This window comes from Monodelphis domestica, chromosome 3 (genome assembly GCF_027887165.1).
Source record: "Monodelphis domestica isolate mMonDom1 chromosome 3, mMonDom1.pri, whole genome shotgun sequence".
NCBI classification, from domain to species: Eukaryota; Metazoa; Chordata; class Mammalia; order Didelphimorphia; family Didelphidae; genus Monodelphis; species Monodelphis domestica.
In genome coordinates, this window is record NC_077229.1 from 235,176,125 (window position 1) to 235,248,213 (window position 72,089).

At 34.7% G+C, this 72,089-nt stretch overlaps 1 long non-coding RNA gene across 3 annotated transcripts; it reads left to right on the plus strand.

Annotated features, from left to right (window-relative positions):
* The first annotated feature begins 1,272 nt into the window (after positions 1 to 1,272).
* Positions 1,273 to 53,925, plus strand: LOC103097627 (uncharacterized). Of its 3 annotated transcripts, XR_001628911.2 has the most exons (5): positions 1,273 to 1,672; positions 20,896 to 21,309; positions 29,310 to 29,475; positions 49,370 to 49,467; positions 50,399 to 53,925. It is a non-coding gene; the product is annotated as an uncharacterized LOC103097627 (long non-coding RNA). The 3 variants fall into 3 exon arrangements; XR_008917655.1 differs by lacking the exon at positions 50,399 to 53,925 and having other exon boundaries at positions 1,278 to 1,672; positions 49,370 to 49,500; XR_464904.3 differs by lacking the exons at positions 1,273 to 1,672; positions 50,399 to 53,925 and adding an exon at positions 19,853 to 19,952 and having other exon boundaries at positions 49,370 to 49,500.
* The last annotated feature ends 18,164 nt before the right edge of the window (positions 53,926 to 72,089 follow it).

Consider the following 72,089-nt stretch of genomic DNA (forward strand, 5'->3'; position numbering starts at 1 on the left):
GCAAACTGTGCATAGGAACATGATGAAGACTGTTAGATCATCTCATGTTTCTTCCCAGAACCTTTTTGCCCTTCATCTACTTAATAGAGAATGCAGAATCACACATCCTCTCCTTTGAAACTGGAAGTCAGAAGTGCCCACAGAAACTAGAAATTCTGAAGAGATTGAAGAGAATAAATCTCTTTTCTCTCTTACTCTTGACAAGTTTCTATCCCCATCACTCAGGTGCTTTATTAATCTCTGCAAATAAAGAGAGAGTCTCACATACAGATGGATATTGCAGCTCAGGTTTTAAAAGTGCTTAATAAATACTTGTTATATTCAAGTAAATTGAAAAAGTCTAATTCACCTTTAAAAAGATAGCATTGACATTTACAACACCATAAATGACTTACAAAAATAGGTATGTAGGAAAAAAAAAACAGCTTAGATTTTGAGGACAGTGAAATGGTCAGGCTGATATATTAGAAGCAACTAGAACCATTTAAGAAAGATTGACAAGTGGCTGGGATACAGAGAACCCAATTAATAAAGAGTTATTGGAAGGCAAGTTGAAGATCACTAATCTCTGACATGAGATATTAAAGAGATTGTTTAATTTTGTCTATAGGGGAAAAATCTTACCACTTACTTTTCATTGTAAAAAATTCTACATAATTACATATAATTTTACTTTAAAATATCAATTTCACTCAATATAAAGTGAGCTGTTGCTAAGCAAAGCCAATTAACCTATAATTAATTGGCCTTTACCCTTCCCCCACCTTTAGACAGAAGCAGACCCTTGCTTAATAGTAAGTAGGCCAAGCTAATAAATTCACCCCTATATGTAATAAAGATAATCAGTATCCAAAAGGGAATCATAAACTCAAAGTGCTGATGACTGATTAGGGCATTTGCCCATGAGATAATGTCAGCAAAAGCTAAGCCTACTGAACTAAAGGACAAAAGTCTGCAGCTAAATCATGAATAAATTAAGATTCCTACTTCTCTGATATTTGTTTTCTATCTCCTTTGCTGGCTCCCTTTCCCTTTCAGACTAATTAATATGAGTGTTTCATAAAGATTTCTCTTTCCTCTCTCTCTCTCTTACTCCACTTTCATTCTCAACTTTTATTTCATTAATTACTTCTATATAGATGATGTTCAAATCTAAATTTCCAATTTTGATTTCTTCTCTGGTCTATGTATCTACTCCTCTAATTACTTATAATTAATCTTCACCCCTATTTTCTACTGATATGTCAAAGTTCACATTTCTATGACAAAGTTCATCATCTTTCCCAAGAAAGCTTCTATCCTTTCTGACATCACAATTTTTCTCTATGATGCCATCATTCATCCAGTCAGTCATGTTTGTAATCTGGAGTTATCTTTGACTTTTTCCTTCTATTTCCCCTTTCTATCTAATTTTTACAATGTCTGATCAAGTCTAACTGTATAACATTTTGAAAATTTATTTGTACTTCTCTATCCCTGTGGCTAGTCCCTTAGTATGGGTACTCATTATTGTCTCCCTGGAACAGTGATGATGAACCTTATAGAGACCAAGTGCCCAAACTGCACTCTTAGACCACATGTGATCCACCTCTTTACCCCAGACAGGGGAACAAGTAAGCACTCCCATTGAGCTTCTGGGCAGAGGGGCAGGTGATGTGAAAAATTTCCTCAGGTAAGGTGATAAGGGGGAAGTGAGCAGCCCTCCCCTCTGTCATATGTGTCATAGGTTCATTGACACAGCTCTAAACTATTGCAATAGCCTTCTCATAGATATTTCTGCCTCTAATTTCTCTTTTTCAGTCCACCCTACATGTTACTTTAAGGATAATCTTTCTTATAAATAGATTTATCATTATTTTCCTTGGCTTAAAGAATCTTCACTTGATCTATTCCTATTGTTTACCAAGTAAATTTCAAATTTCTCTCTACTTTATGTTCATAATCCTTAACATTATGGTAGTTTTTTTATCTTTTTAGTCTTGTTTCTTAGTCCTTTCTTCAAGTGACTCCCTACTCAGGTCACAGTGGATTACCAGTTCCCTGAACATATTTTATTCTCTTAAACTTTTATGTATTTCTTCACTCTATTTACTATAAATATAATATCCTTCCTCCTGCTTTATTCTTGTTTAAATATTTTTTCAATGACATTTCTTTAGGGAAACTCATGTAGTGGAAAGAATGCTGAATATGGACACAGAGGTCTGAATTTGTATATGACTTAAGTACTTTATTTCCTTGTGACTCTTACCAGCTATAAAAGCCTGGAAAATTATTTTATTTCCTTGAACCCAAGTTCTTCTTCTGTAAAGTGATCAGATTGTACTATATTCCTTTAAGGTCTCAATAATTCTTAATATATGCTAGGAGCCTATGGGTCACCCCATCCCACATCCGCAGGGGTCACCATCTACTCCATCTATCATACAGCACTTTTGGTTTTTGGTAATATAGTGCCCTTTACATAGTAGGCACTTAATATTTGCTTGAGTTGACTTATTCTTATGATGTACACAATATTCTCTAATTGACTACTCTAGTGTATTATAGCGATCTGTGTTAGTTCCTTACACTTTATACTATGGCTTATCCAAGTCTTATATCTCTCTTAGCACCTAGCATAATGTGCTATGTGTAGTAGATGCTCAAGAAATATTTCTTGTACTTGTATTGTCTTATATTTGGAAGTGCTCTCCTCTTCATTTCATGCCCCTGATCTGAATTGTATATGTAAAAAATATGTCATACTGAAAAAGGCTCTTAGTAATTGGGTAGGTTCATAGATGAATGGCTGGCTGTATATCCTAACTTGGCATTTCGAGATCCAGTGTGCAGAATCAAGCATATCTCACTGGATGTTAAAACTTCTCATCACATACCTTGCTTAGAATTTAAGAAATCAGGTTGTTGTTCCTAAAGACAAACTCTGCAAAGCTTTGATAATTTGGTTATTGGTGCTTTGCAGAGGCCTAAGAAGGTGTGCTTTAAATCCATTAAGGTCACTAGGATTTAGTCTGTTAAAATACTGCTTCAGTATTGTAAATCATTTGTCCTCTAGAAGTTTTTGGTTTATAGAATAGCAGAGTAAAAGTCAGTTTTATTTCCTCTGGTTCCTGTTACCACCATCACAAAAGAAAACCAAAAATAGTTGGAGAATTAGTGCTGGTAGTGATTTTAGAAGTCGTCTAATCTATGTTTCTCATTTTATAATCAAGAGACCCAGACAGGTTAAGATCTCCCAGCTAGTAAGAAAGAGAGCTAGGATTGAAAGACATTTTTCTCCAATTATAAATGCAGGATTTTTCCAAGGTACCATATTTCTTCTAGATAGTGGGGAAAAGTATCTCCCCTTCCTATCCTCTGCCTATAATGAGGTAATGTTAAAAAAATACCATGAATAAACAAAGTCAGTAACAAGACATCAGAGACTTTGGCAAATCAAAAACATATTCCAAAAGATAGTCCCTCGTCCACAGAACTTAGATTACATTTTGTGAATGACTATTAGAAACTAATAATAACTGGTGCAGGGTATCATAGTGGACCGAGGGCCAGCCCTGGTTTCAGTAAGACCTGTTTGTCTTGCCTAGGACAAATAATTGTCAACTTGTTATAACTAAATTGGCACTCTATAATGATGAAGGGAGGCTCTAAATAGGGAATTCTTCATAGAAATAGGCAGTGTGATATAATGGAAATAATAATGATAACTGACATTAACACATAAGTCCTTTTGAGACAGACCTTGGAACTGGCTGTCTTCCCTGTCCTCCAAACATATATAGTCAGGCAAAACTTTACCTAAATTATTTCTGACAGATGTACATTAATCACCATTTTGCAAATATCTCTAGAGTCATGCTTTTTGCACATCAATTTTCTTTAAAAGAAAAGATGAACCCATTTTAAATTAAATAAAACAACCATAAAACCCCCTAACATTTCAGATGGCCTACATTTGAAAGGTGTTGGTTTCCTAAGCATCTTTCTAAAGGGAATACAGAGGGAAGTGGGGGGAGGGCCACAACCAGGGGAGTAAAATAGCAGTGTGCCAAAGACCTTGGGAACTTTTTAAAAATTTGGAAATGTCCTTTGTTCAGTAACTCACAATCTCTCACTTTCACTGTTTTGTTCACCTTAAAGATATTTCTATCTGAAATGACAGGAGACTTCTAGTCACCCAACTTGGGAAGAAATGAATTAGACTGTAGCCAACTTTCACGGTAGCATTTCTCTTTCTGTGGCAAAAGTGGTCCTTTCTATCTCACTGTGCTCTCCACATACCAATTTGGCTTTCAGAGAACCTGAAACTTATTTTGGGTAACACATCTGCCTGGGATGTCAGTCCTTGCCCAATTCTCAGCTTCTCTCCTGAAGGGGAAGGAAGAAGAAATGTGATTACACTACCCGTAGCTAAATGTTAATAGGAAATTAGTCTTGGAGTCTAACTGCACCCTTTGTATAGCTGTCAGTCTGAATGATAAGTGAAGTAAGAAAGGGGTCATAACATTAGAAGTTAGAATCTGTCCAGATAGATAGAGAGGAAAGCGAAGTCTAAAAATTCAACATTTATTCTCATTAGTTGCATGTCATAAACTCTAGAACAAATAATGTCAACTGATCTTATTCACCCAGACAAATCTTACTTTCAAATTCTGGTTGACAATTAAAAAACATGGGGGCTAAAAGTCCCTTGTTGATACCACTTATTCTTTCTTGTTTATTTTAATTTTCTCATGGTTCCAATGGGAAGCTTTTTGAAACAATTAGATGTCACCTAACTCTTAAAAACCTCCAAGTCAAAAGCTTATATGTGCTTGAACTCATTCTTTGCTTCAGTCAATTCAAATATGTGATCCAAATTCTTTTTTTTTTTAAACCCTTACCTTCTGTCTTGGAGCCAATACTGGGTATTGGCTCCAAGGCAGAAGAGTGGTAAGGGCTAGGCAATGGGGGTCAAGTGGCTTTCCCAGGATCACACATATGGGAAGTGTCTGAGGCTAGATTTGAACCTAAGACCTCCCATCTCTAGGGCTGGCTCTCAATCCACTGAGCTACCCAGCTGTCCCCTGTGATCCAAATTCTTGCCCTCCCTCTCTGCTGTCTCTCCAACCTGAGGCTGAGGTGGCAAACAATATAATATGTTATACATGTGCTATCATACAATACATATTCCCATAGTCATCATGTTGTGAAAGAAGACTTATCAAAAATATAGGAAAATATTCATGTTGGAAATAAAATGAGAAAAAGTATGCATTAATTTGTTTTTGTCCAAAATGTTTGTTTTGAAAAACTAAAGGTTCTCAGTGATTTTCTCTCCTCCCCATCAACTGATCATAGTAAAAAAATGTCTTAGAAAAATATGAATAACCAAAATGTCCAGAAAAAAAATAGATAGGTTAATTGGGGCCTTTAAAAAAGATTAGAACCCCCCCCTTTTTTTTTGCTGTTAAAATGATGATTTGTTGAGTGGCTACTCCTTTCTACAAGGCACAATATGGTAGATATTGGGTTATATTGCATGTTATCATGGACCCTAAAATCTCCCCTACTCTCAGGCTTGACATTGTGGATCCACTTGAACTGTGCTAATTCAGCTTCTAATTCCTTTTTATAGCAGCAGATGTAATTTTTCATTGTGAGTCCCTTGGAGTTGTCTTGGATCTTTATATTGCAAAGAGTAGTTAAGTCATTCACAGTAAATCATTATACCATATTGATGCTATTGTGTACAATATTCTGGTTGTACTCATTTCACTCTGCATCAGTTCATACAAGCAGGATATAAAATAAACCCACATATATTATCAGCATTTCTATATACTACCAATAAAATCCAATAGTAAGAAAATATAAAACATAAATTATTTTAAAAATTATATTTAGTTTAAAATTTTTATTTAATTTTAAATATTTTATAAAAGCTAAAATAACCAGAGACAATATAAAATTCCTGGCGGCCTACCTGCCAAGTCAATTCAATTCGACAAGCTTTTATTAAGAGCCTTTGATAAGTAAGACTGAGATTAAAAAAAAAAAGTAGAAAAAAAATCTGCCCTTCAAGAGAGATATTTTGCTAGGGAGATTAAGAAATGTAAGATAATTGAGGAGAGAATGAATATTCAAAATTGGGTATCAGGAAAGGCTTCTTTTAGGAAGCCCATCTTCCATTTATCATTTGCAGCTCTGCTTGGTTTGAACTCCCTGGAACAAGATATTCTTCTCAGGATACGCTGATCACTTGAAATCTCATTCTCCAAGCCATTTAACTCAGCCTCAGATACTCAAAACCTTCCCAGCTCCTTCAGCCTCTTCTCTGGGATTAGAGGTCGGAAGGGTGAAACACTCAATTTCTCCTAAAGCTTTTCTTTATAAAGGGTTGGACTTGGGCTTTCCTGCTTAAGTTCCACTTCCTAAATCTCTGCTTGGTTTGCATTACTCCAAACCTGATGCTTCTGGGCCAGATGTCCCCAGGTCTTCCCCTCCTCCTTTCCAGTTTCCTTTTGTGTGTTGTCTTATATTATTAGATTGGAATCTCCCTGAAGCAGTAACTTTATTTTCTCATTTGTATCCCAAGTGATTAGCACATTGTTTGACCCACCATGAATCTAGGGGCCAATCTTTCCCTAACCTACAATCCTCTGTGAAATGATGTCAGGTTCACACATTTTTTTTTTCTTAACAGTTTTTGAAAAAAGGGATTGAAGATTTTCTAGGATAGCTATGTAAAGATTTGCCTTATCTTGCCTTCTCAATTCTGGAATTAACTCTTCTCCCTTCTGAAAAATTAAAAATAAAAAAGGAAGAGCCACCTGAGATGAAACGTGAAGGAAGTTGTTAATTTTAAGAGGAAGAGGTTGAGGCAGTTAGGTGGCTCAGTGGATTAGGAGCCAGGCCTAGAAAAGGGAGGTCCTGGGTTTGAATTTGGCTTCAGACACTTCCTAGCCCTGTCACTTCTGCCTTGTAACCAATAAAGTAGTCAGAAGGTAAAGGATTAAAAAAAAGAGGGGAGGGGGGAGAAATAAAGAGGGACTCCATCAGGTGTGAGGAACATCCTGTATAAAGGTGCAAAAGTAGGAAATGGAACATCAGATAAAAAAAGGTGAAAATTCTAACATCGAATCTGAGGACAGAAGTTGAGGCAAATCCCCTTACTCATAAATCAGTCTACTATAAAATGTTTTGATATTTTGTTGTAAATATTGAGAATTTCCACAATATGAAATGTCTACACTTTAATATTCTTCTGCCGTTCTCTTCATCAAGTCTATACATAATTGACTTGGGCCCTCATCTAGAATTTTTGGAACTTCATCTTTACTTGTTCACCTGTAGAAAGTTATTGGTCTCTCCTTGGAGAGCAACATGACCCATTAAACAAAAGAGAATCAAGTAGAACATACTTTTGACCTATGTAGGTATAAATGAAGATTCTGTGGGCTGTGGGAAAACTGAAGGCCTCTGGATAGAAAGAATTTCCATAGATTCAAAATGTCCATATATTCCACATATCAGGAAATAAGTGATTCTTGTAAGTGACTAGTTGTAGTACTCTTATACTTCACCGTATCCTAGAGGCATTGGCTACCACTGTGAATCAGCTTCTCTCTAGAGACTTTCTCCTCCAGGTACATTTTCTATAGCCAAAGTACACAGAATATTATCATGAGCCTCACTTAAGATGTCTCCTCTGTTTTACAACTGCCAGTGCCCTCAATATTCTTATTTTGTCCCTTGGACTTATTTTCCAATTATATGTTTATAAAATCAGGGATTTGGAATTGGAATATTTTAGAATTCATCTAATCCCATCCTTCACTTTGCAGAGTAGGAAACAGGGCAAGAAAGGATGAGGGGTATGCCAAAGTCACACAGGTAATATTCTTGATTATCTTCAAATGTCTTTGAAATTTTCAAATAAAGGCTAGATCACAATTTGTTGGCTGTGTTTTACTAGGGATTCTTTTGGAGACTGGTCTAGATGGCTTCTAGGCACCTTCCAACTCTGAAATTCTGTGATCAGAGTCAAATTTCCAACCCAGATCCTCTGACAACCAATCTAGTGCTATTTCTTTCCTGCTACTTCTCCTATCTTAAGGCTTTCTTTCCTACCATCTGTGAAGGCACATCAGGAGGTGGCAACCAAAAAGTTCTTGCAGCAGCTAGTGAATTTCTGTAGCTCATTCAGAGATGAACTCCTTTAGGAATTTTCAGTTCTTAAGTTGCCTTCAGAAATAAGTCTGTGTCATAGATAACACATGGTTTCACACTCTTAGCTTCCCCTTGGCTTCTTTCAGATGTGAACAGGTCCACTGGCATTCTCTTGGCTTAGTGAATTTTCACATATTGAAACTCTGCTAGGGTGTTACAGTCAATGTGGGGTCCTGAATTCTTTCTCTGGCAGTATCCAAACTCAGGTATCTAAGGAAACAACTTCCTTAATTTCAGCTTTACTAGTTCCCCCATATGTCACAAGGACACTTACATAAATCATTCCATGGGCTCTTGGTTATCCCATAGCCCTAAAATGTGAATACTCAGATGCCCATATATATTATTAATATGTGTGCTCCTTCCAGTTCTACATAACTCAACCCCTCTACAGTTTCTTGTCCTGTGCAAATTTTCTCCACATATTTCTGTCAATCCTCCATAGAGGATCCTCTCAATGCACTGATAGTCTTTCCGGGCTCCTTCTAATAACTCAGGGGTTCAATATAGCATTCAGATTGTCCATTGTCCTCTCTCATAACTATTCATCCTCCTTTTCTGGTCCTACAAGACTTTGATCAAATGGCATATTTGTGTAGTGTTTATTGTAGTGTCTGGCTTTGAATAGGTGTTTAATCAGTGCTATTTCTCAATCCCTAAAAGAAACTTTATTTTTCTTCTCTATCACAGATGTTAATTGGCAACACTCTAATCTCTCTCTCTCTCTCCCTCTCTCTCTGTCTCTGTCTCTGTCTCTGTCTCCCCTCTCTTTATCTCTCTCTCTATGTGTATATATGTATTTATTTATTTATCTGTTTTATAAAATTTCCTTTTGGACTATTTCATATCATAGAGCTCCAAGGCACCTTAAGCATAATTGAACCCAACCTTTCACCCCACCCTGCAACAAACAAACAAAATAAAAAATAGTAAATGTCTTTGTAGAGTTATGGACAAATAATGTTCATGTATTCTAAGTGACTTTTCTAAGGGCACAAAGATAATAAATAATCGAGATGAGATTTGACCACAGACTCTCTTTTACTCCAAACCAAATGATTTTTCTTCTGTATTTTTATGTATTTTTAAAATTAATTTAATGTCTATTTCCTCTATAATTTTGATTCTTCCCAAGATGTAGCATTCTGTTTTACAACCACATAAGATCTCAAGTTTATAGGATAGTGCCTTCTTTATCATGAGAAACATTATTGCAATTTCCCAATTCTATATTCAGTTCTATGCCTACTTTGTTGTCCATCTGCAGAACCTTTCCAATATATGCATATGGACAAACTGACTCAGTAGATGCCTCATATGTTAGCAACTTGTTTTTGTATTCACTTTCATTTTCCATTGCGAGTCACTGGTATGAGACTTGGTCTTTCTGGTGCTAATTATTTCAATGGTGGGAAAAGTCTTTGTAGCACTCCAAGCAGGTTATAAATATATGAACTTAATTTGAGTAATCATCCTTTTGTATAATAAAAAAATGAACTCCTTTTCAAAATATTCATTTATAAACATATCTCAAACTTGTGTAATATGTTTTAATTTTATTTTCAGTTTTTGGTCTTTTCAGATAAGAATGACTATATGTATTTAACTTATGGAATTACTATCACAGTTTGGAACCAATCTAGCACTAAAATCTTACATATACTCCTTACTATTTAATTTCTACATTCTAAATTCAAAGCTTTTCTTTGGTATCTAATGCTTGACACCAGATGTGTATATAATAATTTTGTAATAATGTGGATGTAGGTATAATTGTTGAGTATATAAAATGTCACAGGCAGAGACCAGTCTAATTTTCTACTTCTCCCAATGTCACCACTTTATGATTGAGCTATCACTCAGTTTCAGGACAGTTAATAATGGTTTTAGTTCGTTATTATACCCTGATGGGTGGCCTGATGCTGACTGAGAGTTGGACTGGTCAATTATAAAAAAAAAGAAAATATTCTAGAGGATGCTAGATGAATTAATTCTCTCTCTCCCTTTGCTCCCTACTGAATCAACATAATAATAATGTTTCAGGCAACGATATGGGAATGCAGAAGTATCCCTGTTGCTCCAGAAATACCAGAGTAATAATGGACCTTATTGAATGTTTAGAACATTACTTAAATTCTCCCTCCCTACTCTGAGTCACTGGCATGTGCGGGAGAAGGTTACTATTCCAGAATGATTCCAAGTCCCCTAGAGCCACAAAATAGTTAATAACCCCATTTCACCTCAAAATAAGAACTGACAAAGAAAAGTCTGAATTGCTAATATCTGCTCAATACTTACTTTTTATGGGATTACTAGAAAATCAGATTTTAATATACCAAGTGGACACTTTGTATTTCCCATCCATCATGAGATTTTGGATATGTGATAGTAAAGTTCTAATCTAGATTCATTTGACAATATATAAATTTTTTCTTTTATTTATATCATTCTCTATGAATGCTATTTCTTAGGAACTTATCTTTCAAAATCCATGCCACATCCATCTTGCACACCATATTTCTGATGACATTTTTTCCATCTTAAATCACACTATAGCCAATGCTATCATCTGCCTACTAATACATGGAAAATCAACATACCTCTAGAAGGGGAAAAGGCCATCTGGATTGACATCTCCAATCTTATGAGGTATTTTAAAGGGAAACTTTCAGAGAGGGATCAACAGTGGCTCATAAATTTCCTTGGACTCTTCCCATCATTTTTTGCTTTGAGTACTAAGTACCAGGTTTAACATAGACTAGAGATAAACATATAGAATCCATCTGTTTCTTCTGTTTCAAAGTCATAACGTTTTCATTTACATTTATGTTAATATGGTAATCTCTTTGGCAATAACATGATGAAAACAGATTGATCCTTGACTTAAAAATTTAAATGGTGAAATTTTTGCTTGTTAGAGAGAACATTATATTTCTATTTCATATAATGATTAACACTGAAAAAAGTGCAGGCAATTCAAATTGTACATGGGTGCTGCCCCATGCCTCCTGTACCTACACACACTCCTCCCCTCCATCTTTTAACCACTACCACTACTCTTTTTTATATGTATAGGATAAATGAGTATCAGAATTCTGAAGAGGTAAATATAGAGACAACCTAAGATTATTAGTAGTTTACAAGAAAATACAGTGTTAAGAGAATTAACATTGAGGGGCAAGTGAAAATAAAAGAAGTTTCTATTTCATCAATCAGAAGTCAGTCAATAAACATTTATTATCTGCTCTGTGACAGACACTGTATTAAGAGCTGGGGATTCATGAAGAGACAAAAGCCAAAGAGCTCACAATCTAATGAGGGACAACAAGCCAATAAACTTATGCAAATAAGCTAGGGGATAAATAGAGTATTATTAAAAGAAAGAAGATGGTATAATTGAAAAGGATTAGTAAAGGCTTCCTGTAAAAGATGAGATTTTATTTGGTACTTGAAAGAAGCCATGAGACAGAGATGAAGAGGAAAGGCATTCTAAGTATGGGGAAGAGCCAAAGAAAATGCCTGGAGCACAGAATGGAATGTCTTGTTTGTGGAAAGCCAGGAGGCTAATGTTACTGGACCAAAATATATATTGCAGGAAATAAGATAGAAGGAGATGGGAAAGGAGAAGGGATAGATTATGATGGGCTTTGAATGCTAACTAGATCATTATTTATTTGATTTTAGAGTTGATAAGGAACCACTGGAATTTGTTGAGGATAAGAGTGCTGTGTTTTAGGAAAATCACATTTTGTAGCTGAATAGAGGACAGATTAGAGTGCAGAGAGACTTGAGCCAGGTGCCCACCTCACCCACCAACAGGCAATTAACACACTGTGAGGTAATGAAGGCATGCACCAGAATGGAGTGTTAGAGTAGAGAAGGCAGCAAAATCTAAAGATGTTCAAAGATAAAGTTTATGGGTTTTGACTATAGATTGGGTATTGACTGTGAGAGAAAGTGAAGAATTGAAGATAACACTTAGATTGTGGTCCTGGGGGACAGGGAGGATGTTTATGTCCTCAACACTAATGGCAGAAATTAGAGCAGGATAAGGGTTTAAAGGGGAAGATAATGAATCCACTTTGGGTCATATTGAGTTGAAAATTCCTACTAGATATCCAGTTAAAGATGGAGAATTGAGACAAGATCAGTAGAGAAGCTAGGGCAGAATAGAATAATCAGCACAGAGCTGATAATTAAATCCATGGGTGATGAGATCACCAAGTGAAATTGTAGAGAGGGTGAAGAGGACCCAGGACAAACCTTGTGCAACCCTCTAGTTAGAGGGATACCTACATTTGACTCGAATGAGGATCCAGCAAAGGATACTGAGGAGAGCTTGAGAGGTCAGAGAGGAAACAAAAGGGAGTGGTGATGTGAAAACCTAGAGAAAAGAGAATATCAATGAAAACAGGATGATTAACAATATCAAAGGCTCTGAATGGTTGAGGAGAATAGGGATTGAGAAAAGGCCACTGGTTTTGGAAATTAAAAGATCATTGGAAGCTTTAGAGAGCAGTTTTGATCACAACTTGGATTGTAAGGGGTTAAGAATATGGGGAGAGGAGAGAAAATGGAGGCCCTTATGGAGAAAACCTTCTCAAGGAGTTTAGCTACAAAGGGTAGAAGAGAGTGATAGTTATCAGGGATAGAAAGAATGGTGTGTATTTTTTTTTTTGAGTATGGGGGAGATGTGCACATGTTTGTAACTGGGAAGGATAGATAGGAATAAAGATTGAAGTGAAAGTTGTAATGACAGAGGAGGCAACTTGTTGGAATAGATGGGATATTATAGGAATACTTATTCAGGTGAGGGATTATCCTTAATAAGGAATTAGGTGACTTTTTTGTGTGTGACAGGGATGAAGGATGAAATAGTGGCAGAAGGCTTTTGGGTGATGTGAAATATAAAGAAGAGAATAGAGGAAGGAACTCACTGGGCCTCAATTTTTTTTTTCTTTCTGCTAAATATGAGGCAAAGAGTCTCAACTGAGAGAGTGGGGTCAGGGGAGCCAAGAGAGGTTTGAGAAGGATGAAAAAGTCCAGAATTGTCACTGAGGAGTTGGATAGTAAATTAGTAAGGGAGGTATAAGATGATTGTCTAGTGACAGTGAGGATGCAGTTGAATTTGTGTAGCATAAATCTGGAATGGTCCCAGTCAGAACAGTTGTATGATTTTCTTCACCATCATTCAGCAGCACGTATATAGGAAAAAGGCAGCAAATGGTGCAAGTGAACCTTGGTAGGACACAATCTGGAATATGAAAAAGAGGACAATGACTCAAGAGAAGAGTTGAAGTGATTCAACTAACCAAGGGCTTAAGAATCACTAGTGCAGGAGACATGGCCTAGGAAAGAACTGAGAACTTGCTCAATATAAGGAATCCCTCCCCCCCATTTAAAACACATAAAGTGATATAGTAAGTAGGCAAATTAACAGTTATTTAAAGAGAATTTCATAAATATAATAAAAACTAAAATTTGTAATACATTAAGATTTGTATAGTACTTGATAAATATTTCATTTTATTCTCACAACAACTCTGGGAAACAGGTATTGCTATAACTTCCATTTTATAGGTGAGGAAATTGAAGTAGACAGATGTTAAGTGACTTGTGCAGGGTCATATAGGTAAGTGTTTGAGACTGGATTATGATCTCAGATATTCTTGACTCCAAGGTTTCTGTTCTATCCAATATGGAACCTTAGATGTCTTTATTTTACACTTGGTTTTGCTAAAAATATTATTATAAAATCACTATTTTAAAGCAGCATTATTTGGTGCAAAGTTAGTCACAATGTAGCTATTCTTTTTCTGATAACTATGCATCTACAGGGGCAACTAAGGGAGACAGCAGACAGAGTGCCAACTTTGGTGTGAGGAAGACTCATGTTTCTGAGTTCAAAAATAGCCTCAGACAACCATTAGCTATGTGACTGTGAACAAGTCACTTGTCCTTGTTTGTCAGTTTCCTCATTTGTTAAATGAATTAGAGAAGGAAATGTCAAAATCCTCCATTATCTTGGCCAATAAAACAATTTCCAAATGGTATCACGAAGAGTTGGACAGAACTGAAAACAACTGAACAACATGCATTTACAACAATGGTTTACTGTTTGAAAAACAAACATTAATTTGCTGAGACAGATAAATTGATACATATATTATAGCTGTATTATGCATTGGATAGAACACTGGAGTCAGGAAGACCAGAATTCAAATCTAGCTTCAGATACTTACTAGATATGTGACTCTGGGCAAGTCACTTAACCTCTCTTTGTCTCAGTTTTCGTAAGAAAAAATAGTTGAATAGTAACTACTTCATAGAATTGTTATTAGGAACACGAGATAATATTTGTAAAATGCTTAGCACAGTGCATGGAACATAAAAGATACTTAATATCCTGCCTCTTTCCCTCTCTTCTTTCCTTCCTTCCTTCCTTCCCTCCTTTCCTCTTTTCCTTCCTTCTTTCCTATTCTTTATATGTATATACTGTCTCTTCAAGTGATCTCCTTCAGGGAAGGAACGGTTTCTCTTTTGACTTTGTATTCCCAGTGCTTAGTAAAGTGCCTGAAGTAGAGGAAATGCTTAATAAAAGCTTGTTCATTGATTAATTGATTGAACAGTGGCAGATGTCTTTTTAGTTCTCTTTGTATTTTCTTGTCTAATCTTTCCCCATGGGAACAATAGATTTCCAAAAAAACTAGGATGAAAACCAACAATTTAAGAACACAAAAAATAGAAATAGGAAGTAATGAAGCGGTTAGTTAGTGTGCAACCATTTTCTGCATTTCTTTTTTTTTTTCTGCACAAGGCTGTCAGTCATTTATTTTACCATGGAAAGAAGTGTCAGTTTTATAGTGGAAGCAATGTGGCATAAAATTATGAATCTTGTATCTAGCAGGGACTTCTGTTTTTTGTATTTAATTTATCAATTCTACTATTTGTTGACTAATCTCTGCATATTTTGAGATATAGAAACTTCCTTTATCCTCACTCTACTGTTATGACCCAGAACACTCCATATTTCCATGTTCACTTTCTGATTTCCCAGAGCTCTACTAGAAATACAAATTGAATTGTGAAAACTCTTATGAGAATTTAAAAGACAGGGTTATATTTTACATGCAACAAAATTATATAAAGTTTTAGAATAATTGAGAAGCAATGGTATCACTATATGGATACAGTTATATAGATAAAGAAACACATACTATAGACATAGATAGGTGGGCTAAAGTATCTGCTTTGAATCCAGAAAGACTTGGGGCTGTGTTCTTACCTTGGTATATATTGTCTGAGTGACCCTGGGCAAGTCATTTAATGTTTCTTTCCTTTTGCAATACTCGAAGTTGCTTGTTTTGGTAGAAATAGTTTCCTGACCTAGAAGAGATCAACTAATGAAAACCCAGGTCTAGTCCCTATCTCTATCCTATAGCATGATCTGGTTCTAAAGCTCAGGAATCTTAATTAAAATTCTCTATCTCTGTACATTTTTTCTTTTTCTTTTCTGAACTAGTTCTTCTAGTTATCTGACATATAGCACAGCTTTCCTTTGGAGTTATCATCTTATCACCAGGAGCAATTTAGGATTCTATCAACTTCCTGGTTAGTATAGCATATTACTTTATCTTATGGTGAAAAATCATGATCATTTTCTAGGAGTCATATTTTTGAATAAGAACTGATACTAAAGGCAAGCATTGCAGAGGAATGTACAAAGAATTCTTAAGTGGCTGAAAACTATGTAATACAACGATTAGTAGAAGGAATCAATGATATTTAGGCTCAAAAAATCTTTGATGTTAGAGTAGTCAAGACTTCTTATAAGCAATGTTCTTCCATGAATTGGCTTCATTAAAATAATCCCACTCACTTCTTCAGAGTGACTATTGTCTCACAATGTCCCCTTCATCACACCAAGAATATATTTCTCCTCTTTCCTTAAATTATATGCATTCCTTTAACAATAGGCATACATAATGGTCCCAACTAGCTGGTTGTACAAGAAGGTAAGACGGTATAGTAAAGAACACTGGAAAAAGAACCCTAGTACAGAGTCCTGAAGCTACCACTTTCTAGCTGTGGGACTATGAGCAATCCAATTAACTTCTAAAGTCTCACATGTGAAAAAGAGATAATAAGGCTCTGAGACTCTATTATCAATTGCCCAGAATTGTGAGGAAACAATTTGTAGATCAATTAGATCGACAAAGATCAGAAGATCAGATATTTATAATTAGGATTATTATTTGTTCATGGATACTCATGGGATTAGAATTATAGCTTGAATTTTTGTATAAACCATGAATTTCACTATGATCCCTGGTTACATATTACATCCTGTCCAGTCAAGACCAAGACCACTACCATTAATTAATATACTTCATTATCATTGAGAGGCCCTATGTTGTAGCAGAAAGAACATTGCCCCTGGAATCAAAAAAGCAAGGGATGAAAATGTGTCTCTTGCACATGCCAGCTATATGACAATGGGCATGCCATTTAATCTTAATTTTAGTTTCCTTGTCTGTAAAATAGACATCATAGTTGTATTATCTATCTCCCAGAATTGCTGTGAGAGGTGGTACTGTATACTTTACCCTAGCATATGAGGGTAACTTGATATTAATAGAAAAACTACTGAAAGTTCAGGTACTACTAACAGCCATCATGTGTGTTTCAAAGGGTAGATGGTCTAAACAGATAATAGCACTAGATTCTAAGAGTTAGATTCAAGGTTTGCTTGATTCTAGAGTCAGGTTCTATTCTATAGTGAAATTTTCAGTCTAAGTAATGACCCTGCAGAAATCACCACCTGATTTATTCCTTTGCTAGTTCTCTGAACTTAAGAAAATATTAATGATTTAGATCTGTGATGGTGAACTGATGGCATGCATGCCAGAGACGGCATGAAGACCTCTCTGTGGGCACACGTGCCAAGGACCCAGTGCCCCACGGACCCAGTGCAGCTGTCCCTGCAGCAGAGTTCCCCAGAGTTCCTAACTGGAAAGTCAGAGGGAGGCACAGCTGGGCTGCTCCCCTTCCCCTCTCCTCAAGCTCCTGACTACATCACCCACCTCCTGCCCAGTAGTCCAATGGGAGTGTTTCCTCCTGTCCTGTGTGGAGTAAGGTGGGAGGATCATAATGCAGTGCCTTGCACAGATGGCAGAGTCTGTGAGTGTCCTGTAAAGCTGATTCCTGTCATGGGATTGGTGAGGAGCTAGGATTAAGGGGATCCTAGCTCACAGCAAGCACATAACCAGAGGCGAGCACACCTTATCTCTCTCTTTCCCCAAGTCTGACTACATCACCTGCCCCTCTTCCCAGCAGTCCAGTGGGAGTGCATTCTCCCTCTCCTGGGTGGTGTAATGGGGAAAAGCAAGATGTGCTGGGGGGCACGGGGTCTGGAGGGTGGGCCCGGGAACTCCAACTCTAAAAGGTTCACACCACTGATTTAGTTCAAACCTGAAACTATGTTGTGTTTATTTTTTTTCTTTTTCTGAATAATCTGTTTTCTAAACAATTACTTGCTTAACCTAGGTTAGAAGGGAATCACTGAAGTCATCTAAAGGATACTTACTGAGAAGATAGAGCAAAAGTGCAAACACTTGGCTTGAACTAGGGGCAAAATGTCTCCTAAACTGCCTTAGTCACTCAGAACCAATTAACTCAAGCTTAAAACTTTTGTTATAAAACATTTTCCCTGCAAAATTTATGTTCAAAGATGGCATTCCTTTGACAAAGTCACTCCAGCAATTCCGATTCCCTTTGGAGCTGTGACCCACAAGTGGTTCCCCAAAACTTTGCTGGCAGCAAACTCTTGCAAGAATTCCTATCCTTGAATGTCTCCTGGTCTCCTGGCTCTCCTGTCCTAATATATATATATATATATATATTTTTCATTTCCAATATCCATCAACTAAGACAAGAAAAGATAGACACAACAGGGACAGAAGCATCAGCAGAGCTTTGGGGTTGTGCTGACCCAGGTGGGGAGACTTGGCCACTGGCATTATCTTTCTCTCTCTACCTAGAAGCTTATATCCGGTCCTTGACTCCCCATTTGGATGCAACCAGGCAGAAAAGAGAGACAGGCTTTCTTTGGCAGGAATGCACACCTTAGGGGCCAATCCAAAAGGCATGCAGTACACAGATGGGAACCTGTCATAGAATTCCTTTGCAAATATTCCAAAGGGGAGAGCCAGGTTCCTTCATTCTATGTCAGCAAACAGTTTCAGAAGCAAGCTCACCAAACATGCATGATCCCAGAACACATTAGTCAAGCTTCTATTACACAAATCTTAAAATAAAAAAAAAAAAAGAGCACCTTTAGTGCAGGGGGGCGCTATTTTCCCCCTCCCGTTTCTTTTATCCCTAGAAGGGAACATTACATAAAGTAGGTGTTTAAACATGTTTACCGAATTAAATGTAATAATTGAGGGAGAGGAGATTCATAGGACAATTCCCTAGACCCAGTGGATTTAGAAAAGCCGATGTGCCTTGCAAAGGCTATTTAAATGTTTGGAGGCTTTAATTAGTAAGGCTATCAGCAATTGATTAGCCATCGTTATATGTGGAATAATATGCTTTAATACCATGTGTAGCCTGCTCTTGACACTTATTAAAGATTAGCCAACAATACAAAATGACTGTATGGATGTGCACTGCAGCTGCCTACTGGACGGGCCATTAGGTCTACTCGATGTGTGTGGTTTTCTTCATTCTCTAGTTATTGGCCCACAGAGAAGATATTAACCCTAATGCTACTTTAATTAAAGATTTTTTTCCCCGCTAAATCACATGGGGCTATTTTGGCATCCAGATCCTGAGTTTTATCACCAGGGCCCTGTGTGTGTTGCATAACTGATTATTGGAATATCTATTATTTATGGAGGATGGATGCTTTATAGCATTTTTCTGACATCAAATGATCTAAACTAATTTTAGTATTATGGAATATTAACCTTTGAAATTGAAATTCTCCTTTTGAATTAACTTTTAGTCAATTTATGGATTTACATGCTATTATGTTCAATCAAAATAATTTTTTTACCATAAATAAAACATGCTAAACAAGAGCCGATTGTTTTGAGCAGACATATCCTATTACTAAAAATAAGGAAGAAAAGACTCTACTCCTTACACATCATTCAAATAGAGGCTTAAGAATTCAAATCTTCCTTCAGTACTGTCTTTGGAACCCTAACCTAGCTTTATACTAACCTAATTTCCTCTCACAAAACAGCATAAGAGTAAAGAAATATATTTTGAATAATTAGAAAACAAAGCACTGAAAATAACACAAAAAGGGCAACTCTCAAATTTTAATCCTTAATAACAATGTCCTTCTAAGACTGGGGAAGTCACTTGATACCTTTGTGTTTGCTTTCCCCCATGTATTTAATAGAGACAAGAATCAAATTATGTCATAGTGTAGAGAACGAGGTGTCTATTTGGATGATGCTATTATTCTTTCTGAATATGAAAGTTCTATGTATATGTTAAGTATCATCACTATTGAAAAGAAAAATTAGTGTAGCCTTCATTTCCCAAATTATACTTTCAGCCCACACTCCATAGTAACCATGGAGACCATGTTCATGTAATACATGACTCACAATAGGTGAATTCTAAAGAAGAAAAGCTCCATGAATCATGGTGTCTGGAAAGCTGAGTTATAAAACTTAAGACTGAATGCCAGTACAAGTGAAATGCTCTTAAGGTTTCTTGTGGTGGGTATTAAAATTGGACAATAAATATCTGTTAGGGCCTCTTTTCAATAATAGGTTTTACAAGTATTAGCTTCCTTTTCTTGTTATTGAATAATTATAGGCAGTTAAATAATCATGATCCCACTATATATTTTCATAACTTAATTAAATTTTGTTTGTGTACTGGTGTGGAGAAGGGAGTGAATAGGAGACCCTGATCAATTAAATAAAAACAAGGTGGCACATCTATGATGAAAGGCAATTAAAAAATAAGTGTAAGAATTTACCAATATATACACACCTATTTATACACATATTTCTATAGAGATTCATTACAACACACACACACACACACACACACATATATACACACATATATACATAAAGATAATATCTATACTCACATTTAGGCATAGATAATAGCTAGAGTGTGCAGTGGATACTACACTAGCCTTGGAGTCAGGAACACAAATTCAAATCTAGCCCCAGACATTTATGCTAGTTATGTGACCTTAGGTAAGTCACTTAACCTTTGTTTGCCTCAGTTTCCTTGACTAAAATTAAGATAATATAGCATCTACTTATGTCCCAAGGCATGGTTTGTGAGGACTAAATGAAATAATGTTTGTAAAAAGTATTTTGTATAGTTCATGGTCCATGGGAAGGCACTCCCTTCCCATGTTTAGTCCCTTACTCTCTCCTGCCTCCCAATCCAATTAATGAAATTGTGGTATATAGGGGCAAAGTAACAAAGAAAATGAGATGTTAAGGTTTTAATCCTTTCAGATATTAAGTGCTTGTAAAATACAGATATTGAGTGACTGATAACATGAGTGGCCTATTTGCAAAGTATTTAAAAAAGCAAAATTGGGAGTGGCCCACTAGCAATTTTTAAGTCATTTCTTTCAGATTTTGTTAAGGACCAATGTTAAAGAAATGTTAAATTTTTTTTAAACTCCTTTAGGAAATGTGAATAACATCTTCAATCAACTTGATCAACTATAGTGAAATATAGGATGACTAATACCAACTATGCTCCTGATACCCCTTAAAAAGGCAAATACAAACTTTGAGGTTTAATCCATTGCTGGAAGTCTAGACAAGAGCAAATAATGTATAGATCATGAGAAGGAATACATCACCATTTCCCTTGTGCCACTTACAGATTACAATGGTGGTTGGAAGAAGAGGATCTTTCATTCATATTTCCCATCAATGGCATGTTGTGGTGGAGCAACTTAACTAGTAGGAGATGCTGTGGTCAGCAGTCAATTGAAAAAAAAAATCCTGTGAAAGTGAGTTTGTTGAATATTGAAATGGGCTCAAAGACCTCAGAAGAGTGATACACCCAGTAGAGACTGAACACAGGAGAAGCAATGTAAGGAAATTAATCTTGGAGAATGTATATTGAATTATAGTTATTTATTAGTAAAAGTGAGAGAAAGAAAGAGCAGTCTGATTAAAAATCTCCAAGGAGCACTGTGGCTCTTTGACTCTGGGTTCCCTGCCTACTGTTCTAGCATACTGCCCATTCCTAGAGATTATTGATAAAATAAAACCAGGAGTGCTGGTCAAAGAAAGAGAGAACAGTTTCAGTCCAGGGGAAAACAAACAAACAAACCAAAAAGACAGAGTCCTTCCTGCTTCTTCTGCTGGCTTTTTAAACCCTGTCTCACCATCCCTCCATCTCCAAGTTTCTAATAGACCAGGGACCATTTTAGACCCCTTGCTAGAGCCAGCCAAATCATTCAGTTACCCACATGGACTTACACTGGTCAGAAGAGCTGAATTGCTGTGCTGATCATCCTAATCAAATGATTCAATGGTGCCCTAACTAATGAGGTGAGTCTTTCTAGAATTGGGATTCCCCTTGATATTTAATTCACACAGAACACAACAAAAGAAAAACAACAACAACAACAATATGGGGGCCCAATAGTTTCACAGGTATGCATTACTTTGGCTACCATTATGTGTGAGTCTAATAGTATGCTTTACCAATATGAATATTCTTGATGCTGCGTTATTTGTGGGAGAGTGTGACCCAGGTTCATGGTGGACATGTATAAGAGCAAATGCTTATACTATGTAAATGTTGTGTCTTGTGGTTGACTGTTGATGCCAAAAACACTTGTGTGATCTGAAGAGTTTTAATTTTAGGAGGGTAGCCCTCTACTCTTTCAACATAGGTAGTTATCCTCCAGGAGACTCAACCTGAAGTAAAGGGGGGAAGTGACACAGAAGGAATCCTACACTTGTTTGATATTGGGAGGAAGACTTAGAGTCCTGAACCTGTGATTTCATCTATTTTAGGAAATTATAATCTTAAAGAGTTGCTATGGGAATGGAGAGATCAAGAAGTTTGCCCACGTGCATGGCCATATAACTAAGGGATGGTGACAAGAGTCTCAGGGCTAGTATTTAAACTCAGAGCTTACTGATTTCAAAATCAGTCCTCTGTTCAATATGTCATGCTGCCTCTTTACTCCTTCTTACAATCAGAGAGAGCAACTAAACAAAAATGCTGGCTCAAATGATCAATTGTATGTATATAATGCCAATTTAGAGTTGAAGAACTCTGCCTATTTAAAAAAAAAAAACTCAAGTAATATTCTTAAATATCAGGTAACTCACTTAAATTAGGAGAGAATGAACTATTTCTTTGTGCAAATGCCAAGTCATCAGTCTTGTCTGAGGTTTCCAAGGAAGTCAGTGATACAATTTAGGAATAATAATCTTCATTACAAGTTCAGGAACTTCGGTATAAGACAACAAATCATCTTGTTGATTTATTAGACATTTAGGATCACATATCACATGGTGGCCATATCAGGCAATATACCTGAGTGATTAAGAAAACATTACAAAAAGAATGAACTATTCATGCAGGAAAGTGAAGTTTTAATAGTAAAGTTAATAAAGGCCGTATTGAGACCAGGGAATTTGCAGAGTGCTAAAAATCTAGGAGATGAGATGAGCAAAAAAGCTATTTGTCATCTTAGACATTGGTATGCTGGGGGCTTGGGAAAGGGGAAATAAGGCAGAAATAGATCAAGCTTTCAGTGTCAGAGCTAAACATGTATAGTTTAGTATATGTCCACAAAACTTCAGTCTTTTATATGGCAGTTGCTATTGCTTTTTGCCTCTCCTAGCCATCTTCCACTCACTCTTATACTTAATATTCAAGTGCAATCATAGGTAGTGTCTTTCATAACCCCTCTGCACCTAACTATACCCAACAAGCCATGGTTTATGCTATGATAGTGATATTAAAGATTTAGCATAATTTCCTTATTTTTTTAAACCCTTACCTTCCATCTTGGAATCAATACTGTGTATTGGCTCCAAGGCAGAAGAGTGGTAAGTGCTAGGCAATGAGGGTCAAGTGACTTGCCCAGGGTCACACAGCTGGGAAATGTCTGAGGCCAGATTTGAACCTAGGACCTCCCATCTCTAGGCCTGGCTCTCAATCCACTGATCTACCCAGCTGCCCCTAATTTCCTTATTTTTTTAGCCTAGAGAACCAAGATAATACATGTATAACCCAGATCAAATTCTTTACTAGCTCTAGGAGGGAAGGGAGGGAGACAATTTGAATCATATAACTTCAGGAAACTTAGGTGGAAAATTGTATTACATATATTTGGTAAAATAAAATATCTTTACAAAAAAAAAGGAAACTAAATTCAGTAAAGAGTATTGATTCAAAATTACAGTCCCTTAGTAACCTCCATTATGTAGAATGTTTCCCCTCACACTCTCATTTATAAGTAGCAAACTTTATTCCTTTCATTATACTGCAAACATGAGACAACTTGCTATTGTTGTTGAGTGTTGAATTCAGTCAGTAAAACCTGAGTATAATTCCCACCTCCTGAATGAACTTAGCTGTGTCATACTGGGTAAATCAATCTACTTTTACTGACCCTGTTTCCTCATTTATAAAACAGAAGTAACAGTACCTGCAGTACTTAACTCAAAAGATCAAAAGATTGTTTTGGAAGCTTAAATAAGATGATGTATGTGGAATACTTGATAAATTGTCAAGTGTGAAGTAAATACCAACCTGTAATATTTTGTACATGTATTTTATCTTCAGGTGCACAAATTTGTACTTCAGTACCTCATGAAGAAAAAATTGTATTATTGAATGAAATCTTTTCATAGAGACAGAAGGAAATCTCTTTATGTTGTTAGATTTAAAATAGTTTTGAGTGTTAAATAGTTGTAGATAAGAGAGTGGGAGCCATAAACTGTGATAATTAAAATGTTTGGGAGCAAGGAAAATATATATCAATTATGACCACTGAAATATGTTTTCTACTGTGTCTTGGGTTTATATAAATATAAGATGGTCACCAGGGAATATATTCCCAATTTATGAATATGCCCAAGCCAACTGGGTTTTATAGAGAAATTTAATTTATAATACACTGATTAATCAATAGAAAAAGAGAGAAAGTAAGAAAGGAATAAGAATGAATAAATCAGTCAGTTGGTTTTATCACTCATCCAAGATCTCTCTAGGTAAGGCTTCTCATGCCAACCTCAGGCTCCACCTTCAAGAAAGCCTCCTTTCAAGAAATTTTTCCAGAGCCTTCTCCTCCTGATTCCTCCTGAGTTCTCCTTCCACAGCCTCCTTCAAGACCTCTCCAGGAGCTCTCCTCCCTTGGACCTCAGACCCCACTCTCTTTAAGGAAACCCTCTCTAGTTCCCTCCCCTCAGTTCTCACATCTACCAATCACTGTTGATGTCTCCCCTGTGCCAATGGTGGTTCTAGCTTAACCCAGGACCGCCCAGAGGTCTGACCCCTTTGCACATGTCTGTTGAAGGTCATATTCTCAAATAATTAAATCTTGATCTATGCTGCAGCCCTTCTTAAATCCTGTTAGACTGAGTAGGGTGGAGATTGTAAGTTCCAAGACCTGATTCTGTCATTCCAAGTATCTCTATTTTATCAATTCTAAAATCAGTCATGACTCAAAGAACTTCCTGTTCTATGCTTAAGCATAGATCAAAGCCCTTTCCATTGTTTAGCAAAAGGTTTCTGTCCTAAATTAGTCTTAAGTAGGGAGGAGAAGGATCCTCCCATGCCAAGGGGTTTCACATTCCAATAGAGTTCTTACTATCAGTAGGAAATTTTTTCCAGTATGAGATTTCCCAATGGTGAAATTTCCAACATTCATAAGTCTAAGAAATTTTAAGATTTACAATGTTTGGTAGATTTTTATCAAGGATTTGTTTTTCAGTTTTCCAGTTCATATCTGACTCTACTTGACCCTGTGGACCATATTCTCCATGGTGTTTTCTTGGCAAAGGTACTGGAGTAGTTGCCCATTTTCCTCCCTAGCAGATAAAAGCACACAAAGGTTAAGTGACTTCCCCAGGGTCACATAGCTATTAGGTGTCCAAGGTCAAATATGAGCTCTGGTCTTTCTGACACCAAAGCTTAATAATCTGTCCATTGAGCCACCTAGATAAGTTATCCAAGAATTATCAAGAGTTATCATCATCAAAATATTTTTATAAATCTGAAGCCAAAGAGGGAAAAAACTCTCTCCAAATATATCCAAATTTAGCTGGTTCTCCAGTGACAGATAATTGTAATTTTCTTATATCCATCCTGTCATTTAAGTGTTTCCAATGCACTAGGATCTGTCAGAGTTTGTGGTCCACTAGCATTACTGTTGAGAATGTAGGGTTACTTCAAAATGATAGGCAGTGACTGAAAAAATACAGAGTAAAAATGAACCTAAGAAAAGGAAAATTAATTGGCCGAGTTTTATGATCATACCAAAAGTCTTAGAATTTGCTAGAATTCATTCTCATCTAGATGATCCTAATATACATATTTAAGTTAATTAATCATAGACTGTTCAATTTACTACAAAAATACAATCTGAGCTCTTAAAAAAAAGGAATTGATATTACTTAAATTTGGTGTATATCATTCTTGCCACATTTAAAATGAGGATCATTTAATAGCCACCTAAAATGATTGTTTTTGAAGTATTGTATGAAATATGCTTTAAAACCTATAAAACTTCCTATAAAATGAGTTGTGTTCCTTCTTTCTTGTTTTTCTGCTCCTTCCTTTCTCCCTTTATCCCTCCCTCTTTTCTTTTTTCCATACTCCTTCCTTCCTTCCTTCCTTCCTTCCTTCCTTCCTTCCTCCCTCCCTCCCTCCCTCCCTCCCTCCCTCCCTCCCTCCCTTCCTTCCTTCCTTCCTTCCTTCCTTCCTTCCTTCCTTCCTTCCTTCCTTCCTTCCTTCCTTCCTTCCTTCCTTCCTTCCTTCCTTCCTTCCTTCCTTTCTTCCTTCCTTCCTTCCTTCCTTCCTTCATCCCTCCCTCATTTTCTTCTTCTGTTCTTCCTCTCCTTTCTCTATCCCTTCATCCCTTCTTTCCTTTCTTCTTTCCCATCTTTTCTTTCTACTTTCTCTTCCTTTAACTCTTCCTTCTCCTTCCCTTCCATCCCTCCCTTCATTCTTTCTTTCCTTCCTTCTATCCACCTTCCTTCAATTTTGTCGAATTTTCTGTTTTTTACCTCTTCCTTTTTTCCTTTCTGTCTTTCCTTCTTCAGCTTAGTGGAGAAAAAAAAACTGGGCCTGGAATATAAAAGGACCTAGATTAATATCCAGTGTCTAATATGTGTCTATATGATCACAAGGAAGTAACATTGTAGAGCCTCAGTTTCCTCATACAAAACATTATAATAATAATTCCTCTATTGCCTGTTTTACAGAGATGTTTTGAGGAACAAATGAGATAATGAATGCAAAGTACCTAGTAAACTTTAAAGTACTACATAAATGTCATCTATTATTAGACAAATGTTTTCCTCAAATTCTATCTACTAGGCTTAAAATAAATTCCTATAATAGGAGCTAGAATCATACTTGTTTCCAAATTCTCTTCATGTTGTATAGTGAACTGATATAGAACAGTCATAGAAATGAGCATAATAAACACTTTAATCATATTCAGCTCATTTCTCCCCGTGAGAGAATTGTGGCCCTGTGCTTATGTCAGGGCACCTCTTATTCCTCCCCCGAATATAGGAGGTTTGGGGGAAATTTAAGATATCTTTAACTTTCTCTTATTTGCTAAATACAGTGAGATTTCCATAAAAGTGGTTCACAGAGATTTCCACATTCTCTTCATTCTAGAGGAGAAGATAATTTTATTTTTTCTATACTTAAAATGTTTTGCCTTCACCTATATCGCCTCATAAGAACCATTATCATAGAGTTTCTATTCTGGTTAAACTTCTCATTTTATCCCTTTGGGATAGGTGGAAGCCGAATTCTGTTTCCACAGTACAACCTATCAAATATTGTCACCACAATTAGGGAGGCAGGGAATTAATTTGGGGGCAGAAAGGAAACAGATGCTATTAATAGCCCCAACAAAGGTATCATTCTTTCTTCTATCCTGAGAGCTTAAATAAAAAGAATGAATATATATATATATATGTGTGTGTGTGTGTGTGTGTGTGTGTGTGTTCTTCACAAAGATATTGGAATATATATTCTAATATCTTTGTGAAGATCCTAAATGGGATCAAGAAGAGTTGAACACAACTAAAAATGACACAAAAATACAAGTAAGATGATTCCATGTGAGCATTTCCTACACACTCATGTTTTATAACTAGATATGATTGTGTTAAAAGAATGGAACACAAAAATACCAGATGAGATTTCCTTTTTGGCAAAGCACTGTAGCAGACACTTGCAAGTCTGGTTATTTGAGCAAGTTTTACTGGGCAGTTTGTTTTCCTAGACAAAGTGTTGTACATCAGGCTACACTATAAGATGCCTGAAAATAGACATTCTGGATTAAATAAGTTTATAAAAGTCCATTTTAAAGTATGTAGGAACTCTACCCAGATATTTTATATTCTTTAGATATGATTTGGCCATTGCCTTTTTAAAATCTGTACAGTGGAGCTAGTACATTATATTGGTTTAATAAAGTGCCTGACACATAATGGAAACAACAAATATTGATTGATTGGTTTATTCCTTCAATCTGTGATCTCACTGTGTCTCACTATTGGATCATAGTAAAATTATAGTCAGATAAAATGACCGTATGTTTTTCACATGAATTGTTATCTCTCAAATTATAATAAAAACTGCTCAAAGAGCTATACATAAATATGAATAAAAAGTTTTGTAAATATATCATTTTTATACAACTTGATTGTAGAATAATTTCTTAGCTTTTTGCATATACCTAGATGAAGTCATGTATAAATAGTGTTTGTGCTAGAAACATTTGTTTTTTTAAAGAGTGAAAAATATTAATAGAGGATACATTATTATGAAATATTTGCAAAATCTTTAAGGTAAATATTTTTTATTACATAACAGGGAGGTGAGGAGATTAACCCTCTCAGTACTGCTTTGAGTTATCCAAAAGTCCCAAGGTACTTGAAATTTGGTCTACTGATTGTTTTTGCCTAGGAGAAATATTCTATATAAATTGGAAAATTTTCAGAATTCCCAATGGCAGCACATAAGAGAAGAGATTGTGAAATTTCAAGAAGGGAGAGACTGAGTGGGTAAAGGAGAATATAGAATAGAGATAGGAAGCTTTCCTTTAGAAATCTCTGACTCCTTCTTGTGCTAGGGCAGCAGAAGTAGTATCAGTGCAAAGTAGGTAAGATGTTGGTTTATATATTCCTTTGACTTCTGAATGAGACAATGAAACCTTGACACTAAAAGTTATTGCTACATGGGGAAGAGTCAATACCATTCTTTTTTAGGGCCAGCTAGAAGCAGTGAGATGGCTCAATGGATAGAGACCTTGGCTTGGACTCAGGAAGACCTAATCCAATCCAATCAACCTTTTTTAGGAGCCTACTCTTTGCCAGGGACTATGATAAACATCAGGGATGCAATTAAAAAAGACAGTCTTGGAAACCAGGCAGAGCTGCAGATACAAAATAGAGTGGGCAGAAGAGTGTAGTTCTTCCTTTTATAAAGAAAGGCAATGAGAAATGTTGATACGCCACCTTCCAGCCCTCTAATAAGAAGGGAGAAGAAGTTGAGGGAGGTGGTATCAGTTAAGTTAGTAGAATGGTGATGAAATTAGAGGTGATGAATTTAACCTGGGATGAGTATCTTATTCTCTATACAGTTGAAAATTGGCAGGGCATAAAGCCTAATATACTAGCTTTGTGACCTTCAGGAATTCACTTAAACCTCTTTCTACTTCAACTGTAAGATAAGGATAATAATAGTAACTCTTTCCAAGATTATTGTGAAAATCAAATAAAATAATGTTTGTAAAGAACTTTGTGCAGTGGTTGGCATGTATTAGTCTCTAATAATTTCTTTCTTTCTCTCTCTCCTTCCTTCTTTGTTAATTTTAGTATTTAGAAACCTACATCCACAACAGAGGAGAAATATCTTTAATGCTTATGTCCCTAGCATCTTCCGTTAAATGAAATGATGGATCTCTTTCTGGTCAAAGTAAATATATATGAGGAAAATGAAGCAGTACAATGAGGAACAGAGGAAGTTTGGGAAAAAATGCTGGTGAGAATGATTCCTACTTGCTTTAATATCATTTACTTAAATGTTTGTTTTAAGTAAATGTGCATTTCTTTCTTTAAAAAATAAGTTTATATTCACAACATCTTTTTCTCCTAGTTATTTTGAGTGTCCCTCTTCCTCCAAAAGAGTCATTCAATTTGACAAATAGAAATTATTTGGAGAGGAAAAAGATAATTAGCAGAATTGATCAATACATTAAAAAAAGTCAAACTGTGAAGTGGGTAACACCTTGGACTTCCTATTTGCACAAAGTGGTGGGATGGGGCTCTCTTCAAGTCTTTTCATCTGAATATTGTTTGATTTTTGTAATTTTGGTTATATTCAATTTTGTTTTTTCTGTTGAAAAGTTATTTCCATTTATAGTGTTAAAGTTATTATGTATATTGTTTTCTTAGCTATGCTTGTTTTGCTCTCCATAAGTTCATATAGATCTTCCCACATGTGCAATGTTTCTTCTAGTCATATTTCTTTACATTTAATATCATAATTTATTTAATCATTCCTCTTTTGATGGGCAACTACTTTCTTGCTAACTCTTTTCTATAACAAATGGTTCTGCTATTAATATTTTATTGTATGAGGTTTTTCTTATCTATGATTTTCTTTAATTATAAGTCCAGAAATACTTGCTTGCTCAAAGGGTAAGAACATTTCAGTCACTTAATTTGTAAAATTCCAAATTGTTTTCCAAAATTGGTTCCACTAATGATATATTATTGTACATATCATTCCTCAGCCCTTTAATATTTACTATTGCAATTTTTTGGCTATTTTTGCCAATTTTCAGGAAATGAGGTAAACAACCTTGGAGTGCTTTGATTTGTACCTCATTTTCTGAAAATTGGCGAAAATGACTAAACTACAATTGGATAATTTTTGTTATGTTGAACCATTCTTAGCATAAATCCTACTTGGTTATAATGAATGATGTCTTGGGTAAATGCCATAGTCTATAATTTATAATTTTTATAGTTATAATCATTATAACTATAATTTATATACCATAATTATAATAGTTATAATTTTTAAGTTAATATTCATTAGTAATTAATAATTAAAAGCTTTGTAGAATTGTCCCATAATTCTATCAGGCATTCATAGTTCCTCTAAAGTATATGAATTTAATGTTGTTATTGGTTTGTTGTCTATGCTTCCTCTCAGAATAATGTAGTTTCCTCATTTGTCCCTTTATATTTTTGAAAGTTTGTTTTAGTTTTGTCAAATAGTATGCTTATATCTCTTGCTTTCTGGATTTACTTGATGCTTAGCTCATTTTTTTTCTATTCTCTCAGTTTAATCTATTATATATATAGATGTATATATATATATATTTGTTTCTTGTAAAAGAGATTGTAGACTTTTGTTTTCTTATCTAATCTAACATTCCTTTTTATTTTATTGTATTGTTTAATCCATTCACATTTAAAGGAATGTTGGTTAGGTTTATTTTTTCCTATGTTTCCAATGCTCTTATTAAAATTTATTATTTTTTTCTTTTCTACTCTAAATGTAGTACTATATTATTACTTCAGTTACCTTTCCGTAATCTTTCTTTAAGATGGCCCTTTTGTTGTTGGTTCTATTCCCCAAACCTCTAATACCCACTTCTCATTATTTACCTTCTCTTTCAGGTTTTGCTTATAGTAAGTCCTTTTTCTTTTCTACTTTTATCTACAGATAGAATTCTTCTTATCCTTTTTTCCTTCCAGTTAGTCAAGTAAATTTCTCATTTTCTTTTCCTCTTCAATTAATCCTGTTCATTAATTTTTAAAATTTCATATTTTGGTGTTCCTTTCCAGAAAGGATTTCTCTCTCACACTGCATTATTGATCCTCTCTTTCTTTCCCTCTACTTAAGACCTTCAATTTTTCATTTATGACCTCCATAATTATCTAGTTGATCTCTGTGTTCTATATTTTTTTGTGCAATAAAAACTTCATTTTAGGTTCTCTATTTAGTTTCTGCCATTGTTTTGTGGAGCTTTCCTCTTATATTTCACTCCAAAAAAATGGCAGTCCTTACAAGTGTAAGAGAGGACCCTATTCAGAGGTAGTTCCTACTCCCAACACATCCCTGATTATGCAGTTCCCCCAGTTAACTTTTTTTTTCTCATTTTCTTCAACTATCTTTCCTGATTCCATGCTGTACTACTTACCCAGGTGCCAACAGTTCCCAGGAGTTTTATCTCCAACCTTTCCAAGACAGGGTAAGTAGTACTCTTGGCCATACCATCTTTCTTCACCTAGCATCTATTCCCACCTTCCCCCATCAAAGCAAGGTCTCCTTCACTTCTCCCCTTTTCATATATTTCATTTTTTAATAGCTGTAGATTCAGGGCTCAGCAATAGGAATTTGAATAGAAGCTATACTCAAATAGTTTTTGAAACCTGAATATAACAATAGGACCCCATATTTATTACAGGCATTTGTGAAAGCTCTCTCTTTGTTTCATGTCTCATGTAGAGAATTACACATAACCCATCTCTGCCCTCTGGGAACCCTTAATCCACATGAAATATGATACTAGGTAGAATGAAAAGTGAAGAAAAGACAGCAACAACAAAAATAAACCTTCCATAGCAAATGGGAACAAAGAACTACTTAGCATGACAAAATGCAGGGCCAAGGGGCCTACTCTGGCATGGCCTTTTTCAGTTTTCAATTTTAAAGATGGTCTCATTGTTCTGAGGGGCTAATTTCCCACTATGTGTCTGGCATCCTTCCTGCCTGTTCTAAGTCCTAAGGGGTAGAACTTTGGCAAGCAGTGATTAGGAGAGAAAAGAATGGAATAAAGTGATATCCTACCCAGATCCCAGCCTCAGTTATGCTGAAGAAAATTACAAAACCATGCTTTGTTACTCTTGAATCTTTCTAAGAAATTGGAAGAAAATATAATTGAAAGTAGAGGAAGGTAGGTGGCCATTATTTCATTCTGAAGCAGTTCAGCCCTGTCTCTCCAACCCACTAGCTGCTTTTAATGGCTGATTATTTTTTTCTGGTATCTCAGGATCACCAAAGAACACTTTAGCCACTAGTAAGGTGACCTAAAATCTTCCTACATCTCCCACAGAGTGCAAGCTGGAATGGTGCCAGCCTGAAGTTAGATCAAGTGATTTGGGCAACTTGAAATGCAAAATCTCTGACCTCAAGCTCACCATAACCTTCGAATGATAAGCTAAGTTGGTATAGCTCAAGGAGAGACTCTACACTGGAAGCTACTGAATTTTCTAACAGTTTGTGTCATTCAAAATTAATCCATTATTTATGTTGTTCACTCATATTTCATTCATGTCCAACTCTTCATGACTACATTTGGAGTTTTCTTAGCAAGATACTGAAGTGAGTTGCTATTTCTTTTTGTAGCTCCTTTATATATGAGGAAATGGAGGCAAATAGGATTAAATAACTTGCCCAGGTCTGAGGCCAGATGTGAACTCAGGAAGATGAGTCTTCTTGCCTCCAGGCTTGGCACTCTATTCTCTGTGCCACCTACATGTTCCTTGTTATATATAGGATAAAGTTTATACATTTTTGAATATATAATTTTTATTTGATTCGTATATAGAGATTAGTATAAAAAACATGCATTGGGGTACAGATATTTTAAAATGAACTATCATGAATGATTGAGTGAAGTGGAGAACTTGCAAATAGCCCAATAAAGCACACTTAGCAAGTCTTAGAAAGTTTGCAATAGATAGGTTTCTTTCAAATTTCCTGCATGGTTGGTACTTCCGTCATTTTAGAGATAAATTTATCTGTATCATACATATGTCCTTTGTTAACTTGCTGCTGGCCACTCTAAGTTTCCAATAGCAGAATTGATGTCAAGAACTGGGGCGATCAAAAGCTTTCAGTGCCTTATAGCCATTAACTATTGTTCAGTTCCAAACCTTTTACTCTCCCCTATCCACTTTGGTTTTGTCTCATTAAAGGTCATACATTCAGGCTTGAAACATTTGAGAGCTATGACTTAAGCATGAAAGTAGGTGAAAATATTATCTTCAACTTGTATTGTTTATTTTACATGGATTGAATTATTTTGAGGAAAGTATTACATTATTTACTTATTCCTCTAAGAAGCTTAGAGTGCCTTATGTAGGATTTTCAAACAATAAATATTTTCCAAATGGCTCAACTTAGAAACAGTTTAGTGAATCACAGATAAAGAAAGAAAGGCACATACTCATGCTTATTTAGAGCCATGTGATGAACTTAGGATCTTATTTTCCTTAAGGTGACTTAGGACAATGACTGTTGGGTTTTTAGAGTATGCCCGCTCTTAGAATTATTGACAATTCAGTACAACAACCAGTTCATTAAGGACTCAATAAGGGTCATGTAGCTGAGATTTTATATATACACACACAAATATATACTCACAATAAATACACATACATATATTTTAAGATATATGTATGTTATACACATAAAAAATTATAGTTCTTGCCTGGATGGGGCTTAAAACGTAATAGAAATAACAACAAAACCACAATAGTGGTTTTAGCACTTATACTTTAAAGTTTTAAAAGTACTTTATAATATTGCCTCGTTTTATCTTCACAATAACCCTGTGAGAAAGGTGCTATCTTTATCTCCATTGTACAGTTGAGGAAACCACAATAGAGAGCAGTTAAGTGACTTGTTCAGTGTGACAGGGCTTAACAAGCATTTAAAGACAGATCTGAACTCAGACTTCCTGACTCTAGCTTCAGTGCCATCACTATTTTATCACTTTGTTGATATATATCACTTTATTTTTTCATTTAGTTAAGTTGTATAACTCAAGATAGTTTCATAAAGATTATTTAGGGGTTGACAGTGCACCAGAGTTATTTAAGTACAGTCAAAGAAGGTTTAAATGTTAGTCAAGCTAGATTGGGGGGGGGGGCATTAAATGTCAGGCTCTCTATCCAAAGTTGCATTTTATCTTGTGTTGTTGTTCAATCATTTTTTCAGTTTTGTTTGATTGTGGTCTCATTTGGGGTTTTCACAAATATACTAGAGTGGTTTGACATTTTCTTTTTCAGATCATTTTATAGATAAAGAAAATTAAGTGATATGGGTAAGTGACTTGCCCAGGGTCAGACAGCTAGTAAGTGTCTAATGTGAGATTTAAATTCAGGTTTTCCTGACTCCAGGGCCAGTGCTTTCAATACACTGCGCTACCTACCTGCCCATTTCATCTTATAGGAAATTCTGAGTAGTAATTATTAGGTTAAACCTTGGCATTTAAATAATTTTCTGGTTGAAAAGGGTCAACATAAGAGAAGAGAGATTGGAAAGGAATACATGATACAAAACTATTATAATAATCTATTCATAAGTGATGAAGTGTTTGGGCTAGGAGGAGTAACATGTTGCCTGGAGAGGGCGCAGAAGAATTCCCAGGAATTGGTAACTAATTAGTTATTAATGAAGAAGTAGAAGGGAAAAGTCAAGGATGATATTAAGATTTTAAGACTCTAGGTTACTGAAGAGAATGGTATATCAACAGAAAAATGACAATTGAGATACAAAGCAGTTGGGTTTTTTTTTTTGCTTGTTTTGGGCAGGGAATGGAGATGATATAGAGTAAAGAAAGCTTTCTCTATAGCAAATGTCTTTTTATGAAAGTTATTTGATGTTAATTTGTGAAATACCACTGGATCACACTAGCTGGTGGTTAATATAGTGGAAAACACACCTGAATTGTCCATTAGAGAAGAATCACCTTGACCTATAAAGGGCAACTGATAGAACTCTGAAGACGAGATGTAGCCTTTCTTGGGGGCCTAAATCATCAATGTGAATGAGAATTTAAGTTGGAAAAATGCCCCTTAGATCACATAAAGTTTTAATATCAAATAAAGGAGTTGAACTTTAACTTGAAGCCCTTCCAGGTCTTTTCCATTTCTAAGTCTAATTGTGGCCTTATAATCCTTTGATTGCATCATATGGTACTTTACTGGCCCAATATCAACTTAGAATGAGGTCATTGATGGAGTGTTCCTGGAATATGTGAATGTTTATACTGGTCAACCTCTTTTATCTTTAGCTTGGATGAAGACATAGAGATCATCCTTTCATACTGAAGAAAACATAAAGCTGATACAGATAACTACCATGTCTGACAACAGAATAGACATAAATATATTAATGTTAAAGAGATGAGTTTTTGCAGTAATAAGGAGTTTTAAGGTCATTAAAAGAATTGTGAAGTTTTCCAAACATGAATCAGCCTGACTATAACCTTCTAATCTACTCTGAGCCCAGCTTATTTTCCCTTGGAAGATGAAATAAATCTGTCTAATTACATATTACTCTGAGAATTTTTCTTTTTCATCCACTGTAGTTTTCTTAACTAGATAGTTAAAATATTCTTTTGAAATTATATGTTTCACTGAGTGGAACTTTAAGAGTTCCTAACATGATAGAATTTCTAAAAACCACTCATAAATAGGAACATTATTTTCTGAATTCAGTATTTCTTCATTGGTACTAATAGTATTCTTTAATATAAACCTTCTTAAATGAGTCATCTTATCTTAGAGATATTCATTTGGAAGATGAATAGATTAAAATAAAATATTAAATTATCAAAGCAAGGTACTTCATGTAAATAACTAAATTAGTCATCTTACCAACTGTAACCACTATTTTGTTTGGCTTGGCAGCTTCTAAAATCAATGGCACTTCTTTACTAAAAGCTCATTAAAATGTGAGTTTCTTAGTAATGCCTACATCTAAAAATCACAGAATGGTTAATTCTAAACAGAATGTAAATGCAGAACCCTTGATGCTTTCAAATCCATTATTATAATACAGTCAGCATCTAATGTAATTCTTGAAGCCTGTTGCTGAGAGACTAAAGTGGGAAGGGGGCAACATATGGGAAAATCAATATTCCTTTGCTACATGGCCAATCAGAAACACAATATTGAATTGGAGAGTGATAAAACATTTCATGAGCTTTTTATGAATGTGCCATTTGAAGAAGAAAATAAAAAGCAAATTCTCTAAAGGAAGATTGGAAATAGGAAGACAGCAATTCTGGTTTTAATCACAGTATTACAATGACCTTTTATAAAAGTAACCTCAACAGTGATATGTATAAATAGTAACAATGACTTTTCAAGGATATTCAGAAAGAAAGCAGGTTCAAATACCATACCATGGAATAACATCCAACAGAGTAGAGAATATATAGTATAACATGTCTTTAATAGGAAAAATTAAGACAGATTTAAACATTCTTAATTCAATAAGAAATCATCTAAAAGTGTTAGTATTAAAAAAATTCAGAACTTAGCAATTTAGATTAATTGTGGCAAAGATAAATCAGGATTTATTTCTGAAAAATTGATTTAGAGAATGCTTATTGATTTAAATATAACAGGATTGATGGAGCTAAAAAAGCCTCCTGGACTCTTCCAGTGACTCACATACTCTGCCCTCTGGCTAAAGGTTATAGACATTAAGTGCTTGCTATGCCCATTGTCATCAGAGGCCTTTTTTGGCCTACAATATCTGAAGTTCTTCCTGTTTTTTTAGCTATTTCTCTTGGCAAGGTGCCCAGTCATCAGGATAGATGACAATCACTTTTGAGGTTCAATTCTGCATATCCCCTTGAAAAGAACTATAGCATATATTGGTCCTCAAGGAATCAAAGCTTTCATAATAACCTCAATAGGAGGTTCCCTAGGCCAAAAGTTTAGATTGTCATTATACTTGTTCTGGTCCCTAACTAAAGGCTATTTATGACCAGGGACTACTATTGCCCTGTGCCTTCTTTGTGTGCATGTCCTGACAATTAGTGGCCTTATTTTAGGCCATTTAATTTTGAGTTACTTGAAAACAAGGATGTTTCATATATGGTTTTGATTCTCTAGAACCTACCATAATTATTTTTGTAAATAATATGCTTAATAAATATTTGTAGAATTGAAATAAAACAGTAAGTAGAAAGAATTTGCACTCTGTGGATTTTTTCTATATAATGAAATGACTTTAGTTTCTTTTTAAATTAAATTTTATTAATATTGTGTTTTATATTACTTCACCCTATGAGATATCTAATGTAACAAAATAAAACAATTAAATAAAGCCAAAAATATAGAGACCTCATATATGCAACATTCCACAACTGTAGCACAGTCCCAAATATTGAAATGAAAATTAATACCAAATCATTATTGATTAGAGAAATACAAAATAAAATAACTGAGTTACTACTTCACACCCATCAGATTTGCTAACATTACAAAACAAGGAAAATGATAATTGTTGGAGCCACTAATATGCTGTGAGTGGAGTTGAGACCTGATACAGTTTATTCTAGAGAGAAATCTAAAATGATCCCTAAATGGCCATCAAACTGTGCACACCCTTTGACCCAGCAATACCACTACTAGGTCTGTATCCTAATGAGATTAAACAAAGGAGAAAAAAAAACCCTGCCTGTGCAAAAATATGTGTAGCAGCTCCTTTTGTGGTGGCAACAAACTAGAAAGTGAAAAGTCTATCAATTGAAGAATGACTAAACATGTTTTGGTAGATTCTTGTAATACAATATTATTGTACCATAAGAAAGGATAAACAAGATGACAAAATAAAACTGGACTTGCATGACATGATCCACAGTAAGGTGAGTAGAACAAGAGCATTGTACACAATAACAACAAAAATGTGGGGTGATCAACTATAAATGACAACCATTTTCAACATGGCAAGAATCTAGCACAACTCGAAAACCCCAAGAGACTCATAAAAAAAGAGAATATTCCCAACCATAGAAGGAACAGAAGGAGCCTAAATGAAATTTGAAACCTAAAATTCTTTAATTTATTACCTCTATGAATTTTTCTCTTGGGAAAGTAATGTTTCTTCTTTCTTCACATGAATAATATGGAAATATATATCATATGACTAGATATGTACAACCTACATCATATTACCTATCTTCTTGGGGTGGGGGAGGGATGAGAGGGAGAGAGACAATACATCTAAAGTCTTCTCTCCTTAAATCAATTCAAATGAGAGGGAGGTTCAAGTGTTGCCCATTCCCCTCTATTGTCCCCAACAGTGTATAAATTCTTCCTTACACACTCCATTGATGTGAAATGATTTTTCCTATTTTTACTCTTCCTTCTTGTCTCTCTCAGTGAATCTCTTTTTCACACAATTTCGTTCTTTAAAAAAAAATGATCATCCTCATGATAGAATCAAATCCAGACCCTCTAAGAGTCCTATTGATGAAAAAGTTCTGAAAGGATACATGAAAGATCTTTCTTGATAAAAATTTAAATATTTTAATATTGTTTATTCTCATGATTTCGCATTCATGTTTTACTTTTCATGCTTTTCTTGAGTCTTTAATGTCAACTTTTCATATGAACTCTGGTCTTTTCATCATGAATGTTTGAAAAATTTCTATTTGATTGAATATTGATTTTTTCTCCTGTTATACACAGTTTTGCAGGGAATATTTATAGTTATAATATTAAGTCCATTGCCTTCTACAATATCATATTGTAAGTCCTATGTTTCCTTACAATGATAACTGTAAAATCTTGTGGGATACTGATTGTGGTGCCATAATACTTGAATTTTCTCTTTTTCGTTGCTTGTATCATGTTCTCCTTGACTGGGAATTTAGTATTTTGACTAGAATGTTTCTGGGAGTTTTCATTTGGAGATTTCTTTCAAGAGATCACCAGTGGAGTTTTTCAGCTTCTTGTCTTGTTTTGGTCTCTTGTTTTAAGGCATTTGAGAGGCTTTTTCTTCGTAATTTCTTGAAATATGATATCTAGATTATTTGTTTGGTCCAGGATATTTAGATAGTTCAATAATAATTAAATTATTTTCCTTAATTTAATGTTGATATAGTTTACATTTTTTTCCTATTTTTTCAGTCTTTTGATTTTTTAAATTGTTTCCTGGGATCTCATGGAGTCTTTCGCATCTACTTGGCCAATTCTTATTTTTAAAGTTATTATAATCTTCAATATTTTATACCTCTTTTACAATTTGGACAGTTCTAATTTTTAATAATTTTTTCTTTGATATTATTCTGTACCTCTTTTACCAAATGGTTAATTCTTTTTCATGATTTTCTTGCATAGCTATTACTTCTTTTCCAAGTTTTCTCTCTCATACTCATCTCATTTTTTAGAATTTTTTTTTTGCTCTTTAGAAAAAATATATTTAAGTCTTCTAGGAGTTCATGTTGGTGTTGTTCAATCTACATTTTTTGAGGTTTTGCTTATAAATGTTTTCAAGACATCCTCCTTGTTTCTTGAGCTTCCCTTTGAATTTGAACTTTATGTCAGAGTTGAGCTTTATTCACTTTGGGGGACTGTATGATATATAACCTGAGCATCTTTCTTTTTATGTCCTTCTGCTGATTGCACAGCTGAATCTGGGAGCTTATAATTTTTGAATCCTTACTGAATACTGTGATTAAGGAGAGGCCTGTTTATAGCCCTTTTGGTCTGTGTTCCGTAAGTTTCTGAAACAGGCTTGAGTATTGGTTTGTGTGTCTTTAGATTCCATAGACTGCTGCTGAATTTAGTCTCTGTTAGCCTTTTGGTAGGTTCTTTAGGCACAGAGTTATTGAACTGTTTACTCCCCTTTGACTTGTTTGTTTCTTGTCCTGGTTTATTCTCCTGCAGGCTTATGTGCTGGGCTAAAAGTTTAGAACTTAGTCTCCACTTTTTTCTTGGGCTCAGAGACACATAACTATGGTTCTTGAACTTCTTTCTTTCTTTTTTAAACAAGTAGGCCCCCTGCTTCCTTAATTGTCTCTTCCATGGAATTAATACCTGGGACCAGGTAAAGGGAACCAGAGTTGCTAGCTGGTACCTATTCCTGTTCCCAGTGTTAGTACAGGGGCTCCCTAGAATTTCTTTTTGCTCAAATGTTTCATTCCCTGGTGTTCAGGTCCTTTATCATTCATAGATGCAAGAATGCTCCCTCCTGCTACTGTAGACTCCTCCACTTCTACTGCCATAATGCTGTATTATTTATGCATACATACAAGACTCTCCTCTTAAAACCAGTCAGTCCTTCACTGGAAAAATCACTCACTTTGATTTTTTCTTAAATTTATCAATCAATATTTGGTTTCGTATTCTTTCTGTTATAGAAGAAGTTGTAGAGGAAATAAAGCAAAAATGCCACTTCCTTCTCTGGAATCTTGACTTTTTCATTAGATTTTCAATAGAAAAGTTGATGTTAAGGATTTTCAAAATCCATCATTAGACTGAAAAGCTCTACAAAAGCAGAAGTCTAGACAACTGTGGTTCCCAAAGAAAAGCCAATCTCTTTATTTTCCATTTTTGCATCATTCTTTTCTGAGCATTTTATGTTTCTCAATTTCCTGAATGTTGCTACTTATCATTGTTAGAAATTCAAAATTAATATTTCTATCATCTTTATTTCATTCACTTCAGTAGCTAATTTCCACTGGTAGAGAGATGCCAGAAAATGGTGACTTTTCCCCCTAAAGGCTGTGCTGCTCAAAAAGTGGTTGGGGCAGTGAAAATGAAAGACCACTTGGTGCAACAAGTCCGGGAATATATGAATAAAATCATTGGTTGATAGGCTTTATTGGTAATCGAATTTGAATGGGGTAATCCCCATTCAGCTACTGTCCAGCAAAGGAAAACCTTATTGTTTCTTCAGAAGGCTTTTATCAGTCCATCAGTTGACAGTCCTTACAGTTCTGGCATTTTTATAACTGTATCCCACTTAGGAAACCTGCTTCCCTGAACTTTAATTAAGAGAAAAAAATCTATCTCTAACTTACACATATTCTTAAAACTAATAACATAAATAATTTACACTAATATACATTTAAATAGTGTTTTATAATTTATGAGATTCTTTCAAGTAAAACACCCAATTAGATTTTCACCACAATCCTATCAAGTAAAGAAGCCAGATACAATATTATTGGATTTGGAATTGTAATTAAAGAAGTGATAGGCTCAAAGAGTAGTCATTAATGGGTTGCTGTCAATCAGCTGGAATAGAGGTCTCTTATGAGAGATTCTAGGATTTTCTCTATGGTCCCATTTTTAAAGATATTTTTATCAATGACTTAAGTTAAACCACAGGTTACATACTAATCGAATTTTCAGATGAAATTCAATTAAACTATTGGAAGATAAAATGTTATGCAAAAAAAAAAATATTTCCCTAAGTTAAAAATAAAAAATCAACAGCTTTAAAGTTTGCAAAGAAATTTACATACATTTTCTCATTTGGTCCAATTAACAACCCTATCAGGGAGTTTGGTACCACTTTATAGATCTGGAAATTGAGACTTAAAGAGGTTAAATTAACTGCCTAAGGACATACTGATAGGGAATATCTCTGGCAGAATTAGAATTCAGTCTTTCTACTCCAAATTCAGTGCTCTGCTCATTTTGCTATCTAGCTGACTAAATGAGGGACCAAATTCAGTAATGTTAATTTTAATAGAGATGAATGTAAATTTTATTCTTGGATTCAAAAACATTTCTTTTTAAAATTCAAGTTGGAGCAGATGTGACTAGACAATAGAACCTACTAAATCACCTGGTATCTCACATTGTAATCACTGAACAATTGTTTACTACTGGTATTTTGTGAAGGCATGTATCATATGAAATATAATGATTTGTATTAGTTTTAATGGAATTTGGAGCAAAATAAAGTATCTATTGGATTACAAAGCAAAGGAAAGGAGATGATCTTGCATCTGTAGAGTTACAGGATGCATAAAGGAAAGGGAAGACAATCTCATTGGCTTAGTAAAGAAGTTATAATGTAATTTATAGTATACATTCATAGAATCACATATTCTTAGTTAGAACAGTCTCAAAGATCATCTGGTCCTCCTTGACCCCAAAGAAAAGTGCTGTAATATTATTTGAACTAAAAAATTATCTTTCAGACTCTGGTTGAAGATTTTAAGTAAGGAATATTCATTATTTCCCAAGATTAAGTATTTTAATTTTGGATAGGTCTAATTGTTATGAATTTTTTCTTATGTCAATACTGACTCTACCTTCTATCATTCCAGATTCTATCATTTACTCCCACTTCTTTCTAATTTAATCCTTCTCCATCTTCCTTGTACTCATACCCACAGACACCTGGCTTCCTCCTCATAACACTTCATTCCTAGATACTCTACAACCTGAGCTATATGTATTTTCTCATCCTACAACTTTCTTTCCTTTACTCACTCTTGGACCCTTATCCTGGGCCTGGAGGAGGAGTTGTATTTCTGCTTGCTCAACCATGCCCCTTCAGGTTCTACATTTTCAACCATAATGGAGCAATCTCTTCTCCTTTGAGGTTTACTCCATTCAAATTTATTACTCAATGAAGATCTTAGTAGAAGTTATTAGCCCCCAGGACATACTCCTGCCCTTCCATTTCTCAAAGCTTTTCCCAATACCTCCAGTTTTTCTTTCCACTTCAACTCCTGTTTTGATATGTGCAGATTAATACCTGTTGATGTCCCCTTAAAAACATTAAAATCGCATTTAAAAAATAATTTTAGTCTCGCATTCCATGTATGGGTTGGTACAATATGCATTAATCACGTTCTGACATTTTATAATCTATGTTCTCTCCCTTCCCTTCACTCCTCACTCTACTTGAAGACATCAGGTAAAATGTTTATGTTGTATGTATTTTAATATATAATACATATTTATATATTCATCATGTTTTCAAGGAAGATAAATAATTCTTTCACTAGTGAAAAATTCATGGAGGAAATAAACGAAAAATGGCATGTTTTGTATTCAGACTCTGTTAGTTTCTTCTGTAGCAGTGTATAGACTTTTTTGTCATGAGTCATTAGGACTTGTCCTTGCTCCTTATATTTCTGATAATAGTTAAGTCATTCACAGCTGGTCATCATACTTTGTTTTACAGTATAAAATGTTTTCCTGCTTCTATTCACTTCATTTTGCATCACTTCATGTAAGTCTTTCCAGGTATTTTTATGATCAGCTTCTTTGACATTTGTAATGGAGCAATAATATCCTATTATAATTGTATATCATAACTTGTTCAGCAGTTCCCCAGTTAATGGATATCCCTTCAGTTTTCAGTTCATGGCCATTACAAAAAGAGCTTCTATATGTATTTTTGTATAGGCAGATTCTGTTCTCTATCTTTGATCTCCTTGAGACAGATATTTAGTAGTAGCATTGCTGGGTCAAAAGATATACATAATTTGATAGCCCTTTGGGCCTGGTTCTAGTCAGTCCCCAGCTCTACCAGCAATACATTAATATCCCTCTTGTTCTACATTCCTTTCAACATTTATCATTTTCTATTTTTGTCATTTTAATTTAATAGGTGTGAGGTGGTACAATGTACATTTCTCTAACAGTTTTCAAAGCATTTTTTTTCATATGACTAAAGATGTTTTGAATTTTTCATCTCATAATCACCTGTTTATATCCTTTGGCCACTTGTCAATTATATATGTTTTGTATTCTTATAAATTTTACTTTCTTCTCTATGTATTTGAGAAATGAGTTTTTTGACAGCAATAGTTGCGATACAAAATTTGTCCCAATTTGGTGTTTGCCTTCTAATCTTGATTGTATTGGTTTGTTTGTGCAAAAACATTTTAATTTAATGTAGTCAAAGTTATCTATTTTATATCTAATAACCTTCCCTGTGTTTTGTTTGAACATAAATATTTCCCTTATCCATAGATTTGACAGGTAAACTATTCTATGCTTCTCAAATTTGTTTGTGGTTTTGCCCTTTAGTTTTAAATCACATGTCTATTTTGACTTTATCTTGCTATATGGTATGAGGTGTTGGATTTCCCTAGTTTCTTCCATACTATTTTCCAGTTTTCCCAGCAGGTTTTGTCAAATGGTGATTTCTTACAAAAAGTTGGGTTTTGGGGTTTGTCAAATAATAGGTCACTATTGCCTGTCTTGAGTGTTTAGTCTATTCCAATGATCCACTACTCTATTTCTCAGCCAGCAACAGATTGTTTTGATAATTGATGCTACTTGATAAAGTTTGAGATCTGTTGCTAATCTCTCAATTCTTTAGTCTCCTTAGTTACAAACAGTAACATCAAATACAAGGAGGTTTACATCATGTGCTTTTATTTCATTATCTAACTGATCTAAGCATTTTCACAAACATTTGTGCATGACCATTTCCCATGCATTTCTGTGAGTCTATTTTACAATTAGGGTCATGACTAGTGATGTAGATTTTATGAAGGAAGGAAACATACATTTAGTAAGCACTTACTTTGTGTTAGGCACTGTTGTAAGAGCTTTCCAAATTTAACTGGGAAAAGAAGAAAGGCAAGAGGTAAATGAAAAATGGGAAAATGTGCCCAATTGAATTCAGAATTCCAGAGAAGAGCAAGAAAACATAAATTTTTGTCACATTATCAATGCAAAGAAATCAAAGAAAATAATAGAATGATAAACACAAGAGATCTCTTTAAGAAAATAGAGACTTCAAGAGATTATTCCATACAAAAATGCACATAATAAAAGAAAAATTGGTAGGGACTTAACATGAGTAGAAAAGATTAAAAAGAGGTAGCACAAATACATAGGATACATCTTCAAGAAAGATCTTAACAATACTGATACCACTCTGGTGTGGTTACTGATCAATAGACAGACATTCTGGTGAATGAAGTCAAGTGTGTCTAAAGAAGCATTGCTAACAACATGCATCATGGAAATCCAGCTGAGCTACTTAAAATGCTAAAAACAATGATGATTTTAAAGTGCTACATTACTCCTAATCGATAAATGGACAAAAATATGAATAGACAATTTTCAGACTAAGACTATACATAAAACCATACATATGTATATGAAAAATAATCTAAATCCCTGATGATTAAAGAAATGCAAGCCAAAACAACTCAGAGATATGATTTCATACCCATCAGACTGGCTAAAATCACAAAAGGTCAGGATGACATATGTTAGAGAGGATGCAGAAAAATAGGGACACTAATACACTGTTGGTGGAGTTGTGAACAAATTCAACCAGTTTGGAGAGCAATTTGGAATTACATCTGGAGAGTTATAAAACTGTTTATATCCTTAGACCTAGCAATATGATTGCTGAGTCTGTTTTCCAAGGAGATGAGGGAAAGAGGAAACTAGCCCATATGTTCCAAAATATTTATAGCAGCTGTCTTTGCTGCAGCAGAGAATTTGAAAATGAAGGGATTCTCATAAATTGGGAGATGGCTAAACAAATTGTGATATAAGATTGTGATGGAATACTACTGAGTCATAAGAAATGATGAGCAGAGTGATTTAAAAAAACTTGGAAAGAACTATATGAGATAATTAACAACGAAATGGGTAGAATCAGGAGACAAAGAATTAATTCTGGAAGAATAAACTGTGAATGTTATCTACAAATAGTAAAGAGAAACATGAAACATGAAAGACTTCATATGTAGATGTTGGTCTCCCTGACAATATCTTCTGTGATATGGAGAGTGATATGGAGTGATATGGAGAGGCTGGAAAACTTATGACTGGGATTTATTCTGTGGATATGAAGAAAATCAAGCTAAACATAGTGGATTTATGATTTCATTTGGTTACAGTATTCTTTTTCTTTGTATATGAAAATTTTTGTTTTATGAAATATATGAAATTTAGAATAAAATTGAATAAAATAGATATATAATAAAATAAAAAATAGAATTAAAAATTTGGGAAACCCCACAGTGATCACTGAACTAGAAAAGATCTGTTTTTGTCCCAATCTTAAATAAAAGCAATTATTCTTAAAGAGTTATAAAACTGTATATACCTTTTGATTCAGAAATACTACTAGTATGTTTATTTCCCAAGGTTATCAGGGAAAAAAGAAAAGAATGATGTGTTCTAAAAATTTTAGAGCATCCCTCTCTGTTGGCAAGAAACTGGAAATGGAAAGGATGCTCATCAATTAGAGAATGACTAAACAATTTGTATCATATAAATTTATGGGATACTATTACACCACAAAAAATGAAAGGAGATTAATTTAAAACAAAATGGAAAGACTTACATGAAATTATGAAGTGACATAAACAAAACCAAGAAAATGTTATATACAGAAATAGAAATATTATTTGAAGAATGATTTTTATATCTAAGTCCAGAGGAAAAACTAACAAATAGAAATAAGAAAAGCATAATATATATATATAATAATCAATATAATAAAATGATATTTCTGGTCTAGTTACAATGACAGTAAAATTTAATTATTGCACAGCACCATCCTTATCTACCCTTCTTTGTATTGATTTTTCATACCTCTTTAAGTTATATTATTTACCACATTCTATCTCTCCCTTCCCTTTTCTCTTAGTGCAATCCTTGATTGATCTTTCATGTCATTCATATGTATACATATCATATTATACATAAATATCATTACATAGCATCATATTTACATATACATCATATCATCATAATCAGTTTATTTTTCCACCCTCTTTCTGAATAAATTCCTTCTATCTTTTTTACTACTAAGAATAATTTTGGAAATTATGGAAAAGAGGAAAGCCTCTTTCCATGTAGCCATATAAACATTTTTACCTTAATGAGTCCCTTAAATTTTCTCTTTTTATTTACCTTTGAGGGCTTCTCTTGAGTCTCATATTTGGCATTTTGATTTTTTGTTTAGGTCTGGCTTATTCCTGAGGAATGCTTAGAAATTTTCTATTTTATTGAATGACCATTTTTCCTCCTGAAAGAATATACTTTGTTTTGCTGGATAGGTGACTCTGGGTTGTAAACCCAAATCGTTTGCCTTCCTGAATATTATATTCCATGCCTTATGATGCATTAATGTAGAAACCACTAGGTCCTGTGGGATCCTGTTTGTAGCTTGATAGTATTTGAATGATTTATTTCTGGCTGCTTTATTTTTTCCATTGCCTTGGTGGTTTTGAATTTAGTTATTACATTCCTGGAATTTATATTTTGAAGATTTCTTTATGGAGGGAATCTGTGATTCCTTTTAATTTCAATTTTATTTTCTCCTATGAGAATCTCTAGGCAATTATCTTTGATAATTTCTTGTAATATAATGTCCAAGTTTTTTTTCTTCATCATGACTTTCAAGTAGTCCAATAATTCTTAAATTATCTCTCATAGATCTATTTTCTATGTCAATTGTTTTCTCAATAAGATATTTTATGTTTTTGCCTGCTTTTTCATTCCTTTGATTCTGCTTTATTGTTTATTGATTTCTTATGAAATTATTAGTTTTTAGATGATCAATTCTGAATTTTAAAACCTGGTTTTACTCTATCAGCTTTTGGTTCTCATTTTTCAATTGACCCATTTCTTCTTGTATCACTTTCATTTCTTCTTGTATTATTTCCCTCTCTTCTTGAAGCACTTTCTTTTCTCTTTACATAACTTTCCTTTCTTCTTGCATCACTTTAATTTCTCTTCCCCACTTTCCCTCTGCCTCTCTTAATTGTTTTTTGAAGTCTTTTCTGAGCTCTTCCAGACTCTTTGACCAATCCATATTTTTCTTTTGGATTTTGCATGTATTTCCTTTGTTTACACTGTCCTTTCTGTGTCTGTACTTTGCTCTTTGTGTCCATAAATATTCTTTAGAGTTAGGTGCTTTTTTTTGTTGTTTGATCCTTTTCCCTATCTAATTATAAGTAGGCTCTGTTTTCTGGGAAGTTGGTATATCCTCTTAAACTTCAGTCCTTCCTTGATGCTATTTTCAGTTTATTTTCTGGATTGTTCCTAGTTTACCAGATGGTCTGAAGTCTGATAGCCCCCTACCCCTGCTGATTCATTTGTACCTTATTGTTCTTATATCTGAAAGAATTTCCTTAGGCTTAGGTGTGAGCTTTTGATCTCAGTTTGAAATTGAACAGGTCAGGGGATCATAAAATTCTAGCCCTAGCCTTAGACTCAAATCTTTGTTCTCAAGGTGTACTTGATTCAGTTAGGCATACCTTTGATTGCCCTGTCCTAGAGCTCCACCCTTAGTTTTGGGCAAAAAGACCCTCTGAGAACTATGTTCTCACCCCAAACCATGGATTATGTACTCTTCCCAAGCCCAGACTGGGATTCTTGGTTTTGCTGTGGGTCCACATGGATAGACCACCTTCAGTCCAGATTGTCTTGGTCTGGTACTCTGGACTTCTCCACAGGTTTGAAATTTCAAGATTTGTCTTGGGCCACTATTTTCCCAGGCAGGAACTCAGGGTCTAACTGTTAGTTGTGGAACCTGTGACAGCAGAAGTTGGGTGGTGGTGGTGGTGGTGGTGGGTTATTGTTTGTTTTTGGCTTGTTCTTCAGTTTTTGCTATAGCCTCCTGCTAGTACTGCTCACCTCTCAACTCAGTGCCCCATATGGTCTCTGCCTACCTTTTGGGTTTTTTTTTTCTAGAATGCTTTTTTTTTAAATTCTGTCTCCTTGTTGGTTCTTTCACTCCTATATTTGTTTTGTGCCATTATTTTTAATCTTCATCAGAAAGGATTTTCCTGGTGATACTGTGGTGCTGCTCTAGTCACTCCTCCATCTTGGCTCCACACCTGGGAGTCAAAAATTTATTTTAAAAATATTTCCTTCTCTTTGTTTTTTTTTAATCTTTCTGTATCCCACATTTAGATATTTAGGCAAAAAAAATTCTTTTCATAGATTTTCTCTATTTTGATAAAAATCATGAGAAACAATTTAAATTATTTTATAGATTCAATTTTTCCAAGGTTTTTTGTTTTTATGTTAAATAATATATTTCTAATATCCATAATTAAAAGAAAGATCAATAGCAATTGCATATACTTGAACTTAACTTTACTGTAGGAATTAGCAACATGTATCTTTTCTCATCTCTCTTTTTTATCTGCTTATAGACAAATACTGTGTCCATGCACAAAATCCTAGGGATACAAAATAGTCTTTGTCCTCAAGGATCTTATATTACACTGGGTGGATATTCCATTGTATATATGTAAGTACAAGTAAATACAAATTCATTTCAGAAGTGTGAATGCTAATGACTATGAGATTCAAAAAAGTGTTTTTCAGGTGGCAAAATCTTAGCCATCCTTAGAAGTAATCTAGGAATACAATGATTCATTTAAAGAGATATTAAAAGGAATATTCCATATGTCCATATGCAGTGTACCTCTATTACAAAGGCATAATGGTAAAAGAGTATGTCTTCAAATGGGAATTGTCAGGTCTTAAATTCCTTCAATTGGTTAAAATGCTTTGCATATGGTAGAAAGACAAATTTGAGAAGTATAGGTGAAATGATTTGTTAAACTGAATATAGAGCAATGAAACAATCTCACTTGCTTCTAAAGACAGAAAGAAATGGTTTTACAAACTATGCAAATAAGAATATAAAGAAAAGAGATTTTTGATGAAAATGAGTTCATACATTGGAGATGAGCTTAATTTTGATGCTAGCCTTGTTTTAATAATCTCATTACTGTCCATTAAGCTAAAAAGCAATAGCTCATATCAGCAAAGCAATGTCTTCTTTTAAGCCATTCCATTACTAACAATGCTTCTATCAGCAACTTCTTAAATAGATCCATAACCACTTTTCTTTGCAATTGTCTCTCATCTTTAGAGTTTTGACCTTAGAGCTAACATATAACCTTTGAGCCTCCCAACTTATTACTGCTACTTACTTTATTATATCTATTGAGTTAGTTTCCAAATTTCATTTTGAATCACAATATTTTAAGTAAAGAGGTGGTGGTATAGCTTTCTCATTAAATAGGCATTTCTCTGTTTTAATTAAGTTGAAACTGAAGGAAAGGAAGATTGCATTTTTTATCATAATTTGAGATCTACTAAGTTGTTTAATGCAATAAGGCATCTTACAAAGTGCCTTGAATAAACTCCATTATTGATATAAATTTTTTCAGGTACACAGAATGTGTGAGCACAATCATCTTCAAAAAACACAGTCTTCTATTTATGATTCCACTGAAAATTAAAGTAAAATTAATCTTTCTTACCTTACTAAAGATGAGCAATTCCTTTTTTATTAACTTTTGAAAAAAATTATCCAGCACTCCACTAAATATTGGAGTACTATAAAAATATAACAACTTTTCCAGTCTGATAATGACCTCTCTATTAACTACTAATCTTATAAATCTTTTATATGAAATTTTAAAATGTTATTGAAGGATGCCAATTTTCATGATGAAAATATTGCTTTTCTCTCCTTTAAAATGAATGTATTGATTTCACTAATCTATATGTTTTCCTTGACTATATTCTGCTATCTTACAGATGAATGGCATTCAATAAAATAATGGAAAGTCATTTCTTGCCATGTGATAAATACTTTGTGGGAGCATTATACTACATAATAGAAAATATGGAAGAAGTAAATGGAATTTTTGTAATATTATTGAATTTGAAAAGTATCATATTTAAAAGAGAAAATTTTAAACTGCCTGTAACATTTTTACAGGATAACTTAAATACCTAGATTTTGATTTTTTAAAAATTAGTGTTCCTTACACAAAGATGACAGAATAGAGGCAGCACCCTAGAAAAACTCTCATAACATTCCCTTCCAAACAACTATAAAATAATGCCACAAATTGGAAATTATATTGCTCATTAGGAGACCTGAATCATAGTTCCAAGGTAGAAAATAATACTTCTGGTCAGACACAAGGGATCAGAGGCCCTGAATGCAATGCTAAGACAGAAAGGAACACTCATGCTTCTTTCTGCAGGACAGCAGTCTCCTGTACATAGCTCTAGGACTGAAAGGAACACCAGCTTCTGTGTCTCCAGGGGACCAGGGACTCTTTCTGTATAAAGACAAGAGCTAAGTGAATGATTCCATGAGGCATCAAGAAACAATAAAACAAAATCAAAAGAATGAAAAAGAGAAGAAAATATAAAATATCTCATTGAAAATAAAAAAAGAAAACTGAAATGGAAAATAAATTAAGAAGAGATGTCTTTTATTGGACTACCAAAAAGTCATGATAAAACAAAAGAGCCTAGATATCATAATTCATGAAATTAAGAAGTAAAATTGCCTTCATATCTTAGGTCCAGATGAAAAAATAGAAATTGAAAGAATCTACCAATTACTTCCTAAAATTGAATCCCAAAAGAATACTCTGAGGAATAAAATAGCCATATTCGAGGAGAGGTAGGTCAAGGAAAAAATATTGTAGTAACCAGAAAGAAATAATTCAAATACTCTAGAGGCACAATCAGATTCATAGAATATTTATCAGCTTAGATGTTCAGAGTGGAGAGCTAGACTATAATGTATTGTAAGGCAAAGGAACTAGGATTACAATGAATACAATGAACAATCAATTAGTCAACAAAACTGAGTATAATCCTTCAGGAAAAATATTGGTTATTTAATGAAATAAAAGACTTTCAAGCATTCCTAATGAAAAAAAAAAACAAAGATAAATGAAAAACTTGACATTCAAAAAGGTAAATATGATAGAGAAAACAAAGGCACTCAATAAGATTATCCTGCATATATTCACATATAAGATATGTTACCTCTTAAGGATTCTATCATTATTAGGGCAATTAGAAGGTGGTCACAAAGAGGGCATGAGTGTGAGTGATTATATAGTAAGATGATCTAAAAAAATTAGAGGGTGAGAAAGAAAGATGTACTAGGAGAAGGAGGAAGGAAGAAGAATGGGGGAAATTTTCCCACCTTAAAGGAACACTCAAAGAAGGGCTTCTACAATGTTAGGGAAAATGGAAGAGTGTGAAAGGCAACAATTGAATTTTATTCTCATTGGAATTTGTTAAAAGTGGGAAGTACACATACACACACACACACATGGACTCTGTTGTACATAGAATTATGTCTTATTCAACAGGAAGTAGAAGGCAAAGTTAATAATAAAAAGGAGGATGATAAAAGTTACATGGTGCAGTTGATAGAGTCCTGGGCCAAAAGTCAGGTAGATGTGAGTTTCAATCTGCCCTCAGAAAATAACTATTAGTGTGAAGCTGAGCAAAATACTTAGCCCTGTTTGTTTCAGTTTCCTCTTCTATAAAATTAATTGGATAAGGAAATGGAAATCTACTCCAGAATCTTTGCCAAGAAAACACCAAAAAGGGGTAATGAAGAGTCAGATATGACTAAAAAATGACTAGACAGAGATAAATAGATGCAGTATTCAGAGCTAAAAAAAGACTTTTGAGAATGAATAGTTTAAAAAATAGAGAAAGAATAAACAGAAGAAAATAGGATAGAGGGAAATATGTAACTAGCAATTCTATTTATGAATATGAATAGGTTGAATGTGAAAGGAAAAAATTCACTCCTAAAAGTAAAGTCAATAACAGAATTGTTCAAAAATAGGATGCAAAAATATGTCGTTTTCAAAGACACATTTAAAGCAGAAAGACACACAGAGGTCTAATAAAAGGTGGATACAAAAATCTATTATGCCTCAGGTAAAGTTAAAAAGATTAGGATAGACATCATTATCTCATACAAAACAGAAGCACAGATGGACCTAATGGAGAGATGATCAAGAAAAATACCTTTTCATTAAAAAAATACCATAAATGATGAAGTAATATCAATAATTTTTTACAAAAAGTTTTGTAAAAGTTTTATAGGAAACTGTTAAATTTGTAAAAATAAGAGACATTCCTAATTGATAAATTAATTGTGAAAGGATATAAATAGGCAATTTTCAAAGGAAGAAATTAGAGCTATCTATTGTCATGAAAAATACTCTAAATCATTACTGATTAGAGAAAACAAGTTACAACTACTATGAGGTTCCACCTCATACCTCTAAGTAATTACATGTGCTAGAGGGGATGGAGGAAAATAGTTATAGTAGCAAATTGCTGATAGAGTTGAGAACTGGTCCAATCATTCTGATAAACAATTTGGAATTATGCCCAAAGACCTAAAAGGCTGTGCATCCCCTTTAATTCAGAAACACCCACTAGTAGCCCTGTATCTCAAAGAGATGAGAGAAAAAAGGGAAAGGACTTCTTGGCACAAAAAATATTTTAAATAGCCCTCTTTGAGTGACAAAGAACTAGAAATTAAAGGGATGTCCATCAATTCCATATTGGCTGAACAAGTTGTATGTTAATTGTGATGGTATATGAAATGATGCAAAGTGAAGAGAGTAGAACCAGGAGAATGTTGTACATAGCAACAAAAATATTTGAATGATGAAAAACTGAAAGAATTAACTAGCTACTCCTTTCCAGACAATGATCCAAGAAAATTCCAAATGATCCATGATGAAAAATTCTGTCTACCTACCTGCAGAGAAATAAATTATGAACTCTGAGAGAAGACTGACATACTTTTTTCACTTATTTTTGACTTAGCTAATATGAAATTTTTTGTGTTATTTTGCATGTATAATTGATATCATAATACTTGATTTATAAGTGGGCACAGGAGGGACAAGAGGAGCAAATTTTAAAATTCTAATTTTTAAAATAGTGATCATAATTAAAAAAAAATATATATATATATATATATTTGCCTTAGAGGTTACTAGATCTTACAAATTCATTACCCAGTGGCCAACCTATTAGTGATGAATATCTCTGTACATAGTTAATTTTGTACTTAGACAGCAGATAATGTACCAGGGGATCCCTGATCATTTCCTATATATAGCATAATAGCATTCAATGGGCAGGCCTCCATTTCCAAATCTTTGCCACTATAAAAAGAGCTACTATAAATATTTTTCTACTTATAGGTCTTTCTCCTTGTCTCTATTTTCTATGGTATACAGACCTTGTAGTGGTATTGCTCTGACAAAGTTTTATGCAACTTTGGGAATAGTTCCACACTTTCCCAGAATGGTTGGACCAGTTTACAACTCCACCAATAGTATATTAGTGTACTTATTTTTCAACATCTCCAGCTTTTACCATTTTCCTTTTTTTGTGTTATGCAATCTGATACCTGTGAGATTTCACATTAGATCTTTTGTCATTGATTTTTTAATTATTAGTAATTTAGAGCATTTTTCCTGTGACTATTGATAGCTTTGATTTCTTCTTCCAAAATCTTTCACCACTAATGCAATGAAGAATTGAGTTTTATTTTTTGTAAAAATTTTCTAGTTCCTTATACATTTTGAGAAATGAGGTTTTTTATCAGGAAACTTGTTATAAATTTCTCTGCCCTTCCCCAAGTGCCCTTTCCTTCTAATGTTGCCTGCATTTGTTTTGTTTGTTCAATTAAAAATTAATGCTGAAATGCAAAAAAAATTAATGCAATGAAAATTATCCATTTTACTTCTGATGACTCTCTGTGTTTTATTTTGTCATAAATTCTTTCCTTATCCCAAAATCTGACAGGAAAATTTATTTTGTCATTTTCCCCTAGTTTACTGACTCTCCTTGAAATTATATTGGTATATATAGTATGAGATATTGGACTATGCCTATTGTCTGACAAGCTGCTTTCTAATTTCATCAGCAATTTTTGTCAAATGGTGAATTCATGCCCACAAATTATGGCTCTTTGGGTTTATCAAATACTAATGTACTATACTTATTTAGTATTGTTTACTGTGAACCTAATTTATTCCATCTATCCACTATTCTATTTTTTATCCAGCATCAGATTATTTTGATTATTGCCATTTTATAATATAGTTTGAGATCTGTCTATATTGTGTGAAGTATTTTATAATTGTGTTCATATCATCTCTGTGTTTGGCTTGGCAGGTAGACTCCCAAGTATTTTATATTGTCTGTAAACATTTTAAATGGAAATTCTCTATTTTTCATGCAAAGTTTTGTTGGTAATATGCACAAATACTGATGATTTATGTAAATTTGTTTTATAACCTGCAATTTTGTTCAAGGTACTGAAGGTTAAAGATCTAAGTAAACTTTAACAGGTTCATTCATTCATTCACTTAACTAAAAGGATTTTAGTACCTACTCTGTGCCAGAGGCAGGTAGGTAATATAGTGTACAGAGCACTGAAGCATCAGGAAGGCTTTTCTTCTTGAGTTCAAATCTGAGACACTTATAAGCTATGTGACCCTGAGCAACCAATAATCTTGCTTGCCTTGGTTCCTAATCTGTAAAATGAGTTGAAGAAAGAAATGTCAAACCACTCTAGTATCTTCGCAGAGAAAACTCCAAAATAGGGTCATGAAGAGTTGGACCTGACTGAAATGACTCAAGAACAAAACAACATGCAACATGTTCCAGGAAATATGCAAGATGCTAGGAATTCAAACACAAAGCAGAAACATTTCCTACATTCAAGAAATGTATATGTACTGATAGAAAAATGACATACATAAAAAGAAAATATTAAATCTATTCAAAGTCGATTCAAAGTAATTTTCATGAGGGAAGACTAATAACTGGGGTGATCTGTTAAGGGTTTTTATAGTAGGTAGCATATGTGTTGACATCTGAAGAAAATTAGTGATTCAACCAGTTGGAGATGAGGAGAGTGTGCATTCTAGTCATAGGAGGACAATCTGTACAAGGGCATGGAGGTTGGAGAGAGAATGCTTGGTAAATTGATTAGCAAAATAGGCCAGTTTCCATTGGAATGTATCATGTTGTATATGGTTTAATAAACCTAGAAAGGTAAACTGGAGCCAAATTGTCAAGGACTTTCCATTCCAAGTCAAGGAGTTAAAAGTTTTACTATAGGGTTAAAATTTTGAAGGAGGAAAAAGTGATTCAAGGTTACTTTAATGATCTGGAAGATAGATGGGTATTTTGACTAGTGACTAAGGTAAGGACAGAGAATTCATTTAGGAATGGGGAAGGTAAAGGAGAGCTGGAATGAAAGTAGGTTGTGCTGAGAAGAATTTCAGAGTCTTTTCTTGTGATGATGCATTCAAGTGTTTGACCATTCCTGTGTGTACCTCAGGAGTTAAGATGAAGATCATAACAATTAGGGAGGTTGATGAAATGGAAAATATGGGATTATCAACTTGCAAATTGAAGAGCCTTACTCTGGTACAAGCAAGGTATAGATCTCCTTGAGAAAGGCAGAAGAAGGACCTGGTGGCTAGTAGATAACTACTATCAGGACATAAAAGTTGTTTACTGAGAGTGGGATGGGGAGGTCCTGGAAGATGTAGTGAGGAACAAGGAATATGTTTACTTCTTTGATGCCTTTCTGGGTTTGTCTATGTATGTTGGAGGTTAGTGGGAAGGAGAATAAATGAAAGTACATCTGGCATTAGAAACAATGGCCAATGTCTTTTGGGAGGAGTCAGGTTTTAGTGTGTGAAGAAAGTTCTGAAGAGTGTGAAAGGGAGAAGTCTAAAATGAAGGGAAGCTTGTTAATGAAATGATAATTCCACAAGGTACCATGTAAGGGGAAGACAGAATGTGCTGGAGCCACTGGAGTGCTAGGGTTAGTATAGATAGGTATGAAGGAGCCAGGGGATGGTTTAACCTATGAAGGAAACCACCCTAAGCAGCTATAACTTAGAATCAGTGGGATTTAGTGTATGGGCTGGAGGAGGGGGTGGGAGAAATGTTTAATCATAGGACATTAGGTTGTCACATGTTTTATTAATAACAGTAACTGAGCCTCAAGCATGAGTTCAGATTTTAACTTCCTTAAACAAAAATTGGGAATGAAAGGGAGGACAAAGGGCAGATGTCACAAGTGAGGCAAGAGGATTCAGGACACTAGTAATGCAATACCCAATGTTTTAGGTCTGAGTTAGGATTGGAGGTGGAAAGGATAGAATCTAATGAATATTTTCCAAATGGTACAAACTTCAGATACTCAGTGCTGATTTTTTTCTTTGCTCAAATGAAAAAAAAATTAAGCTGGATTTGATTTGATGGAGAGGAAAAACAAACTTAATCAAAGAAGGCTGATCCTCTGAGAAAAAGCTTGCTGAGCTTAGTTGGAAATATACAAGGATCTAGAAAAAATCACTCAAAACACATTTCATTGCTTCATTCTTATATGGTAAGTAGTGACATTTTGCCAACAGGGAAGATTTACCCTCATGATGATAATGATAATGGTCATGATATAATTGATATGTAAGCATCATACATCATTTTCCCTCTGTGCAATAATGAAAAGATTCAGAATATTGTCTTTCAAATGCTCTGATATATGTCTTTTCTCCATATTTAAAAGAATGGCTCTGCAGATGCTCATTTTTTCCACATTTTAGACTGTAGTTCCAAAATACCAGCTTCATAAAGTCATTAAGTATGCTTCATCTAGTACATGTGGAATTCTTGCTGAGGAGTGGGACCCTCAATGCCCTGATTTCTGAAACCTTTATTTAGACAAAAGAACATTAGCAGTTGTTAAGCAGCAGGTTTTTGGACTAAAGGGAAGGTCAAAGACCAGATAAAGAATCCAAACCTAAACAAACATTGCTCTGAAACCAAAATAGAAAACATACTTTTTTTTCTTCTAGTATGCTCACCCTTTACTCCCACTCTTGAGCAGAAGCAGAATCTATGACTATTTTAAATAATCTCCTTGTCTAGCTTTATGTTTCAATACTTTAATCATCTATGGTTTTTATCAGTGTGTGTATTTGATTCAATAACTTAAATCACAATCCCTCCACATTTTTATAGGTGATCATGGGATGTTAGCTTTAAAACTGGTTAAGCCTCTTAGACCAACTCCTTTTAGAAGTCCCAGGGAAGTTAAGTGATTTGACAAAGGTTGCATGGGTACAAAGTGTGAGAAGGGAGATTTAATTCCAAATCCATTACTCTTTCTAGGCTGAGAGTTGACATGGACAGCATGGTACTGATTATCTTTAATTTAGATAGGCCAATCTTCAGTTTGTAGACTCATTTTCAAAGTCTTTCCTGCATGGCATGGTCTACCACAGCCTTTAAATCTACTGTCATGGTTTTAAAGAACCTTAGACCATCTCCATGACATGGTGATACATTAGAGGACCTCTGTGAATGTGTGTTGACATACATAATTAACATTATAGTCTATTAATTTTTAAAAGAAATTATATTTGTTTATAGTAGGAATCTCATCTATCTTCTATAATCTGAATGTATTCCTTTTTAAAGATGACCTTCCAGAGCCTTCCTTGGAACTTGATGGTCTGGAGTTCTAGGGTTTGAATTCTTGGTGTGGTTTCATGGTTTCCTAAAGCATAAAAAGCCAAGAGGGAGAACTAGAATGCCTCAGATTTTATTTAAATTCAAGTGATGTGGGAGTCACTTGCATCTCTGATTGATCACTCTTGCTATTATGTGTGGAGAGAGGAGGAGTTGTGTTCACTGAATCAATGTTATTATTTAATTTCCTTTTATTACTAAGTTGGTTTATTTTTTTTTTATCAAATGCTGCATAACCCATGAGTGTTTGTGTTCTAATCTAGAACTTTAACCACTGGGATTGGCCTTAATTGGGTCTGATCTGGGATAAAACTTCCATATTGCATGATTCACAATGTTTACCAATGAGTAAATGTAGGTATTCTGAGATATTTTATTAGAAAAATGAAATGTACTCTTGAAATACTAGTATTCAAAATGGCCTGATCATTCTTCATGAGGTAGATATTAATCCCTTGTTTTGGAGTCAGAAAGACCTGAGTTCAATCCAAGTATGCTTATTAGCTCTGTGACTCTGGGCAAGTAACTAACTTATTACCTCACCTGCCTTAGTTTCCTTACCTGTAAAATATGGATAATAATAGTGCAATAATGCCTAACATATTGTTGTGAGACTCAAATGATATAATATGTTAAAGTGCCTAGCTCAGTGCCTGGCATATAGTAGGAGCTTTAATTAATGCTTTTCTCTTCTCCATTTAATAAAAGGACAGAATAAGAGGACAAATGACATGATCTGAGGTGTTTGTGGCCATAGAATCATCTTAACCTAATGACAAGCTTCACTGTCACACTTTATGGGTCCTAGAAATCTCAACATTAGAGTATCCAAGTATCTCATTTAAAATGAGGACTATTACCTCTTCTTATTAAATAAGTAAAATATTATATTAGTATGGATAAAGTAATTAGATCATTCAACAAGCAATTTATTTAGTGTCTACAATGTTCTGGATGCTGTGCTAGCTTCCAGGGATGCAAAAGTGAATCCTTATCTCAAGGAGCTTAAATACTATCTCTAGAGAGAAAGACATGCATAGATAAGTCCATATAAAACAAATGCTAGCTGGTTTGGGGAAGGAGAGAATTAGAAACTTTGGGAATCCAGAAAAACTTCTTGTAGAACAGGACTGAACTGAGTCTTCAAGGAAACCTGGGATTTTAAGAGGCAGAGTTGACAGGATATATTAGAGATATAATAGAGAGTTGTGAGATGGAGTGCCATTCTTTTTTTCATTTGAAAAATTTTATTTAATTAATAAATTTAGGATATTTTTCCATGGTTACAAGATTTATGTTCTTTCCCTCCCTTCTCCCCAGCCCTCTCCTGTAACCAACATGCAATTCCACTGGGTTTTACATGTGTCATTTATCAAGGCCTATTTCCATATTATTGGTATTTGCAGTAGGGTGATCATTTAGAGTCTACATCCCCAATCATATCCCCTCGACCCATGTGATCAAGCAGTTGTTTTTCTTCTGTGTTTCTACTCCCACATTTCTTCCCCTGGTTGTAGATAGTGTTCTTTCTCATAAGTCCCTCAGAAATGTTCTGGATCATTGCATGGCTGCTAGTAGAGAAGTCCATTACATTCGATTGTACAACGGTGTATCTGTCTCTGTGTATAATGTTCTCCTATTTCTGCTCCTTTCACTCTGCATCAGTTCCTGGAGGACATTCCACTTCACATGGAATTCTGGAGCGCCATTTTTGAGGAAGAGTAAAACAGCCAGTTTGACCATCATATAGAGTTCATGAATGATAATAATGCACAACAAAGCTGTAAGGTAGCATTTATTCAGATTGTGAACGGTTTTGAATGACAAACAGAATAGTTAATATGTGATCTTAGGAGTAACAGGGAGTTAGTAGGGTTTTTTTGTTTGTTTGTTTGTTTTGGGAAAAGAAATGGTTATACCTGTGTTTTAGGAAAACCATTTTGCCAGTTATGTGATATGGAATACCACCGAGACATTAGGCTAGAAACCAATTATGCAGGGCAGCAACTAGAAAGGAATGAATTCTGGAAAGCTATGAAAGCTTTTTTTGGGAAGAGGTGAGGAATATGCCAAAAGCTAACTTTGTTTGTCTTGATTGATTTTGCCCAGTGCCAGTCCCCCTACCAATCATACTTCAGTTCAATACAATCACTCTTGAGTTCCTTAGTATCCCTTAGTTGATGTATAGAGGTTTCAAGTATTCTGAATATGTGAGTTTGCCATCTGGTTTTAGCATCTTGAGAGAGAAATTGGAATTTTAACATTCAGTGAACTGAGCTTTGTAAGTCTCTAAGTGATTCTGCTCTGACAGTCTTTGGTTCTCTTTCATTCCTTTAGGCAATTAAAACATGTTTTGTGCTTTTTAGTGTAAGAAAGATCTGGAGGATCAAAAGGTTTTTTTGATGTTTAAAAATTTCAATCTTTTCATGCAGAGATTCCTTAATGGTTTCAATGGCAGGAGGAGCATGGGAGTGGCAGCTGTAGTTTTTATTGTTGTGAACATACCATACCATTTGCTAGGCCCTACATAGATTGTGCATATGCTTGTATGCCCTGCCCCTTAGCAGCTTCTAGTTTGTTCCTGTGGGAGGGAAACACATTTTTAAGACATGTAAGCTGAGGATAGCAGTCTTTAATGAATAATGCAGTTCAATTCCCAAATTCACTTGTGAAAATGGAAAATTAATTTAGCTGTTCTAAGTATGGCTAATTTACTGAATCTCTGGATGACTTATGCAATACAAGCTATATGTTGATAAGAGATGTTATGGGCCTAGAAAAATAATGAAGCCTGAAAAAAATCCAGTTTTTGAATTTTCTTGTTCCCCTGATCTTTTATTTAGCATTATAGCTTTTACTGTTGAATATGGATGGGAAAGGGTGATTCAAAAGGGGACCATAAAGAATTCTCTCTAATAGTATGACCTTTTGAGAACCATTTGAAATCCAGAGATATGTCAGACATTTGTCATCTGATCATTTAAATATGTCTTTTAAAAATCTTCTGTTTCATACTAACAGGATGCCTTTGAGAAAAGCAGATGGGGGGTATATGTCTTTTCTCCCTTTTATAGATAGGGGAGAAGTGTGACCCAAGAAACCCAAGGATCACTTTGGATGTTGCAATACTTTTTCTCAAATTCTGGTTTAGTCTTTCTGACATATGACCTTGGACAAATTATTTAATATCTCTGGAACTCATTTTCCTTATCAATAAAATGGGGGTATATATAGTTTATGCTAGATGATCTCCAAAGTTTTTCTCTTCTAATATTGTAATAATTAAAATAGTGGAAGACATAAGTTGTAATAGATATGAGTGGTTGTTAAAATTGTGACCGCAGAAAATATGGTTTCAAGACAGTGTCTTGTTTTAAATCAATATATAAGGTGGTCGCCATGGAAAAATTCCCAATTATTAAATATACCCAAGTCAGCTGGGTTTTATAGAGATTTTAATTAATACAAATGAGGAATTAAAGAAAGGGAGAGAGAGAGAAAAAGGAAATAATGAGAAAAGGATAGGCCGGCCCAGGCCAGCCCTGGCCAACCCAGGCCCAAGCCCTAAGAGAAAGATCAGTCAGTCCTTTATCCACTCACCACAAGATTTGTCCAAGCAAAGATTCTAGTGTTCAGAGAGGCATCAGTTCAGCCAGTTCCATCTCCAGAGAGAGATTCTTCTGACAGACCTGAAACTGTCTTGAGCCTCTCCTTTTAAAGGGAATTTTCTCCTATGTTACCTCCCCTAAGTTCTCACATCTACCAATCACAGTAGACGTTTTCCAAAGGACAGACAATTCTTAATTCACACCTAAGAAGGCTTAAATTTTTGATTAAGTTCACACAGAAAACCTCTGAGTAAGTTCTCACCTCTTTGCTCCTTATAAATTCACAAGTTGCCTGACCTTTATAGGTACCTAGCACGCTTTTGTATTAGATCTAAAAATAGGCACAGCTTAAGAACTTTTGCCTTACTATGAGTATGGGTTTAAGTATTTTTCATTGTTCAGCAAGGAGATTCTTCTCCTAAAGAAGGCTTAAGTAGGGGTGGAGTAGAGTTCTCACATTCCTGATCTAAGTTCCTTCATTGTTTAAAGTGGGGAATGGTCTTAACGAAACCTTATGAGGTAGGATCTGAGAATTCTTAAGGTTCACAATTATTATGATCCAAATATTGTTGAAAGACTTGAAGGAAGGAAGACCTGAGTTCAAATTTAGCTGAGTGACATTGGACCTATCATTTAACTTCTTCCTGACAAAAGCATACACTGGTTCTGTTGGAGAAGGAAATGGCAAACCTTTCCATTATCCTTGTTAAGAAAACCCCATGGATAGCTATAGTCCATACATTGGGTCATGATCATAACTGAGTGATTGAACATGACTCAGATTAGGATTTTAGTATTCTCAACTCTGAGCTGAGCTAAATGAGTCTAGCAAACCTCCTTTCATGTGTTTGTTACTTACATATGAAATACATTAGGGACAAATAGAAGGGGGGGGTTTAATATACTTGATTATATGATAAAGCAGACAGGAGCTAGAGAGATGTGGCTAAGGGTATGAATATGTAAATGCTGCACTTAGTGCTTTGCAAATGCAGTTATTAATGTGTTGTTTTGATATTTACATGGCCATATGTCATATTTATGTTGCAAATCTAAGAGTTCAAAATCTTTAAATTCTCTAAAACTATTCTGTGGTCATACTTTGTAAATACTACATTATTAATAGAGCCATCTGGGAATTCCCCCAGAGGATTTTCCATTGAGTTAACCTCCAGAATAAGAAAGATTAACTGGGAATTTAAATCTAATATAACTTATTATCTAATATTTCTAAAATGTTTATTGTGAACTCTGGGATAGATATAGACAAAAGTGAAAAAGCTCTTTCTCTCCAGGGACTTACATTCTACTGGGAGACTACATTAATGTATACACATAAATAAATAAAATAAAATTTAAGGAAGAAGAAAATATAGATTTAAAGCTGAAAGAGGCATCAGGTATTATTTAATCCTACTTAATTTTATAGATAAGGAGATTGAGGACCAGAGGAATAGAATTGTTTTGCCCCAAATCATAAAAGTGCTAAATTTGAGTCAACAAATTCAAACCACTGGATCTAGAGAAGCTACAACTCAAGTTACTGAGGCCATTAGCATAGTCAGTGGAACGAGCCCTAGAGATTTGAAACATAGGACCTTGGTTTAGATCCTAGATCTACTGCTACTTTGCTATGACTATGAATTAGCTTCTCTGGACCTTAGTTTCTATAAAATAGGAGAAGGCTGTTGACTAGATGATCTCTAAGATCCTTACAGCTTTAAATCTGTGAACTTGAGGAAGCAATGGTTGAACTGTCAAGGATGTTTAAAACATCAAAGAATGGAAGAAGTGTCTGAGAAACAGGAGAAATCAAATGATCTGATTTGAAAAAAAAAAGGAAATGAGTTTCAAATGGACTAGACTGATGGAATAGTGGAAGAAAGAAGAAAAAGAAAAAGAAGGTCTGTGTTTGAATTCTTCACTAGAACACTTAAACATTCGAGGTTTCAGTTCTTTCTTCTATAACATGAGGAAGCTGAACTAACCTCTCTGCCAAACTCTGGTTTCCCATTTCCATACTTCTATTGGACATCTCAAATCATATGCCTTTTAAATATATTAAACATTTCAAATTGAACTCATTCTCTTTTCCCTCAGATGGGACCCTATTCTTAGTTTTCCTATTACTCTTGAGGGTTGTCAACACTATCTTCCTACTTCCTCAGGCTCACAACATAGGTGTCATCCTTGACTTCTCACTCTGTCTTATTTCATATATCCATATTTCAATCTGTTGCCAAATCTTGTCAATTTTATCTTCGTAATATCTCTATTAAAAACTCCATTTTCTCCTCTCTGGCACTGCTATTGGTCTCATGTAGGCCTTCATCACTGGATTATTATAACAGTCTCATCTCTGGTCTCCCCACTACAAGTCTCTCTCCATTCAGCTGTTAAAGTGATCTTCTTAAAGAGCAGGTTTAACCTCATCACCCACTAACTCAATAAAATTGAGTGGCTCTCTACTACCTCTAGGATCATGTACAAATTCTGTGTTTGGCAATCAAAGCCCTTCATGATCTGACCCTCTACCTTTCTCCTGGACCCAAATATAAGATCCAGTGATAATGATCTCCTTGCTGTTTGTGATCTAAGAAACACTATTTCCTGACACTGAATATTTTCCTTGGCTATTACCTATGCCTAAAATTCTATCCCTCCTTGTCTCTGCTACCTGATGGCAGAGTGGGCGTAAAATAGTTAGAAATTTTAATTCAAATCATATTTCAGATACTTGCTAGCTTTATGACCTTGGCCTCATTATTTAACCTCTGTTTGCCTCAGTTTCCTCAACTATGAAGTGGAGATTATTACAGTAACTTATTTCACAGCACAGTTGTGAGGATCAAATGAGATAATATTTTTAAAAACATATAGCATAATGCCTGGTACATAGTGCTATATAAATTCTTATTCCCTTCTCCTCTGCCTCCTGGATTCTTTCACTTCTTTTAATTCTAGCTAAATTTCTGTCCTTTACCAGAGAAGCCTTTTGTCATCTTCATTAATGCTAATTTTAAGGATATTCTTCTAGACACTATACCAAGCCAGTGGGATGGTTTCACTGATGGCTGGGTTTGAAAATTTTGTTCTAATTAGTGATGACTTTGTGATTACCAACTCAAACCAATTTTAATTACTTTTTAAAATGTTTCTGAGCCCTGGTAAAGACATGGCTTTAGTTCATGGCTCTATCTTGGGTCCATCTATTTTCCATTGAGAGAAAGTTGAATAGCTTTCCCACACACATTTGGGAAGACTTATTCAGATGCAGAGCAAGGAAAATGTTAAACTAATTGATAATAAAATGAAATGCTGCTAATTTATGTGTAAAGTCTGGGTGATACACCCCACTGAGAAAATAGATATTCTGTACTGCTCCCTATTAATATTGTCAGTTTCTTAGAATAGATCTATCTTATTGTAGAGGATTTTTTTCTAAATAAATTAAGGATTAAAATCTATACTAATTTGTTCTAGCTCTGTGATTCAATTTATAATACTATCTTCTGTTTGTCTCCATTGACAATAGTTAAAAACAAAAACAAAACATGCAAGAGAATTTATATTGGGGTTTGGGGGAGACAGTAGCTTAAGGGCTGCTATTTCAAAAACAAAAGTAATTCATCTAGTCCTACATTTTTCACTGAAATTATTCCTCATTCTTTTATCTATTATCACAATGGCTTTTAACCTTGTTCTTCATTTATCTTTATTTTTCTAAGTACTATGCAAATTCTGCCTTTCTCCTTACCCCTTTCTTAAAATCATAAGATGTGATAATTTTTTTTTGAAAAACAGCCACAAATGTGGCCTCTTCAAGGTTAGGAACCATAGCATAGAGGAAATTAGAAAGAAAGACTGGTGCAATCTCACAGGAAACTTGATGCCATTTGCCTTAACTAAATTGAAGATGTTGTTGACCCTGAGATCTTGGAAGAATTCATAACCCAATAAAGCAGTTTCAGTGTGGAGGGAGATTTGACTTCTGAATTAGGAGGACCTGGGATCAAATCCCAAATACTAGCTTTAAGACTTTGTTCTGGTGACTTAACATTTCAAGGTGTAAGGCTGTGAGATAATCAGTTAGGGAAATAGCAGAAGTCAATAAAAAAAGTGGAGAACTCCTGAAGAAGAGGGGCTGAGAAAAAGGTCCCTTAAATGACATCATCTTAATCTATATCACTGTCACCATACAAATATGAATACCAATCTTATTCAAGGATGACTCATGCAATGCTGATTTGACACCATAGAGGGGATATACATAACCCAGTTCTTCTCATCAACCCTTTCCATAGGGAGTTTTACTCTCCCCCTAAGCCTGCCTTTGACTGACAAAGTCCTACCCTTGCTTTTGGGCTTGTGTATAAATCAATTCTCAAAAAGCCATTAGGAGAGTTTATGGAAGCCAAGTAATGAAAACCTAAAGTAGTAGCCATGAGAAGTAGAAAGCAGTACTCTGGAATCAAGACTTGTAAGATCCTTTTTGCTGTTGAAAATCTCCTTGGGGCTACAGGTGAAGCCCAGTGATTTTTATTTCCCCCCATCTCCTTTTCCTCTTCTGAGATGGTAAGTGCACAGGAGGCTTAGTTTGCTGCTGGCAAGTATGATAAGCCACAGTTAACCACTAGCATTTGCTAATCTGTGTCATTGTTCAAATAAAGTGGAGAGGAGGCAGTTTGGGATAGAGTAACTGGAGCAGGAGGAAAGAGAAAAAAAATTAAGTTCTTATATTTCACCAGACCAACTTCTGACTTGGGGCTCAGAGATGTGGATAAGAGATAATTAATTGTTCCAATTCCTAGGGCAGAGAGAATAAATATCTATATCAGGGTTCCCCCAAGGCAGGAGTTTTTAACCTAAAGTCTGTGAAATAAAAAAAAAAGAAACCTCTGTATTTTTATATAATTTGCTTCCTTTATATCCTTTGAATTTTACCTAATTCTGAGAAGGAATCTGTCCATAGGCTTCAGCAGAATGCCAAAGGGATCTGTGGCACACAAAAAAGATAAAGAAACCTTACCCCAGTAACTAAATGAGTCAATAATGCCTGTGGTTACTGATATTAGCTGGCCTGGTATTTAGGGAGGACCTCTTCCACTTTCCCAGGTTATCCTTGAAAGGAAGAGAAGATGCCTTGCAAAGGCATCTTGATCTCCTTTCAGAGAGAAGATGCCATGGAAATTGAGACCAAAGAAAGAGAGGAGTAGCCCAGCCTACAAAAAGTGGGGTAATTAACATCTCTGCTAGCTTAGCTTAACACTATATCACCACCCTACTGCTGCTAGATTTGACTAGACTTTTTAACCAGTTTGTTTTTGCCTCCATCAGTCCCAAAGATGAATTCCAATCCCCAAATCAGATGCAGATTATAATTCTCTCTGATTTAGTCACTAAACTCTAGAGACATCCCTGAAGTAAAAATTGGTCTAAGTGGTTTGCCCAGGGTCACATACCTAATTAGTAAGTCGGAAGTGGAAGTGAGTACTGGACACAGTTCTTCCTGACTCTAAAGCCAATACATTATTCACTACATCATGAAGACTTTCCTTTTGTTTTTATTCTAATGTCAAGTCAACAAGCATTTAGTAGGCATGCTAAATTAGGCCTTGGTGTTAAATGCTAGGAGTGCACAACAGACAAAAACAGCTTCTCCCCGGAAAGGATTTACAATCTCTACAGGGAGAAACAATGTGCAAACAAATATGTACAAACAAGTTATATAAAGGATAAATTGGGGATAAAGTGGAGATTATCTCAGAGGAAGATATTAAAATATTAAGAGAAACTGGCAAAGACTTCTTGCAAAAGTGGGATTTTAGTTGAAACTAAAAGGAAGCCAGAAAGCAAAGATAAGGAAGGAGAGCATTTTTAGTCAGGGAATGGAAAATGCTGGAGTTGGAAGCTATACTGACTTGTGAGAAGAAAAAAAAATCAGTATATAGTTTTGAGATTTTGTGCAATAATTTATCTTAATTGGGAGATGAGGTAGAAAAAAGACAGTGAAACCAAACTTCTAATATACACAGAACAATGTGTTATAGTATCACTGACTTCTGATTTGTATATGCCTGGAACTGAAAGAAATTGGTGCTGGAAAATAATGGAAGAGATGGGAAAACATGTTGTTTTGCAGCAACATCAAGGAAAGATAAAGGCAAAACTGAATTTGAGGCCTAAATTATGTTTTGATTCATACTTGGGTTTAGCCTTAAGGTCGATGTAAATAATACTTAGGAGATACACAATTTTTGATGTTTGCTTTTAGGCATTATTTGTTGCCAGCAGATATACTGATGCATACAAAATTGGGGAGAGAAAAAGAAGTGATTCATGGGACTGAATGGATTAGAATCTTGAAACCATATGCTCCTGAATGCAATTGTAAATGAAGGATGATTTGCTTCCCCTCCCCCCCCAGTACAGTTAATATAGTCAGGATATAATCTTAGAATATGAGGTGTTAATGTGGTAAAACCCTATTATCATCATAAGAGTCACTAAGAGGATATGCTTCATAATTCATGTTAACTTCATTTTCATTAGAAAAAAAAGAGGATTTACCTCAATCAACCAGGAAGCATTTATTGAGGGTATTCTATACTCCAGGCATTAGCCTAAACTCTGAGGTCTGAAGTCCAAAATCAAGCAGTCTCTGTCCTCAAGGACATTATTTAGTGTGGGGAGACAATAGTTATAACATAAATACTTAAACATGGGTATGAAAGACTGTGACTACAATGTAATGGAGAGGAGAGAGCACCAGCAGCTAGGGAAATCAGGAAAAGCACAAAAGAAAAAGAAAAGGTGAGAAAAACATGTTGAAGGAAAAAAACAAAGGGAAAGAGAAAGGATAGGAAGAAGGTGAAGACTTTTAGAAGAGATATTCATGAAAATTATTTTGAAGAAAAATAATATAGTTTTGGAAATGATTAGGTGTATGAGTGGGAAAATAAAGTACTCAGAATCACTTTCACCTGGAGATTTTTGCATATTCATTTGGCAAAATACCAAAATGACTTCTACTATACTTAGCAGATGATTTAATGTATGTGATTTGTTCTCATCTCCTCTTTCCATTTGGGGGAGGGGGTATGTATGAATGTCTTCACGTTATAAAGAAGGACATTCCCCTAACTCACCAATGGGTTTTATACCTGTTGGTTACCCTCACCCTTGTTTATCATGCATGGTGAAACCATTGTGCATGCTACAGCTTTTTGGAACCCCAGGTGAGAGTTTGGATGAGAGATAGACACCAAAAGTAGAGGAGCAGCACTGAAAAAGGCTCAGCAGTTCCTCATACCAGAGATGCTAGTCCTCCCTAAACACTCCATAAACCCTACATATATAAACAAGTGTCTTTGTGCACACTCATCTATACACCATAGATGAAAACGCACAAAGACAATCGTCATCCTCGGTTACCGAGAGACTACTACTACTATGTATATGCAGATATATATGCAAACATATGCATATACATATACTATTAGATACCTCTCTCTAGCTGTCTGTCTTTCTATCCATCTATCCATCCATCCATCTATCTCCTTTTATATGTATGTATATATGTATTCCATTATAAATATACATGCATATATATTCCAATTCATTAGAATTGAATTTGTCTATATACAAATCTTAAAATATATTTAAAATAACTCTTTATCTAGTAATACTTCTTTTTTATCATTTCTAGAAGCAAAAGTAAATGTCATTTTCTCTTGATTTTGTCAAGTTATTGTCATCTATTCACTCTGTCAAAGAAGAATTGGTTTATTGTGATGTAGGTCAAATTCATTTAACTTTAAATTCACATACTTCATTCAGTCCACTGTACCCTAGTCATTTATTTATTTCTGCTTCAACAAAAGTGATCCAAGAGGCCTTGCCAAGTCTTTTCATTGCTAGTAACTTCTACTAGAGGCAGCCTTGATCTAATAGGGGCATATATCTTCCTAGTAGTGTCAAATTGAACTCTCATTCTAGTGTGCTCTCCCTATTTAAATAAGCTAGGTGAAGTGGTGGATAGAGCGTTGGATAGGAAGTTAGAAAGATCTGAGTTCAAATGCAGCCTCAGACTCTTATTAGCTATGTGATTCTGAGCAAGTCATTTAAGTCACAGTTTTCTCATCTCTAAAATGGGGATAATGATTGTAACTACCTCCCATGACATTAGCAATATAAAATAAGAGAATAATTGTAAGGTGCTTTATAAACCTGAAAGCTCTATAAATTGTTATAAGCAGTAACAACAACATTTAGTAGTAGTAGTTTTAGTAGTAAAACAACACCACTTAGTAGTAGTAATAGCAGCACTAGTAATAAATATCAATTCCAAATTTTCTATTCAGCATAATCTAACTAGATCATTTAATTTCCTTGATTTAATTGATACCTGATGAGAATTCCTTTAACCAATTAACATCAAATAGCTTTTAATAAAGAGACATTTCCTGGGGAGATATTGCAAGAACAGAAGTATATCTCCCCCAAACCTGGGGTCTCCTGCTGCTCTATCTATACTTCCTTATTCCCTGTGAAGAGTGGATTCACACAAAATAAATGTTACAAAGCTTGTAAATTCCATTAACTTTGCTTCCAAGTGAGGCATAGCCAAAGGACCAAAGCTCCCTCTTCTTTAGAGAAACCAGTTTTTCATCTTGATGTTGATCCACTACTGAGTAAAGTGCAGCAGATCTCTCAGGCTTTTTGTTCCTTGCTTAGGTCAGCTGCCTGCAAACTCTGGCAGAACTCTAGTTCTTGGCCTTCTGGGGTTCTGATTTTGTGAAGCTCACAAGCTGTAGCTTAGTTCATTCAATGCAATACATAAAGCTGCCATGAATATACACAGAAAGGAAGGTATGCTATCAGGGCTATGAACTCACAGGTCTGACATCAAGCCCTATGGAGAGAGAGATACAGGAGATTCCTTTTAAGGCTGCTACTCTCTTTCTCCTCATCCAGATGTTATAGCAGTGACTAGAATACAGCCAGGCAGGAAAGAAACTAAAGCTTAATCATTATGATATTTTGTATACACGCTCACTTCTGGCTCAGAAGCCAATTGAAAACCTTCCTTCACCATACTGCAAGCACTCTGGAAACAATTTAAAGTAATACAATGGAGGTCATCCTACCTTGCTGAAAACAGGCATCTCAGTTTCCTTATAGACTGACAACAGCCAGAACACATTGTGTCCACTCAGGCGATGAGGTAAATAACATCTCAGACATTTAAAAAAATCTCGTATAGCTAGCACACTGTATTTAAACTGAGCTTAATAAATGTCTCTTGAATATTGAAGAATATAGAGACATGCTGTCCCTACCTTTAGATTGTGAGCTACTTGATAGCAGGAGCTATTGTGCTTTTATTTTTGTGTCCTCACATCTTAGTACAATTATACTCAATTGTAGAATCAATCATATTACTAAGCACTTGGTGACATTGATCTGCCTTTCCCAGACCAAATATTTTTCTAGAACTTAGGTGCAATGGAAATAGCCAAAGCTCTGTCTTGAAAAATTCAGAACTATGATTGCAAGTTTTCTTTGACATGAACTAGGTATGTGCTTTTGAGCAGAACATTGAGCCTCTTTGGGCCTTATTTTGTTTACTTTTAAAATGGCCACACAAACATGACTAAATCACCTCGTTGAGTTTATTAAAAGTACAATTAACATCTTCCCCTTTTTTGCATTTTATACCTTATTAATTCTTGGTACCAATTAATTAACTTTATTCAACTTATTCTTATTCAAGAATTGCCCTTGACTTTTAACCCCAATTCTCTAGTTATTATGTGGATAGACTTTCTTGCCTTTAGTTTGAAAAAAAAATTACTCTTTTCCTTAAATGAAACTGTGATTGTCCATATTTGAATGC